The sequence below is a fragment of the Giraffa tippelskirchi genome, chromosome 3 (assembly GCF_054371585.1).
Source record: "Giraffa tippelskirchi isolate mGirTip1 chromosome 3, T2T-mGirTip1v1.2.pri, whole genome shotgun sequence".
Taxonomy (NCBI): Eukaryota; Metazoa; Chordata; class Mammalia; order Artiodactyla; family Giraffidae; genus Giraffa; species Giraffa tippelskirchi.
Window position 1 is genome coordinate 173,089,098 of NC_137277.1, and position 64,786 is coordinate 173,153,883.

General features: G+C 40.3%; 1 protein-coding gene across 6 annotated transcripts; it reads left to right on the forward strand.

Moving 5' to 3' along the window:
• Window positions 1-265: 265 nt before the first annotated feature.
• Window positions 266-38,647, forward strand: DAW1 (dynein assembly factor with WD repeats 1). 6 transcript variants are annotated; one of them, XM_081584801.1, is made up of 14 exons: window positions 266-632; window positions 900-1,027; window positions 6,247-6,319; window positions 8,250-8,394; window positions 9,981-10,039; window positions 12,868-12,990; window positions 18,013-18,112; window positions 22,167-22,274; window positions 24,572-24,678; window positions 26,442-26,544; window positions 29,588-29,702; window positions 33,930-34,006; window positions 35,795-35,957; window positions 38,244-38,647. In XM_081584801.1, exons 3-14 carry the CDS (start codon window positions 6,252-6,254, stop codon window positions 38,276-38,278), a joined length of 1,203 nt encoding a protein of 400 aa, XP_081440927.1. In that variant the 5' UTR covers window positions 266-632; window positions 900-1,027; window positions 6,247-6,251; the 3' UTR covers window positions 38,279-38,647. The 6 variants fall into 6 exon arrangements, with proteins under 6 accessions (XP_081440927.1, XP_081440929.1, XP_081440923.1 ...); XM_081584803.1 differs by lacking the exon at window positions 12,868-12,990; XM_081584797.1 differs by lacking the exon at window positions 900-1,027.
• The last annotated feature ends 26,139 nt before the right edge of the window (window positions 38,648-64,786 follow it).

Sequence of the window (64,786 nt, forward strand, 5' to 3'; positions counted from 1 at the left end):
TAGCGCAGTGACACAGAGACCCAAAATGTAGGCGATCACGTTGAGGTCATTTTTCTTTTGTGGGGGCAGGGACATGAGGGGCCAGGAATGGTAACCGCGAGCGGGAGTTTACTCTCACCCTCTGGATTGGAAAGCCAGTGGGTGAAAGCTCGTGTGGCCCAGGCTGCAGCTGAGGCCCGTGGTCCCCGGCCGCGCCTCTCCCCTTGTGAGGTCACCCTGACTGAAGACACCAGGGGAGCTCGTCCCACCCACCCCGTATACCTGCACCGAAAGGTGTAGATTCCGGCGAAGGCGGCGCGGGCGGGAGCGTTCTCTCTGCTCGGCGCCCTGGACCCCCTGTCCCGTCCCGGGGAACCCCCAGGCAGATGCGGGCGGCGGAGGGGGCAGGGTGCGCTCTGCGCCCGCGCATCTCCGGGACCCCCCAGCCAATCCCCGGACGCCTGAGCGGCAGGATGAGCTCCAACAGCCAGAGCTCCGAGCCCCGCGTCCCAGAAACTTGCAGTGGCTCCCGCGCATGCGCGCCGGGGCTGTCCGCTGTTTGGCCGTTTCCATGGCGACCAAGTCTGTTGGCTGGTGGTCACCTAGCGAGAAAATGAAGCTCAAGAGCCTCCTGCTCCGGTATTACCCGCCAGGTACGGGCCGGGCCCCCTCTGCTTTCACGTGGAGGCCTGCACAGGGAGGGTCTGGGGCAGAAGAAAAGTGCTGGGGCCTGAGCGGTGGTGTCCAGAGCGGGTGATCCTTTGGGAAGCCTGGTGCTTCCTAACTTGCGCTCTTCACTGCTTTAGATGCTGTACTCAGTTTCGAAAAACTTAAAAAAAAAAAAACCTTTTTTTTTTTTTTTTTAAAGGAAGTCCTTAAACTTTTAAATGACTGAGTTGTAATGCTTTCTGGTTACTTAGGAACGAAGTGGAAGAGAAGGAGAGGGAGTGATTAGTGATGTTGTGGAATATTGTTTCTGGAAGGGAAGACGCTGACAAGGGTCACATTGTTTTTTTTATTTTAAAGGCACCAGAATGATCAAGTCAAGGTTTGTTGAGTATGGGAAGAAAAACGCATACTTAAAAAGCATATTACCTTAGTGACCGAATTCCAGACTGTACATATCAACCCATCGACACATTTACTGAAGCCCTGCCTGGTGGCTCAGATGGTAAAGAATCTGCCTGCAATGTGGGAGACCTGGATTCGATCGTTGGGTCGGGAAGATTCCCTGGAGAAGGGAATAGCAACCCACTCCAGTATTCTTGCCTGGAGAATTCCATGGCAGGCTATTGTAGGTGGGGTGGCAAGGAGTTGGACAGGACTGAATCACTAAGGTTGCGCTTTACTGTGTACACTTTGTGCTCTTGCAACATAGGGCTTTAAAAAGTTCCAGTGAGCTCAGGAACTATGAAATAAACCCAGAGAATGCTAGAGTGCTCTAGTTTTAGAGCAGGGCATTGCTTCTTGGTCTTTTGGCTAAAATCACGTGTAGAGTAGGACACTCTCGCCTAGTCCTCTTGACCTTTAGAGGATAAGTGAAGTCCACTGGTCATACAGATTGGCAAGGATAGAAATAGGAGCAGAATTCTTGGCTTCTAATTCAGAACTCACATTGAAACCAAAAATATAAAGTAAAAAGTCCTCAAAACTTGCCACAAGGCAGTAGAAGAAAAAGTACATTTGCTCAATGAAAAGTCTGAACAAAAACTGTCTTTAAGATGTCAAATGGGGGGTGATATCGCTTTGGACTGGTTTGATTTAGGATAAATTTGGGAGGGGTGGGACTTGAAGAATTTAGCACTGAATATCTCACTGTTCACAGTAATGCATCCAACTCCTTACTCACAATCTCCATGAAGATGTCTAGTAGGCACAGACCTCATGGGTCATTTTCTCCAGCCCCTCCTAGTCGTGTAGCTGTTTCAGTCTGGGCCCAGTCCATGGATGGCATCACCACGCCATCCACTTTTTCTGGCAGAAACCTCAGCCATCCTTTACTTCTCTCTTGTGATTCACTGACCCTCTCTGCACTCTCGTATCCAGTTCATTAACAAATGCTGTCAGCTCTATTTTCAAAGTATTTTGTGAGTCCATCACATTCTTCTCATTTCCTTGGCACAAGTTTCTTGACCCCACACACCTTCCTGCTTTCACCTTTATCCCTATCTCCATCTCACCCACCATCACTTCTACTTCCTCCATCCCTGGGCTTGTCAACTGGATTCCTGGTTTAACTCCAGTCTCTACAGTCTGTATGTCACTAACAGCCAGCGGAATCTGGACTCAGCATCTCTAATAGTTTTTCATCATGTTCAAAATAAGATCCATACTCTGTAGGATTTAGCTTATACTCACTACATTTCTGCTGCTGCTACTGCTGCTGCTAAGTCGCTTCAGTTGTGTCCGACTCTGTCCGACCCCCTAGATGGCAGCCCACCAGGATCCCCGGTCCCTGGGATTCTCCAGGCAAGAACACTGGAGTGGGTTGCCATTTCCTTCTCCAATGCATGAAAGTGAAAAGTGAAAGTGAAGACGCTCAGTCGTGTCCGACTCTTAGCGACCCCATGGACCACAGCCTACCAGGCTCCTCCATCCATGGGATTCTTTAACTGCTCTTCCAAGACTTCATGGAGGGCATTTCACTCATCAGTCTCTCTTTCTGGACTCAGACGTCTCTAGACTTGGGCCACTTTTCTTCATTTGGTCTTGGTCAGTGTCACCTACTCAGAGACCATCCATTATCACTATTCAAAGAAGCACTTCCCCTCATTGATCTTACTCTCAACCATTTTGCTTTATTGTCTTTGATTATATTTATCAAAGTATATTTATTGCCTGTGCTTTGAATGACTCTCTCTTTCCCATAAAATGTAAGCTCCATGAGAACTGAGACCTCGTCTCTTCTTCAGCTGTAAAAGAGACTCTGGCGTATAGGAGGTCCTCAGTGTTTATTGAGTGAGTTTATTAGTAAATGAAAACTTGTGATTTTAAAATAAATGTTTTAAAACTCAGGAGATCCTCCTTCTGCCTCCCTGCATGAGTGCAACTTTGACATGAAGCTGGTAGCAAGTTTGTAGTAAGGACACTCAGTTTTTTCCCTCTTAAATTTCCAGTTAATATTAATTAAAAGAATAACTGGATATCAGCATGTGAAAATGTGAAACTTGAGGATTTGTTTGGTTTTTATTTGTTAAGGCATCAGTCAAGTGGTGGTAATAACACTTATCCTATACGTGTACTGACTCCCTTTAGCTAGTCTCTCAAGTCTATTTTGGGAGTGAACCTCCTTGACAAGAATGTTGTCCCCAATTTTTCTTCCCCCTTTTGTCTTGAACTCACTCCTATCGTGGTTTCACCCTCACTGATCCCCTGAAACTGTTCAAGATCTTCAGTAACCACCTCCAATAATGCTGAATCCACCGGCCAAGTCCCATCTCAGTCTTTGTCTTTTTTGACCGGGCAGCAGCACTTGATGCATTGGATCACTCTGCCCTCCCGTGACTTCCAGAACACACATTCCATGTTTTCTTCTACCTCATTGCCACTCCTTGGTCTATCTTGTTAACTTGTCCGCTTCTTTCTTATCTTAACGTTGGAGCATCCCTGAGTTCTATCCTTGGGCTTCTCTCCATCTGTCCGTGGTTGTGCCCAGTCGTGTTGGACTCTTTGTGACTGTCCATGGAATTTCCCAGGCAAGAATACTGGAATGGGTGGCATTTCCTCTTCCAGGAAAACCTTCTCAGCCTAGAGACTGAAGCCACATCTCCTGTGTCTCCTGCATTGCAGGTAGATTCTTTATCTGCTGAGCCATCGGGGACTTCTCTAACTCTATCCGTTTGCTGGATGATCTCTCTATTCTCAAGGCTTAAAAATCATCCTGAGTAGTCCTAAGTACCTTCCTGCCTGCCTGGTTCTTCATTCAGATACATACATCCAACATACATACGTCCAACATACATCTCACATGGGGCCTCTGATGGTCTACCTCCTGTCAGTCAGGGGAAGCTCCATTCCTCCACTTACTTCTGTCAAAATCTTAGACTTGTCTTTTTCTCCTCTCTTGCTCACTCCATGTTTGGTCCAGGGACAAACCCTGCCAGTTCACCTTCAAAATATATATAGAGTTCAACAACTTTTCTCCAGAATCACGGCCACCATTCTCTTTATTGCTAGAGGCTCTACACTTGCCCCACTTCTGTGGAGGTGACTCTGTTAAAGCATAAATCTGATTACATCACCGTTCTTCTCCAACCTTTCAGTGGCTTTCGTTTCTTTTGAAGTGAAAGGGCCATGATGCCCAAGACCATACAGGATCCACCCTCTTTGGCCTCTCTGACTTCACTCCCCCTCCAGCAGCACTTCTCTGCTTTGTGTTCCTTGGGTGGGCCAGGCATGCCCCCAGTCAGGGTCTCTGCAGGTGCTGGTCTTTTTGCTTGGAATAATCTTCCCCCGGATATTGTTACTTTTAGCTTCTTTAGCTTTTTTTTTTTTTTATAAAATGTAAGTAAAGTGAATAAAGTGAAGCCCCCTCCTTCCTAGAATTTGCAACTTCTCCTCATGGTGTTTCAGAACCCTCTTCCTTGCTTTGTCTTTTCTTAGCATTATCTCAATTCAACCAAACTAAATTTTACTTATTTATCTTACTTAGTCTCCCCGACTAGAATATCAACTTCATGAGGGCAAGGAGTTTGCTAATTTCACTTACAATGGTATCTGTAGCTCCTAGAGTAGAACCTCTAAATGAGCCTCTAGTAGAGCTGGGTGCATAAATGAGTGCTCACATATTTGTTAAATAAATGAATGGGTTAAATAAATGAACGGGTTAAATGAGATGATATGGGTTAAGCAGAATGTGTAGAATCCACCTTGAAATGTGAGTGGCTCAGACTTTGAATCCAGGATTCTAAAAGCAAGTAAACTCAAGTAAAGCTTTAGACTCATGGCTGTGACTATTGCCTTAATGATTATCTTATAATAAATAAGATCATCTCACTTAGCATGTTAGATACTTAAATTCAAATCTTTGGTAAGCCACATGACATTGCAAATTTCCAAGGTACAACTGAATAGCAGGTGGGTGTTAAATAGCATTATCAAATAGGAAAAGTATGGCTCACCACTGAATCATTTTCATGTATAAAGCAATTATGTTTCACCTCCTAATCTTTTAATTTCAGTCCTCCCACCCTCTTATGAATAGCTTATAGGTCAGGAGCATTCTTTTGTTGGCATCCACTGAATAATTCCTCTCCCTAACCTAGATTCCGGAAGACTAAAGGAACGTAGCAGTAATATGGGTAATCAAACTTGGGGCTTTCCCTTTTTATCTTTCATCCTTCAGAATCTCTTTGCTTTGTGAAGAATAGGTGTTGAATACATGCTTTTCAGTTGACTCAGTTATGACAATCTTTGTCGTTTATTTATTGCATGTGGGCCCCTTGTTCTTTGGCCAGAAGAAGGATCTAAATAAGCATTAATTGAACTGGTTGGTATTTTGTGCACTTTAAAGGTTTCTGTTGATTGAATATGAGCTGGGTAAGCCATACTATTTTACCTTTTGAAGCTTGGCCTTTTGGTACATTATAGAATTGGGGGAGGGGTGAGCGTCTTCTTACCCAAGTGCTTTGGAAATCACACATTACCTATGGTTCACAGCCAAGAGAAGATCAAGAATATTAAGATACTGTGAGAAACAATCTCTGACGAACAACATGTATTCCTGGAAGCATATTAATCTATTTTCTGCTTATACTTTTCATTGCGCATGTCACAGCCTCTTGCTTGTATTGGCGTTCAGTGGGCATACTGCCTTAATGTCTTGTCACAGTGAAGCAGTCAAATCAATGTACATGTTTCAAATTTTGCACTCTATCTTCTAGATTCATTTTTACAGAAAACCAAGTAATTTTTAGTAGTTGGCATACAAATGTTTAACACTTTTCATCTTATTAAAAATAAGATAGTTGTGAATAAGGAAAACAATTTTGCTAATTTGCTTGCTAGGTTTTGGAAATGCATCTATTTAGGAAATTAGATTATGCTGTGTGGGCTCTGAAGTGCTAGTTCTTTACAACCTTTCTCTGAGTTATGAGTGATGATTATATTACTTAATGTTACATTATTTATTTATTCAATTATTGATTGAATATCTGCATATGTTTTACGTTGAAAATTTTCAAAAATGGAAAAAAAAATTGTATCTAAGTAGGTTAACTTTTGGCCTAGGCTGTCATCATAAGTGTTTTGTATTTGTGTATTTTTTAGGAATTATGTTGGAATATGAAAAAAGTGGACAATTAAAGACCAAATCCATAGACTTGCTTGATCTCGATCCCAGGTAAGGTAGCTATGTAGTGCAGCATGTATTTCACATCCAAAACCATTATTGGGAAACCTTGACATAGGATGGTCTGTAGATGAGCTCATAAAACTACAGACAATACATTACTAAAAAAATTGTTCTGGGTGTATTATTTCCTGTTTGTTTCAGTGAATTTTATATTAGTGTCTTACTGAATGGGCTTCTGGGGTGGCTCAGCGGTAAAGAATCTGCCTGCAAGGTAGGAGACACAGGAGATGTGGGTTCGACCCCTGGGTTGGGAAGATCCCCTGGAGGAGGGAATAGCAATCCACCCCAGTATTCTTGTCTGGGAAATCCCATGGGCAGAGGAGCCTGGCGGACTACAGTCCATGGGGTCCCAAAAAGTTGAACATGACTGAAGTGACTGAACACGGCTCTTGCTGAATGAGGAGGGCGTGGGAAAAGGATTATCAGTCTGTCCTTTTCTTCTTCCCAAACCAACGGAGAATATTAAAATATAAAATCTCTTAAAAAAAAAATAAATAAAAAATAAAAAATAAAAAAATAAACCTTTTGGTTTGAAAATCTGTTTTGATTCATAACATTTGTTGAAAATCTTTCCAAGAGGTATTATTATCTTTTGAATTCTTATGCAGGTCTAACTCTGTTGACCCCTGAGTTTTTTCAAAGTCATTGTTAGGGATCATCTCTGATTCATTTCCATTCCAAATATTCACTCTTATTCTGAACGACTGTATTGCTTGAGAGCTGGCACCATATCTTGGACACTCCCTGGGCCTAACTTATGGCAAGTAATCAACGTTAGTTGAATGAAGGGTCTCCTAGTTCAGCACCTCGCACAAACCTGGAGCTCAGGACATGTTTATTTATGAAAAGTAGGATGCTTATTAGACTATGCATTTCTGTGAAGCAGATGCTGAGACAGAAGTAGGCAAGTACAAGTTTGTTGGGAGGTGACCCCTGGGACAGATCAGAGAACGAGGCAGGGTTGGACAGAAGGGGAAATGGCCAGGCTCACAGAGCAGAAGTGGCCAGGCTCTTGCATGGCCCCCTTGCTTAGCCAGGGGCTGAGGGCTGCAAAGAAGAGCAAGCCCTGGGCTCAAATTCTGATGTGAATTCTGAGGGAACTGCAGCTGGATGCCGTCGGCCAACCTCTCCCACAGCAGCCCGATCTGTGAATCCTTTCTCGATTTGGGGACGTGTTTTGCAAAATGACCCTATTCTGGATGTTTTGTGGTAGACAGACATTAATATTTGTCTTGAATTAATATTCTGAACTAGCAAAATTTACTAGAATTGCTGCAGATTATTTGAATGCTGGGGGAAACTTGAATCTGTATTTCTCACACTGGCTCTCTTTCAGGGAGATAATGTTATGGTCTTAAGAAATTAATAATCATGATAGCTCTTTGAATGTCTGTTTTGGTGAGGTACTTTATCTTTCCCCCAAAATACAGCAAATCAAAACTTTCTGAACCTCAATTTCTTCATCCCCAAAATAGTTATGAAAAGCATTAAATTTTAGAGGGTTGTTATAGGATTAAATGGGAGGTCATAGGTAACGTGGAAAGTAAAGTAGGATTGGGCAACTTTAATATATATTTATTTAAAGGAAAAAGAGAAACAGAAAATTAAAAGAGCTCTTGTTCAGAAGCAGCACTTGGCCTTCCTAGATGAGCAAATCAGAACTTTGCGCACCTTCCTCGAGAGAAGTCTCAGGTAATGGAAAGGCACTGAAGAGAACCCAGGCAGCTTTCATCCCTGCCAGGATGCTCTTTATTGATTTCTATGATTTTTTTTCCCTGGAAATCTCTTGGTGAACATGATGATGCTGTTGACATTTTATATATCTTTAACTTCATAAAGCAACGCAATCCTTCATGTAGTGAATGTATATGCAATTTCTGACGTAGAAAAAAAGTAACTTTCTTTTGGTTAATTTCAGTACAGATGTCAGTGCATTAGTAGAAGAGATACAGAAAGCAGAACCTCTCATCACAGCTTCACGATCAGACCAGGTCAAACTTTTAATACAGAGATTACAAAATAAACTCGGACAGCACAGCAACCACAAATTCTATCTTTTTAAGGTAATGCATGTTTAAAGATACCAAGTAGAAGAACTTCAATGAATTACTTAATTCTACTAATCTAAAATAAAATATAAGTCATGTTTTCTTTCAGGTCCTCCACATTTTTGCTAAGACTAAATCTTAAATGTTTGTTGAATGAATGAATAAAATTAAAAAATTGGTTTCTTGACAGGTTCAATAAAGATCTGCACTTAGTAACTTTAACTTTTCTTTATAATGATAAATCTAAAGAATAATCATTAAAGTAGCTCTAAGTTATTGAATAATTAAAATTTTTTTTCCAGTTGGAGTAATATTAAGATGTATTTCATGGTGTATCAACATTTCAAATTTTCTGCTTCCATGTGAACTAAACTATATTTCAGTAAATTATTTATTGATATGGATTGTATGATAATTTTAATTCCATAAAGATATGCTTATTTTCATCTATAATCTTGGTAACTAAATTAAAATAAATGTCATTTATTACTTCAATAACAGCTTTCATTTTTCTTTATTATTTAACAACATTTAATGCTTTATTCTAGAAATGATTTATATTACACTGATTTTATTTTTTTATGAATTATATATACTTGTTATTTATATACTCAGCATATTTTGTCTGATGCGAAGTATTCAACAATCTTCTGTATTCATTCTTTCAACTTACTGAAAGATGGTCATTCTTGTAATAATTCTTTTTCCAGCAGGTGGCACTATTTTACTTCAAATATGAACTCTATAACTTAGATGACCTTGTAATTTCTCTTCCAAAGGGAATATTTTGATAGTGAAGGAGGACACTATTAACAGTTACACTCTGGCAGTATACATAATTAGGGCTGTCCCAGTCTAGCCAGTCATTCTACCTAGAAGCAGATGGTCCAATTTACATATATTCATTCAGTAAATATAAAGCATCCACTATGTGCTGGACAACGTAGGGATGAAAATATAAATTCCATGACATATCCCGACTCTAAAGAAGCTGTAAGATTCAAAAAGTAATGATTCGTTGTTAATCTGTATTTGAAACATCTTTGGTTTATTTCCTATATATACTGTTTATGCATATATACAAACCATGTACAATATGTGAAAGAGAATATAAATTAGTGAAAAGACCCTGGTGCTGGGAAGGATTGAGGGCAGGAGGGGAAGAGGGCAACAGAGGATGAGATGGTTGGATGGCAACATCGACTCAATGGACATTAGTTCAAGCAGACTCTGGGAGCTAGTGAAGTGCAGGGAAGCCTGGTGTGCTATGGTTCATGGGGTTGCAAAGAGTCAGACATGACTGAGCAACTGAACGACAACAGCTATTTGGTATCTCATAGCCATAATCTATCTAAAGGCAAATTGATAGAAAACCTATATTTGATCATGCTTCTGTAATTATTTGCAACCTCCAGATGTGTTATTGGTTTTAATAACAGAAAGTCTTATGTGTTTTCCTCCTTTGTTCAAATACTGGATACTATCCATTTATTATATATAATTAAGATGCATTTGAATGTCTTCATTGGTTGGAAGTTAAAATGAATGGGCTGAATAATTTTGTTCGAGTTTGAAATAAATGATGTTTTCTTTTATTGAAGGTTCTCAGAGCACATATACTGCCGCTGACTAATGTTGCACTTAATAAATCAGGCTCATGGTAAGGTCCTCTCTTTATTAAAAAAAAATTTATTGGACTTTATTTTCTTAGAGCAGCTTTAGGTTCACAGCAAAATTGAGCCGAAGGTGCAGAGATTTCCTATATATGAATAACTTCTGCCTTCTATCCCCATCCCCAACAGCTTCTGTCACTATCACTATTCCCCACAAAGACCTACATCTGTTGCAACTGTTGAACTATACTGACACATCATTATCACTGGAAGTTCATAGTGCACATTAGGGTTCATTCTTGGGTTTGTAAATTCTGTGGGTTGGCAAATGTATAACGACATCTATACAGTGCTATGTTATCACACAGAGCAGTCTCACTGTCCCAAAACCTTCTGTGCACTGCTTATTTATTTGCGTGTATGTTTATTTCTGTTTTTTTATTTCTAATTTTTAACAACCAAGGGATACAAATCTTTTTTAAAATAAGATTTGCCTACCCATAATGTGAGGAGGGCATGGGAACCCACTCCAGTATTCTTGTCTGGAGAATCCCCATGGACAGAGGAGCCTGGAGGGCTAGAGTCCATGGGGTTGCCAAGAGTTGGACACAACTGAGCAACTGAGCGCTAGCACCCATGATGTATGCAACATGATGATTTGATACCTATGCACAGTGGAATGTTTACAACAGTCAAGGTTATTAACATCTTATCTCCACAGGGTTACCATTTTTGGTGGACCTGAAATCTATTCTGTCAGAGTATTTCCAGTGTTCATTACAGAATTATTAACTGTAATCATCATGGGTGTACATTAGATCTCTAGACTTACTCCTCCTACATAACTGCAACTTTGTACCCTTTGACCGGTGTTTCCTCATTTCTCCCACCTCCCTAGCACCTGGTAACTACTATTCTGCTTCTGTGAGTTCAACTTTTTTGTTGCTATTGTTTAGATTCCACATGTAAGTGAGATTATGTGATATTTGTCCTTCTGTGTCTGGCTTATTTCACTTAGCATCATGTCCCTCAAGTTTGTCCATGTAGTAGCAAATGATGCGATCACCTCCTTTCTCAAGGCTGAATAATATTTCATTGGTATCTATCTATCTGTAGATATATACCACATTTTCTTCACCTATTCATCCTCTGACTGATATTCAGGATATTTCCGTATCTCAGTCATAGTGAACAATGCTACAGTGAACATGGGAGTAGAGGCATTTCTACAAGATCCTGATCCCATTTCCTTCAAATATATGCCCAGAAATGGGATTCCTGGGTCATATGGTAGTTCCAGTTTTAATTATTTTGGTAACCACCATACTGTGTTCCATAATGACCATACCAATTTACACTCTCCAAGAAGCTAGGAGGAAAATACCAAGAAGAGAACGAAAAATATACTGCCTTGTTAACTTTCCTGTTTAGTTGGGTTTAGATAGCAGAATTTGTTTCACCTTTTATCATCACAACTTGACATGAAGACTGGCTTTTCAATGTTGTGCATTTTTTCTGTACTTGGGAATTATTTTTTCCTAATGGAATATTTAGGAATAATGAAGATACTATGATTTTAACTCAAGCTATTAGAGAACAATATACTAACAATTCCTGTAGTAGAACAGTAATGTTAAAGGATTGTTAAACAAATATTTATCGAACACCTCTTAGTGTACCAGTCATGTCCCAGGGCTTTGGGGGTGATGGTGGTAAACAGGATGGGTAGAAAGATAAAGGTTTATGAAACAAACAATCCAGGTCTTCAGAGACTAGCTTTCTGCTGATGGGAATGTGACTGATCAGGCTATGCTTTTGGGTGAAGTTGAGGTCCCAGAGTTAGCCAGGGCTGCTGGTCTTGTGGACCATGAGCAGAGTTTGCATTTTCTTCTAGATTACTAGGAAGCCATTTGAGGAAGTTTTAAAAAGTAAATGCAGTTGCTATGAGGAAAATAGATTTGTAAGAACCATGTGTGAGCTATGCCCTAAGAGAAGATGGTTTTGTCTAGGCAAGACATGGAGGAAATGGAGCTAGTGAGAACTGGCCATCCTAGGGATGTATGCTGAGATTGGGCTAACAGGATGAATTTACTGGAAAGACTGTGTGTGGGATGTGAGGGAAAGAGAGGAATCAAAGACGAAGCCAAGATCTTATGGTCTGACTGACTGGAAGAATGATGCTGTTTATTAAGATATATTAGAGTTTCAGAAAATGTTACTGATTATTAACATTATTTAGTTATGTAACTATAGTATAAGAATGATTATTGGAATGATTACACTTTACTTTATTTAGTAACTTCTTTTTGGGTTTGGGCTATAATTGGAAAGTTTCCAAGTCAAAGGGTTTAGATATTGTTCTCAGTTCAACTCTTTGTTCTGCATACACAATTTCCACTGTAAAAAGTGAGATAAACGAGGTTATGAGGGCTTCTCTGATGGCTCAGTTGGTAAAGAATCCGCCTGCAATGCAGGAGACTCCAGTTTAATTCCTGGGTCAGGAAGATCCCCTGGAGAAGGGATAGGCTACCCACTCTAGTATTCTTGGGCTTCCCTTGTGACTCAGCTGGTAAAGAATCTGCCTCCAATGTGGGAGATCTGAGTTTGATCCCTGGGTTTGGAAGATCCCCTGGAGAATGGAAAGGCTACCTACTCCAGTATTCTGGCCTGGATAATTTCATGGACTATATAGTCCACGGGGTCACAAAATGTTGGACACGACTGAGCCACTTTCACTTAACTCTTTGTTCTGCATACACAGTTTTCATTGTAAAAAGCAAGATAAATGAGGTTACAGTTTTGCAGGCAAAATCATAGGTCTTTATTAACACACTGCTGGTCTCACCTTGTGCTGCATTTCCACTGCTTGTGTTAGCTTTATCACAGGAAGCTATGATCGGACATGCAAGCTCTGGGACACTGCCTCTGGAGAGGAGCTTCACACCCTGGAGGGTCACAGGAATGTGGTGTATGCCATAGCGTTCAACAACCCTTATGGGTAAGAAGACATCCACTCATTCAGTGATTCCTTTTTAATCCACTGGTTCTTTTATTCACCTCTCCCTCCATCTAGTGGGGAAGGAAAAGAGGAAGATGAAGAACCAAAAGTTGTTGAATGTCTGATGTATGCTATAGTGTGTGCATGCTAAGTCACTTCAGTCGTGTTCGACTCTATACGACCCCATGGACTGCAGCCAGCCAGGCTCCTCCTTCCATGGGATTCTCCAGCCAAGAATACTGGAGTGGGTTGCCATGCCCTCCTCCAGGGGATCTTCCCAATCCAGGGATCCAACCCGTGTCTCTTATGTCTCTTGCATTGGCAAGTGTGTTCTTTATCACTAGTGCCACCTGGGAAGCCCAAACTCAGCCATAAAAAGAAATGAAATTGGGTCATTTGTAGTGATGTGGATGAACCTAGGGCTTCCCAGGTGGTACTAGTGGTAAAGAACCCACCTGCCTTTGCAGGAGATGGAAAAGACAGGGGTTCGATCACTGGGTCAGGAAAAACCCTGAGGATGAGCATGGCAACCCACTCCAGTGTTCTTAATTGGATAATCCCATGGACAGAGGGGCCTGGCGGGCTATGGTCCATAGGTTCGCAAAGAGTCAGACACGACTGAAGTGAATTAGGATGTTTGCAAGTATGGATGAACCCAGAGTCTGTCCTACAGAGTGAGGTAAATCAGAAAGAGAAAAACAAATATTGTATGTTAAGGCATATATATGAAATCTAGGAAAATGGTATAAATGAACCTATTTGCAGGGCAGGAATAGAGAAAGCAGACATATATGGACACTGTGGGAAGGGGAGGATGGGATAAATTGGGAGAGCAACATTAACATATATATGTGTGTGTGTGTGTGTGTATAAAATAGATAGCTAGTGTATAAAATAGATTGCTAGAGGGCTGTATCGCACAGGGAGCTCAGCTCAGTGCCCTGTGGTGACCTAGAGGGGTGGGATGGGGCCGTGGGAGGGAGGCTCAAGAGGGAGGTGATATATGTATACATATAGCTGAGTCACTTCATTGTACAGCAGAAAACGAATTCAACTTTGTAAAGCAATTATACTCCAACAATAAAGTAAAAAATTAAAAAAACTTTAAAATATCTTCTTCAGTGTTCATAGTAGCTTTGGGATAGGTATTACTGGCCTCATATAATATAGATAACATTCAGGCACCCCTCCCAGGATCTCACAGTAGTAGAGCGGTGAGCAAGAGTTTCCATTGACGCAGGACTGACTCTCTGCCCTTGGAAGTTCTCTGATCAGAGGATGAACTCTGACCGGAAGTTCCTGCTGATGTTTCCAGTACTGGACCACAAGAGAATGGCTGTACATGCATAACACGGTTTGCTTCATGTAGAAGTTAACTTACAGTCTTATCAGGTAGAAAACTGTGTATAGTGACACACTAAATAACAGTACAAAATGCAGTAGAACCGTTTTTAAGCTAACTTCTAGTTAACCCATTCAGTAGATCTTACCATGGTCCTCTATCCTTCTAAATGACATACTACTTATACCTATAGCTGTCTGAGTGCCTGCAGCAACTAGGCTACCCACTAGTACACTTAACTTCTCTTTCCACTGGGGACGTTCTCATCTTACCAAGAGTTAGTTGTATTTGTCCACAAACCTGCTTGTGGGGGGTTGTGCTTTCAATTTGTAATAATCTCATTTAATTAGATATTGCTTAAACTAGTGAAATATGATGTGTGAAATTAAAGCTGTTGTCTCCTATGAAAACACAGATAAGGTAAATATTTGAAAAAATTGTTACTAAATGAAGTTGTAGATGAGACCATTATAAAAATTAGAGAAGACATTGTAGAAAGGACCCTGTTTTCATTTAGTATTAGAGACCACAGAAAGCCACGTGGGGGAACTGAGAACAGAGGAGAGATTCAAGGCATTAGAGTTAGTCTGGATAATTATAAAGTCTGCAGCTGTGCTGAGCACTTATAATTTTCTTTGGGATATGTATTTTGGACCATAGGACCCCTCACATTTTTGTTTTACAAAGGAAAAGTCTGATGGACTTCAGTACATACAACATAACATATGTATGTTTAAAAAATTAATACATGAAATGAAAGTCAAGTGATCACTGTGAGAAAATTTGTAACACGTGCAACAAAGAGTTATTATGGAAAACATGTAAAGGACTCCTTTACAAATCAGTAGAAACAATACATTAGAAAAATAGTCAAAAGATATGAATAGACATACTTAACTACTAGATAAATATGAACTTTAAAATTATTTTTATGTTTTGGTCATCTGAATGGCAAAAATTAAGAGGCTAACAAATTACATGCTATATCATTGAAGAGGAGCTAAAGAGCCTCTTTGAGGGTGAAGGAGAAGAGTGAAAGATCTGGCTTAAAACTAAATAATAAAAAAACTAAGATCATGCCATCTGGCCCCATTACTTCATGGCAAATAGAGGGGACAAGGTGGAAGTAGTAATAGATTTCCTCTTCTTGGACTCTAAAATCACTGAGACAGTGATTACAGCCATGAAATCAGAAGACGTTTGCTTCTTGGCAGGAAAGTAATGACAAACCTAGACAGTGTATTGAAAAGCAGAGACATTACTCTGCTGACAAAGGTCCATATAGTCAAGGCTATGGTCTTCCCAGTGGTCACGTATGGCTGTGAGAGCCGGACTGTAAAGAAGGCAGAACGCCAAAGAATTGATGCATTTAAACTGTGGTGCTGGAGAAGGCTCCTGAAAGTCCCTTGGATGGCAAGGAGATCAAACCAGTCAATCTAAAGGGAAATCAACCCAGAAAACTCATTGGAAGCATTGATACTGAAGCTGAAGCTCCAGTGTTTTAGTCATCTGATGCAAGCAGCTAACTCACTGGAAAAGACCCTGGTGCTGGAAAAGATTGAGTCCAGAAGGAGAAGAGGTCATCAGAGGATGACATGGCTGAATGGCATCACTGATGCAATGGACATGAACTTGGGTGAACTTTGGGAGATGGTGAGGACAGGGAGGCCTGGCATGCTGCAGTCCATGGAAGTCACAAAGAGTTGAACATGACTGGGCAACTGAAAGACAACAATGCTACTGAAGATGGGGAAAAATGAATACTTTCCTATACTTTTGGACAGTGAGCTTGCCTTGTAAGTGATGGCCCAACTCTGTGAACTTTTGATGACTTGCTATTAGTACAAAAGACAGACAGGGGTCAGGGTAAAGGAAAAGATGCTAGTTTCCTGGCTGAGGGTTTAGCGACCCTCAAGTATTAGCCTGGTTGAACAGGCTAATCTACTCTTACTTGGGTGTTGATCAGTAGCCCTGATCCACAGTAAATGTGTGAAGCTTCTTGCTTGAAAGAGACTGAAGTCTTTACCGTATTTCATCTCCAAATCCTCTTTCTTCTTTAAAGACCTTACAGTTAGAATAATATAGATTTTATTTTCTCAAGGAGACACTTACTGTCTAATTCTCAAAACCTTATCTAGCCATATGTTTAATTGGATTTATATCTTTCCATTTTCCTTCTTTTAAATTTGATGTTACTGTCTTCAGTATATCTAACAGAATTTTTCCATATCCCTACAACCCTTGTTCAGTTCAGTTCAGTTGCTCAGTTGTGTTCGACTCTTTGCGACCCCATGAATCGCAGCACGCCAGGCCTCCCTGTCCATCACCAACTCCCGGAGTTTACCCAAACCCATGTCCATCGAGTTGATGATGCCATCCAACCATCTCATCCTCTGTTGTCCCCTTCTCCTCCTCAATCTTTCCAAGCATCAGGGTCTTTTCAAATGAGTCAGCTCTTAGCATGATGTGGCCAAAGTATTGGAGTTTCAGCTTCAGCATCAGTCCTTCCAATGAACACCCAGGACTGATCTCCTTTAGGATGGACTGGTTGGATCTCCTTGCAGTCCAAGGGACTCTCAAGAGTCTTCTCCAACACCACAGTTCAAAAGCATCAATTCTTCGGCACTCAGCTTTCTTTACAGTCAAACTCTCACATCCATACATGACCACTGGAAAAACCATAGCCTTGACTAGATGGACCTTTGTTGGCAAAGTAATGTCTCTGTTTTTTAATATGCTGTCTAGGTTGGTCATAACTTTCCTTCCAAGGAGTAAGCATCTTTTAATTTCATGGCTGCAATCACCATCTGCAGTGATTTTAGAGCCCAGAAAAATAGTCAGCCACTGTTTCCACTGTTGCCCCATCTATCTGCCATGAAGTGATTGGACTGGATGCCAAAGGTTATGTGTAACCCTTGTTACACATTATTAACTTCCACTTGTTAGTAATTTTCTAAACTAAGTGAAAGTGAAGTCACTCAGTCGTGTCCTACTCTTTGCCACCCCATGGACTGTAATCTACGAGGTTCCTCTTTCCATGGGGTTTTCCAGGCAAGAGTACCAAAGTGGGTTGCCATTTCTTTCTCCAGGGGATCTTCTCGACCCCGGAATTGAACCCAGGTCTCCCGCATTGCATGCAGATGCTTTACTGTCTGAGCCCCAGGGAAGCCACCAGAGAAGTTTATTCTAAACTAAATCCTTTACCATATTCATTAATGAAAAAATGATTGCAATCTTAACACAATTTATACCTTTAATGTAAAATATTTATAATTGAACATATAAAGAGATACTATTCAAAAATTAGAAGATTATTTTGTTTTCCATTGCAACAGATACAGGATTGCTTTTTATTTTAGTTTATTTAAATTTTTTATTTTATATTGGAGTATAGTTGATTTACTGGATAGCTTATTATTTTAAAAGTGAAATAAATTTTTTTGTGAGGGTGGGGTGGTTAGGGGCACGTCCCATCCTCAGGATTCCTGGCAAGGATATCCTCATTTATTTTCATTTATTTATTTTTTAAAATTTAAAATTTATTTTTATTGAAGTATAAAAAGTGAAATAGATTTCTAAATAGATAGAGATCCATGTGTTAATATCTCATCTTAATTCAGTGTATCAAATACTGTGATTGACTTTGTTTTCAAATTCTATATATTTTTTTTAAATCTTAGTGACAAAATTGCCACTGGTTCCTTTGATAAGACTTGTAAACTATGGAGTGTAGAAACTGGAAAGTGTTACCATACCTTTAGGGGTCATACAGCAGAAATAGTGAGTATACTTATTTTATTATATTTTTATGTTGTCATTCCTTTTGCTTTTGCTTTGTTTTACTTTTTAATTTTTTTCAGTAGATTTTGTGTTTTAGAGAAGTTTGAGGTCGACAGAAAAATTGAGTGAAAAGTACAAAAATTTCCCATATATTCCTCCTCCTCTCCTCCAAAGCATGCCCCATTGTAAGCACTCCCGCCAGGGTGGCATGTAAATTGCAAGTGATGAATTTACATTGGTGCTTCACATCATTGTTATTTCTTTTTAGGATTCCATTGCAAAAGTAGTTGTTACACCTTTATAATTAATTTAAAAATCTATCTGTTATTTTAAATTTCCCTATACTTAAATTTAAATTTATGCTTATATTTATTTAAGTACTTATATATTTATACTTATATATTTATTTTTACTTATATTTATATTTAAATTTCTCTATATATGATGGCATTTATATCATTCACAAACTACTCTAGTTTTAATATCTTGCAGATACTATCAAAGACTCATATCCTGCATTGACTAAAAATTATGGGAGAAGTATATCAGTACAATATCCAATCTGATGTCTTTTTCATTGACTTGTTTTTAGAGAATTGACTTGCTGAGAATTGGCGAACTTCTTAAAATAGCTTTTAAAATAACTTTTTTATACCATGTAAAATGTCTAAGCTGATTGTTTCCTGGATAAAATTAGAACTCAGATTTGCATACATAGTTTGATACTCTAAATTGCTCTCACTATTGGGAAGCCCTCATCCTTAACTAATTCTGTGTTAAATGTCTTACAACAATTAGTGAGATCATTTGCACCCTGTGGAACAATTGATAGCTTTTAAAGAGTTTGCTTATTTTAGGAGTAAAATTTATTTATATTCATTCTTCAAATTTATTGTATCTTCATCCAACAAGAGCTATGTTCAAGGTACTTTGCTGGGGATGCTGCAGTGAAAAATTATGCAATCTTTTTACGTATATTAGCTTAGTTGTTCCTCATAACAACCCTAAGGGGTAGCTATTTCTCTATTTTTCAGTTGAGGATCTTGAGGTATACAGAGCTTAAGTAACTCGCACAAGGTCATAAGAAAGACACAATCTTCATTTTCATAGAGTGGCCGTGTTTCCATACACCCTTGGAGTTTTGAAGGTTTTCTTTTTTTATAGTTCCTAGGAAGACATTCATATTTTAGAATCAATGACATCAACCCAATGAATATTTGCCAAGTATTGACTGTGTGAAGCCCTGGTCTATGTGCAGGTGGCCAAATTGTATTTCTTGGCCCCTGGGGATTTTGCAGTTTTCTAGAGGGAGTAAAGGTGTCCATGGATAAGTTCAAAGATGTACTGTAGGTGGGCTAGAAGTTGGTGTGGAGTTCAGTGAGAGCACAGAGGGAACGGCCAAGCCTCCTTGGCCAGGAGAGGTATTCAAGGAAGAGTCTACAGAGAAGTGGCAGGTGCGTTCTGGGCAGAGTGAGCTGCACCAACAAATGCCCAGAGGAGGTGTGTAGCCATGGTACGTGCTTAAGAACTCCAGTGGCTGAGTGTCCAGAGGAGCACTCCCCCAGCTTCACTGCACAGAAAGTGCTTATATGGAGATAACACACACTTGTAAGCATTGCTTGCCCACAGTCAGAGGTGACGGGCAGGGATCCCAGATGTTGCCCAGTTGTCTGGGCTAAAGGTGTCAGTGACTTGGCATATGTGTTGACCCGCAAAGCTAGATCCCAGTCTTTGTGTGATGGAAGTAGGGGAGGCAGGAGAGGCTATACTGCAGACTTATAGAGGGTCTTAAATGCCATGCTAAGGAATTGGGACTTTATCCTGGAAATATTACCATACTGTTGAGAGTTTTCACCTGAGAGGGGGCATGGTTAGTTTCTGCATTTGGGGAAGATGGTTCTTTTGCTATTGTGAAGGAGACATTGCGGGGAGGATAATATGGGAAGTATGAGCCTGTGGGGATCTGGTAACTATGCAAAGAAAGATATCAAAGCCCTGTCGTGAGGAGAATGCCAGAGAAGTTAAGGGGTGGGAGGGGTAGGACTGGATTACCAGGGAGATATGAGGCCTGAAGGAAGAAAGTATTTCAGATGATTTCCTGATTTCAGACTTGAGCAACTGACAACGCCATTGACCAAGTCTGTGCATAAGAGAGAAACAGGTTTCTTCACGTGTCTTGCATGTCTTAGACATGGTGGTAAAATCTCCCTGTGTGATGTTCAAAAAGAGGCATCCATTTGGCAGTTGGCTCTTTGGGGTTGAGCTGAGCAGTGAGGTCTGGGTAAAAGACACAGATGTGTAAGTCACTGGCATCTGGGTGGCAGTAGAAACCACCAAACAATTGAAAGTTCCCAAAGGGAAAGGTAGGCTATGAGGAGAAAGCTGGTGGGATCCTGGGAAGATGGAGAAGAGAAACTCTGAAAAGATACAACAAAAGAGATAAGTAAGAGAAAAAAAGCAGAGCATTATCAAAACGGTCAAGAAGGAAGAAAATATCAAGAACCTCAGGGAGGTTAAGTGAGATGACCAAGACCAACCAAGCGTCTCAACTGGACATTTATCCAGAGTGGTCCAGTAGAACGGAAGAGTGGAAAATGAGTATTGGAAAGTGGGAAGCGAGTATTGGTAGACTATTTTTCCAAGGAATTTGGTTGTAAAGGGAAATAAAGTTAGTTTAAAAAGGGACAGACAGAATCAAGGGAGAATTTGTTTTCATGTGGGAAGAACTCAAGCATGTTTATAGGCTATTGGGAAGTATCTAGTATAGAGTGAAAGGAAAGTTGGTGAGATCATCTCCCCGTGGAGCAAAGGGAATGCAGTGTCTTAAAATGGCAGGGATCTCTCTGAATCTGAGACTGGGGGGAAGGAAAGTGAGGGTCAGGGCAGGAAGTTCCCACCAGACCGGTAAGTTTTTTTCAGGGAAGTGTTAGGAGGCAAAGTTATCTGATGAACAGGAATAAAGATGGGAGTGGAGTCGAGAGTAGGGAATGGTAGAATGTACTGAGTCAGAGGCATGCTGGGCAAAGTAGGGAATGGTACAGAGGGTGCATCTGAGGATGGAAGGCACGAATGAGCAACACTAGTTGTCTGACTTGCTCTTTTCTTAAACTACCTTGGTTGAGTGATGGGGTAGGGCTGGCAAATGAGTGGATAAAATCCCAGGCTGACACAAGTTGTTAGGAGAAGGGTGCAAGTGGAAGATGGGGACTAGGAGTTTCGGGCATGCCGGCAAGAGTGATTCTCTGGGTGTGAGTTGACTGGGGCATGATAGACCAGGAGAAAAGAGAAGGGTTTACATGAGATGGAAGTCATCCTGCAGCGGGCAAGCGGTCTGGGCTTGATAAAGAAGACAAAAAGCAGAAGTATTGGGAAATTGTAACTAGAGGTTGGTGTATCAGGAGTGAATTGCCTAGAGGACGTGACACCAAGGTCATGGTGTAGCCATGGGGGTGATTATAAAAAGGAGTCCGGGATCATGGGTCCAGGGGTGTTGGATGAATGGCCCACAGAAAGGGTACCGGGGATTTGGAACTGAGACTGTGAGCCGATAACCAAAGCGCTAAGTAAGTGAGGGGATGTGATTGACAGGAAGATGGGAGCCAGAGGGACTTCTCTGATGGTCCACTGCTTTTCCACTGAAGGTGGTGTGTGTTTGATCCCTGGTTGGGGAACTAAGATCCCACATGCCCCGAGGCATGGCCAAAAAGTGAAAACAAATAAACAAAAATGGAAGGGAGCCAGACAGCATGAATCTCAAAGGAATGGGCTTTGCTTTTGTTCTTGATTTTCTGTGGTCTGGAAGTGACTAAGGGGAACTGGTGCCCCTCCAAGCCTGAGCTGGGTGACATGGAGAACAGCAGCCTGTGCTCAAGCAGAGAATGCTTCCGGGTCAACCTGCAAATGGATGGCTTCTCATATCTGGTATTCTGCCTACTTATCTGTGCAAAGATTTAGGCTGAATCTGCTAAGGGAGTTTCAGCTTCAAGCTTCTCTATAATAGGATTAACGATCTGAAACTATCTTTCTAAAATCTCTCCCATTTCATGTAATTCAGGTATGTTTATCATTTAATCCTCAAAGCACATTGGTGGCTACTGGAAGCATGGACACGACAGCCAAGCTCTGGGACATTCAGAGTGGAGAGGAAGTGTTCACCTTAACAGTATGTCGCTAATGTTAATAACTTTAAGAGCTTTGCATTTTCATTAGCTACTCCTTTGGATAAGCGTTTTGCCTGAGTTTTTTTTTTTTATTTATACTTTTATTACAAAATAAACTCTAAGTTAGAAGATGTTTTTGAGCAATTGGTTTTCAGACTGCAGTAAAACAGTGTTTCAGTTGGTTTGCTGGCAATTCCCAAAGACTTAAATGGACACATTGGGCTTTTGGGCTTTTTAAAAGCCCATAAAAAAGCCGGATGGGCTTTTTATTTCAAGTAGCTTCAGTCTAAAAAAGGTAGTGTCTATTGCTTAAAACCTATGGTCATCTACCTGGCTAGAAGCAAAGGACGTGGAGGCTGGCACCTTTTGGAAGAGGCAGAACTGGAGGAACCTGCCAGAAGATTTCTTAAAAGGATGACTGTTAACTCCCTTCTTCTCTAATCTCCAGTCCCAGAAGCTTCCTGTATCACGAAGTCTGAAGTATAATGGGCAAGTGGCAGGAGGTGACAAGGTCAAAGGGCACTGCTATCCAAAGAGTGGATGCTGATGTTGTATCTTGGTGGGGGTCCTGTGTGTCTCCACCACACGTCCATTCAGCACCATCCTTGACTGCTACCCTCCACTTCTTTCCTCCCTACCCAGACAAAAAAGGGTGATTCCCAGTGGCAATAGGTGGGAAGAGTTGAATGGGAAATCACGTTATCCTATTCTTTTGAATTATAAATGGATTTAAAAAATAGAACCCATTTTATAGGTGAGCTTTTTCTAAGAAAGTTTAGACTAGAAAAAGGACTAGAAAAAGAGAGGAAAAGCAGTGCTTTTAACTAACAGCAAGAGCTTTTCTTTATTAAATGAGTGTCTTGTTCTATTTACATAAGCATACTTTTTCACATCTTCACCTTCATCAGTTTTGTGCATTGGGCTTCTTCACCACCTCTTCTTTCAGACAAATGCCTAAGAGCATTGGAAGGCATATGTCCTACTCTGCACACTGTCTGACACCAGGGAATACATTTATGTGCTCAGAATTTTAGTGTTCAGCCTCATTTAATATTTGTCATTTGGAATCAACTAGAAATTTAATTTGTAAATGAACTTTTTTATTATGAAAAAAGTAATTAAGTGAATTTACTGAAATTGTTAGGCAAAATGAGGGCTACATCCAAGTAGGATCTACAGCAGAGGGGGGCCCATTCTTCCCACTGTCTCATACAGTTTGCTTTATCCACCCTAGAGGACATCCAGATGAAAGTCAGGCCAAAGGCTAGATATTTGTTAATCTATTTCATGTTAATTCACTATAAGAATTTTAGTTTTTAAAACATTAGCTTTATTTCACAAGCTTTTTGTCTTTTGCCCATCACCTATTATTAGCTCATAAAGCATACAGGGCGCTTTCCTGGTGGCTCAGATGGTAAAGAGTCTCCCTGCAATGCAAGAGATCTGGGTTCAATCTCTTCGTGGGGAAGATCCCCTGGAAAAGGGAAGTGCAACCCACTCCAGTATTCTTGCCTGGAAAATTTCATGCGCAGAGGAGCCTGGAGGAATACAGTCCATGGGGTTGCAAACAGTTGGAGATGACTGAGTAAGACTTGAAAAAAAAATTAGCCCATAAAGCATAGAGAACTTTTTAGCATTTCCACAACAGTATGAATGAAGTCCTTTGAAACACATATCCATTTCTTTTTCTTTTTTTTTATAAAACAACTTCAGTTCAGTTCAGTTCATTCGCTCAGTCATGTCCAGCTCTTTGTGACCCGATGGACTGCAGCACACCAGGCTTCCCTGTCCATCATCAACTCCTGGAATTTACTCAAACTCAAGTCCATTGAGTCGGTGATGCCATCCAACCATCTCATCCTCTGTCATCCCCTTCTCCTCCCGCCTTCAATCTTTCCTAGCATCAGGGTCTTTTCAAGTGAGTCAGCTGTTCGCATCAGGTGGCCAAAGTATTGGAGTTTCAGCTTCAGCTTCAGTCCTTCCAGTGAATATTCAGGACTAATTTCCTTTCAGATGGACTGGTTGGATCTCCTCAATTTTTAGTAAATTTACAGAATTGCACAACCATCACCCAAGATACTAGTTTTCGACCATTTCCATTACTCCCACCCTCCACCCCCCAAAAAACCCTTGTGCCCTTGGTTTAGTCTTTTTCTATTCCCACCCGGCAACTGCTAATCTCTCTTCTCCCTATAGAGCTTTGCCTTTATGTAGCACTTTCTTTTGGACTGTTATGTGATACATGGGTAGAAATTGTTTCATTTACAGGTATGCATGTGGATATCTGCTCTTCTCCTAGGGACACTCAGCTGAAATCATCTCCTTGTCATTTAACACGTCAGGAAACAGGATCATCACGGGCTCTTTTGATCACACAGTTACAGTGTGGGATGCTGATACTGGAAGGTATCCTTGATTTTTAAGAATTTTTTTAAACCTGAATCAGAAGATTAAGAAAGTACTTGCTATTGATCAGCTCAATATTAAACTTATTAACCGTGCCTTGGATTTCATAGGAATAGGACACATTGGAAGCAAATCAGTTCATTCTCTAATGATATTTCTTTTTTATTTTAATTTATTTTTAATTGGAGGATAATTGTTTTACAATATTGTGTTGGCTTCTGCCTTACAACAACATGAATCAGCCATTAAGGCTTCCCTGGTGTCTCAGATGGTAAAGAATTTGCTGGCGGTGCAGGAGACCTGGGTTCTCTCCCCGGGTCGGCAAGATCCCCTGGAGAAGGGAATGGCAACCCACTCCAGTATTCTTGCCTGGAGAATTCCATGGACAGAGGAGCCTGGCGGGCTAAAATCCATGGGGTCGCAAAGAGTTGGACCTGATAGAGCAACTAACACTTTCACTTTCATACATGTATCTCCTCCCCCTTGAGACTCCCTCCCAACCCCCAGCCCATCCCACTCCTCTAGGTCATCGCAGAGGACTTAATTGAGCCCCCTGTGTTAATAAAGCAACTTCCCACTGGCTATCTATTTTGCATATGGTAATGTATAAGTTTCAATGCTACTCTCTCGATTTGTCCCACTCTCTCCTTCCTCCTGCTGTGTCCAAAATCTTTTCATCGTGTCTGCGTCTCTATTCCTGCCCTTCAAATAGGCTCATCAGTACCATTTGCTAGATTCCACATATATGTGTTAATATATAAAATTTGTTTTTCTTTTTCTGACTTACTTGGTATATATGCTTCCCCAGAATTCTCAGCAAATAATGGCAAACAGCAACATAAAGGAGAATGTTAGCAATAGCCTGGTTATGTAACTATTATTTATTCCATGTACAGTGTAATCAAATTTCAATGGTTTGTCTTTAGGGTCGGCGTGGATATCATGAATAAATAAAATCACGGCTAATGATCCAAATTTAATTTAGTACAAGAGCTTCAATTTTCTTCCTAATTATTTTTGGTTCTAGTTGCTAAGAAGTTAACTAAATTAGCTTATTTGTGTTGTAAAACTCCACTCTTGGATTCATCTGCATTTTGATAGTGGTGGGGGGGGTCAGTTTTCAGGGATCCCAATTAAGATGGATGCATTGAGAAGGAAGGGTTCTTAGACGACTGATGGATAGTTTCTGAACTACAGAGGGGTCCACCCATCTGGTGTAAAACTAGTTCCAGGATTTCAGATTACCTTTATTATTCTTTACCCATGCTTTTCTGAAGCATTATCTTAAGTAATGTTGTTATCTTGGGTTGTTTAAATTTTAATTATGTGTGTATGTGAGTCGCTCAGTCGTGTACGACTCCTTGCGACCCCATGGACTGTAGCCCACCAGGCTCTTCTGTCCATGGGGATTCTCCAGGCAAGAACATTGGAGTGGATTGCCATGCCCTTCTCCAGAGGATCGTCCCAAACCAGGGACTGAACCCAGGTCTCCTACATTGTGGGCAGATTCTTTACTGTTTGAGTTACCCAGGAAGCCTACTTGAGTTACCTGGGAAGCCTACTTAAGCCTAAAATTTTAAGTATATTTTTGTTGAGATGAAATTGAGAGCCTAGTTCACTCTTTTTGAGCCACAGTTAAGCCATCACAGATATTTTGTAAAAACTGAAATTCACCTTGTACACTGATGGTTTGACATCATTCTTTGTGGACACATCCTGAATGAATGCATCTTTCACCAGTCTGAACTGTTTCCGTTTTGTAGGAAGGTGTATACCTTAATCGGACATTGTGCTGAGATCAGCAGCGCCTTGTTCAGCTGGGATTGCTCTCTGATATTAACTGGCTCTATGGACAAAACCTGCAAGGTAAGCTCGAGAAATACCTTTGCTTTATAACTCTTGTGTCTGTGCTTTGTACTGTGTCAAGTACTCATTGCAGCATTAACACATTTGAAAGGTGCTAGAAAATTAAGATATTAATTTATCCAAAAATTGGTAATTTTTAAGTTTCAAGTTGCTGATCCTCCAAGTTTGAAGGATTTATGATGTAAAATAGCTTTGATGGTTCAAATGTATTAAAAGACCTTTTTTACTGGAGTATATTTGCTTTATAGTGTTGTGTTAGTTTCTGCTATACAGCCAAGTAAATCACCGACACATAGAAGTATATCCCCTCTTTTTTTTGGATTTCCTTCCCATTTAGGTCACCACAGAGCACTGAGTAGAGTTCCCTGTGCTAAAAGATCCTATGTTTTGAAGGCACATTATCTTTGTTTAATGTCTCTCTATTCATTCATTAAACTTCCATTAGTGTAAACGTCAAAACGTCTCAACATGATGTCTCCCTGCCTTTATGTTTCTGTTGCTACGAGCTTATGTTTTAGAATTACTATTAGATACACAGATTGTCTATTAAATGTACTATAATCTGAGTGTGCTTTTCATTTCCTAGCATATTGTAGTTTTAGATCAAGCTCTTTATCACTTGATGACCTTTGTATGAAAAGAGGTTGCTTCTACTCCGTCAGTGAAGCATGCACTTTGAGATTTTTTTTTTCGTAAAATAGTGACACATTTGTATTCTAAAGTCTGTCTTTGATCTTCTCTGTGTCAAAAGCATGCCTTGTTAGATGGCTGGCTGCAGTCTCTGGTTGTGAATCAAAGATAATGAACGAAGAGCGAAAATTATACACATGATTTTGGTACAGTTTATTTAATCAGCTGTTCAGTTCAGTTCAGTCGCTCAGTTGTGTCCGACTCTTTGCGACCCCATGAATCGCAGCACGTCAGGCCTCCCTGTCTATCACCAACTCTCGGTGTTTACCCAAACCCATGTCCATCGAATTAGTGATGCCATCCAACCATCTCATCCTCTGTCATCCCCTTCTCCTCCTGCCCCCAGTCCTTCCCAGCATTAGGGTCTTTTCCAATGAGTCAATTCTTTGCGTGAAGTGGCCAAAGTATTGGAGTTTCAGCTTCAACATCAGTCCTTCCAATGAACACCCAGGACTGATCTCCTTTAGGATGGACTGGTTGGATCTCCTTGCAGTCCAAGGGACTCTCAAGAGTCTTCTCCAAAACCACAGTTCAAAAGCATCAATTCTGCAGCGCTCAGCTTCTTCATTGTCCAACTCTCACATCCATACATGACCACTGGAAAAACCATAGCCTTGACTAGATGGACCTTTGTTGGCAGAGTAATGTCTCTGCTTTTAAATATGCTATCTAGGTTGATCACAACCTTCCTTCCAAGGAGTAAGTGTCTTTTAATTTCATGGCTGCAATCACTATCAGCAGTGATTTTGGAGCCCAAAAAAATAAAGTCTGACATTGTTTCCACTGTTTCCCCATCTATTTTTTGCCATGAAGTGATGGGACCAGATGCCATCATCTTAGTTTTCTGAACGCTGAGCTTTAAGCCAACTTTTTGACTCTCCTCTTTCACTTTCATCAAGAGGCTCTTTAGTTCTTCTTTGCTTTCTGCCATAAGGGTGGTGTTATCTGCATATCTGAGGTTATTGATATTTCTCCCGGAAATCTTGATTCCAGCTTGTGCTTCTTCCAGCCCAGCGTTTCTCATGATGTACTCTGCATATAAGTTAAATAAGCAGGGTGACAATATACAGCCTTGACATACTCCTTCTCCTATTTGGAACCAGTCTGTTGTTCCATGTCCAGTTCTAACTGTTGCTTCCTGACCTGCCTACAGGTTTCTCAAGAGACAGATCAGATGGTCTGGTATGCCCATCTCTTTCAGAATTTTCCACAGTTTATTGTGATCCACACAGTCAAAGGCTTTGGCATAGTCAATAAAGCAGAAATAGATGTTTTTGTGGAACTCTCTTGCTTTTTCAATGATCCAGCGAATGTTGGCAATTTGATCTCTGGTTCCTCTGCCTTTTCTAAAACCAGCTTGAACATCTGGAAGTTCACGGTTCATGTATTGCCGAAGCCTGACTTGGAGAATTTTGAGCATTACTTTACTAGCGTGTGAGATGAGTGCAATTGTGCGGTAGTTTGAGCATTCTTTGGCATTGCCTTTCTTTGGGATTGGAATGAAAACTGATCTTTTCCAGTCCTGTGGCCACTTCTGAGTTTTCCAGATTTACTGGCATATCGAGTGCAGCACTTTCACAGCATCATCTTTCAGGATTTGAAATAGCTCCACTGGAATTCCATCACTTCCACTAGCTTTGTTTGTAGTGATGCTTTCTAAGGCCCACTTGACTTCACATTCCAAGATGTCTGGCTCTAGGTGAGTGTGAATGATCACACCATCATGATTATCTAGGTCATGAAGATCTTTTTTGTACAGTTCTTCTGTGTATTCTTGCCACCTCTTCTTAATATCTTCTGCTTCTGTTAGGTCCATACCATTTCTGTCCTTTATCCATCCCATCTTTGCATGAAATGTTCCCTTGGTATCTCTAATTTTCTTGAAGAGATCTCTAGTCTTTCCCAATCTGTTGTTTTCCTCTATTTCTTTGCATTGGTCGCTGAGGAAGGCTTGCTTATCTCTCCTTGCTATTCTTTGGAACTCTGCATTCAGATGGGAATATCTTTCCTTTTCTTCTTTGTTTTTTGCTTCTCTTCTTTTCCCAGCTATTTGTAAGGCCTCCTCAGACAGCCATTTTGCTTTTTTGCATTTCTTTTCCATGCGGATGGTCTTGATTCCTGTTTCCTGTACAATGTCACGAACCTCCGTCCATAGTTCATCATGCACTCTGTCTATCAGATCGAGTCCCTTAAATCTATTTGTCACTTCCACTGTATAATCATAAGGGATTTGATTTAGATCATACCTGAATGGTCTAGTGGTTTTCCCTACTTACATGTCATAAAGACTACTGGCCATCTTTGCCTGTTAGAGAGGAAGTCATAGTCTTCATCATTTTTTTTTTAATTGTAGTTATGGGATGCTGTAAATGGAAAATGTGTGGCAACATTAACAGGCCATGATGATGAAATACTAGAAAGCTGTTTTGATTACACCGGAAAGCTTATTGCAACTGCTTCAGCCGATGGTAGGTAATCTGCTTGTACATTTAATTTATGGAGGGATTTATGTTTTGTTTAATAAACATATGTGAGTCTGCATTATAAGTCATCTCCCTGATGACCAGCTCTGATAGAAATGACATGTGCCTCATCTCTATATGTCCATGCATGTCACTACACTGTGTCTGTATCATATTCTTGATATCGCATGCAATGCTGTAGAAGGTTTGTGTCACCTCCTTGACAACCACATATGATGTTAAACTGTATCTCTATCATCTCCTTGATAACTATATATATTTGTATATCTTGGGTCATCTCCCTGATGACCGTGCATTATGCTACATTATGTTGTTCTCATCAGCTTGACCATTATCAATGGTGACATAATAAATCTGCATTTTCTCCTTTATGATCACACGTGCTGCTCTACCAGGTCTAGCAAATCTTCATGATGAACATATATAATGCTGTGCTACCCCTCATCTTCTTGAGTACCACTTATGAGTCTATGCTATGTCTATGTCATCTTACTGATAACCACAGTCAGATGCTACACAGTCTAATCATCTTGACAACATGTATATTTTTATTCTTTGTCTGCATCATTTTCTTGACAATAATAAATAAAGTTATGCTATATATACATCATTTAAAAATAATTATGTATGTTGTTATTGTTGGGCCTTCCCTGGTGTCTCAGTGGTAAAGAACCCATCTGCCAATGCAGGAGATGTGGGTTTGATCCCTGGACCAGGAAGATCCTCTAGAGAAGGAAATGGCAACCTACTCCAGTAGGAAATCCCATGGACAGAGGAGCCAGGTGTGCTATAGTCCAGGGGGTCCCAAAAGTGTTGGACAATAACCAAGTTATGTATAGCTCTGTCCTTTAAAAATGATTATGTATGCCACTATGCTGCTGGTTATCTCACTGATGACACTAGATAGTGCCATAAGATGTTTGTGTTGTCACTTTGACAACCATATACGATGCAGTTCTATGTGTGCAAAGTCTGCTTAGCAAGCACATGTGATGCTATATTATCTCTTTGATAACTATGTGTGATCTTTAAAGTGAGACTTTTCTCTTTGATAATTCCACATGATGAATGTCTGTGTGCATGTACTCTCCTCAAAAGCTCAGTGTGATGCTTTACCTTGTTTTATCATTTCCTTCACAATCATGTGGAGTGCTGCCCTATTTTGCATCATCTCCTGGACAGTTGTGTGTGATGACCCAGTTTGCTTCATATCCATGAAGGCCATGTATGGTGCTGCAACATATCTATGTCATCTATTGATAACCACTTATGTTGCTACGCTGTATATGTGTTATCTCCCTACAGTCCACAGATGACTATACACCATGTCTCCATTATCTGCTTGATGGCTTGTGTGATGCTACCCTATGTCTTTTCATCATCTTGAGAAACACAAATCATGCTGTACTAAAGCTGTGTCATCTCTTCGGTAACTACACACGCAATCCACACCGTGTCTGCATCAACATTCTGACTGCAATGCATGACCCTACATTACACTTGAATCATCTTATTGATGGTCATGGATCATGCTATGCTATGTCTATCTCATCTCCTTGATTCTAAACTGTATCCATGTGACCTTCTTATCAGTAATCCGTGACACTATGCTGTGTCTAGGTCATTTCCCTGATGAACAGGTGTGATGCTACACTCTATCTGCATCATCCTTCTGATCACATTGGATCCTAAACTATGTCTGCGCCATCTCCCTCATGGTACCATCATGCTTGATGCCATCCTATGTCTACATCCTCTCTGTGATAACCACAGGTGATCTGAATCTGTCACCCGCTGTGAGTGCGTGTCCTGCTACTCTATGACTATGTCATTGCCCTGACAATGTGAGCAAGCTTTCACTCTAAGTCACCTCTCTGATAATCATGTATGATGCTACACATATGTTTAATTCCCTTACTGACCACATGTGACTACACTATGCTTGTATAAGTTCCTTAATAGCTTTTTAAGAAATTCTGGCAAAAAATCGAATGCTGTTTCTAGGCTGTTTCTGTTCGCTTCTTTGCCTATATTTGCTCCTTGTGACTAGCATACTTTTAAGTAGCTACTTTGCGTTATAATCAGTTGTAGAATTTTGCCTGTGATTCATTTTAATTATAGTCTTTATTACTGTCTCACTTTTCAAAATTATATTTGCAAGCTGTTCTCTTACTCATTAGGACTTTTCAAAGGTGATCCTTTGATCATACACCCATGTCTTTTTTGTATCCTGGAATATTAACACCCTGAATCTGGGGAATTTTATTTTTTAAACTAACTACTTATTTTCTCATCTTCTTGCAGATCTTGGCTTTTAAAAATCATCCCTTAAAAATAATGAATCTGCCCTTTTCATTTTAAATCTCATTCTCATTTTTACAAAAGAATCTGTTTATTAAATGTATATGGAGTGCCTACTTTGTGCCAGGAATTCTTTAGTAACACAGGATATATCGATGGAAAAAAAAGACGGGCATCTCTTCCCTCCTTGAGCTATGTTTCGAACGGGGAGACCACAAACAATACCATGCATGCGTCTTATATAGAATATTAGATTATATAGAATGTCAGGAGTTGTCAGGAGTTGTCAGTGGTGCAGGGGAAGAAACAAGCAAGGACAGTGATCAGGATGCTGAGCGATGGAGGTGAATAAAATATAAGTTCAGTTCTTTTAGTTTTGTCCTTTCTATCATCTGCTGTTTCCCGTAGCAGTGATTCTATTCTTGCCTTTCTTCAATAGCATCTCACTTTCAAAAAACATCTTTCTCTTTTGGTTTGTGTTGTAAACCTCTTTTCATTCTGTCCCTCCTAAGAAGTCTTGATTTTTAGAGCCATTTTTTATTTATCTTTGGTCTTTGTTCCTCATTCCCATCTTAAAATTTGATCTCATTCAACAGAGTTAGTTGCCTGTGCAGCTACAATCAGTTTCTTTATATTTATTGCCTCTTTCACCTTCACTGGCGTTACTCTCAAGGCTGAATTTTTTTGATGTCTTATTCATATTTCTATCTTATAAAAATTGCAATCTCAGGCTATATTATTTTTGTGTTTTCTGAAGCTTAAAAATACTTTTGAAAAATTTGATGTATTAGTCTATACTGCATATTTTTGTCTTATTCACAAACTCTTAAAACAAGTGGATCACTTTCCTTTAAAGCTTTTGAAATATCCAATGAAGTAGCAATATTATATTTTAATCATATTAATTCTACTATAGCAATTTTTGTCTACTTCCTCCTGAAGTTGTCAGAGAGGAAAGTTAAAAATTAAGATATTTTGCTTCTCTATAAATGGAAATTAAGTAACCAAAATTCCCTATCTTTGTGAATTTTACCTTGATGCTATACTTTGTGTTGAGGCAGCATCCTTCACCTGGCCAGATAAATTTTAATTTTTTTATGACAACAATTTCATTACTTCTGTTTTTCTCCTTCTATGCTTATGTAACAACTCTATTCCTTAATTCTAAGGAAATGTTATATAACTTCCTCTATCCATCCATCCATCCATCCATTCATCCATTTGTCTATCCATCCTTCATCCATCGACCCATCCATCCATCCATCTATCCATCCATCCTTCCTTCCATCCATCTACACATCCATCCATCCATCTACCCACCCACCCATCCATCCATCCATCCTACATCTATTTATTGAGTGTTTAATACGAGTTTGGCATTTCTAGGCACGTATATACAGCAGAGAACAAATCATTCTATTTGCCTTTTCTGTTGAAAAGGTTTTCCTAGCACCTATTCTTCATTCTTTGTAAGTAGTGGCTGCTGATCCCTCTCAGAAGGCCTTTTGTGTCTTCTGTAACCTTAGACTCATATTTGGTGTATGATATTAGTCTTGCTATTTATTTCTGTAGGTAATCAGAATCATCAAAACTTGTTGTGTGTCCCCATTTTTTCTCTTTAAAATTTGATTCTTTTTGAATTTCTGTCACTGCACCTCCATCTGTCTTGGAACCTAGTGTCTCTTCTAATAAGCTGGGCCCTGAGAGATGCTTCTTTCCCCCGTTCTTCTCCTGTAGTGGGATCAGCTTCAATTTATAGTATTAAGTGTCTGGCTCTCACCACAGGCAAGAAGACAAACTTAGCACAGAGCTTACATGTCAGAGGGATAGATATTTAGATAACTCAAGGCATGTGGTTCAAAGTCCTGCATTTCTGATGAATTTATGTATATCTCCACTCCTCTCAAAAAGGAACAGCAAGAATTTTCAGTGCGGCCACAAGAAAATGTATTACCAAATTGGAAGGCCATGAAGGAGAAATTTCAAAGGTGAGTTGCTTTTCTCATTTGGAGCAATTTGTTTATTTTCAAAAATAAGCATTAGGCTTAGTACAAATCAGTCTATTGTCACCGATAGTACCAAGGTTTTGTCCAGTTATCTCATATTTTGTAGAAATCAGTTACCTGAAGAGTTTATTTTCAAATGTGTCCTCAAACTCAGTGTAATAAAATGATTTCTAAAACTTTTTACAAAGTATAAAAGAGAATTCTCCTCAGCCATGAAAAAAGTTTCAATTAGCAAAGCATACTTATTAAAGCTATTAAGAAGCTAGTAAAGTGCTTTTCCTGGTTCTAGTAAACACACCCCTTTAAATTATGCAAAAGAACAGGCTGCACAGCAAATGTCAAGTGTCCTGTAGATCACATGCCATTGAGGAAGTATTTCTTAGAAATATTTACCACTTAAAAAAGTTAAAAATGACCTATCTTGAAATAGAATTTCATATGAACTCCTCTCAAAAGCTTATCCATGCAGTACAGCCATCCTGTCAGTGATCTGAGGTTTAGAGATGTCCTCAGAAAATTGGAGAGAAGGCTGGGACTGGTGACTCTCACCCCCAGCTCAACCCAATTCCTTGGTCTCATGCCTAAGATGAGATTTTTCATTCTTTTTAATGTATTAGCTCGATGGATTCAGGTCTCTGCAGGCTCCCCTGCTATTGGTGGCCCTTGCCCTCCTGCCCATCAGGGTTGGTCTCTTAGACACTGCAGAGCACATCCTCTGCATTAGGCTGGGAGGCCCGGGTGATTGGTAGTAAGAGAGATGAGGGATGTGGCCGTGGGAAACAGGCCATGGAGACAGACTGAGCTATGTTGCTGAGTGTCTGGCGTGGAGCACTCAATAAACGCACATGTTTTTGTGTGTGTATGAGTAGAAAGAGTTCTCAGACTCTACATTATTGCATTTTATGCTTGTTAACTGATATATTATCTATTGAATTGCCATCCAGTAATGGCGTTTCTCTGGGGTGCCAAGCTAAGGCATTCTTTCATTCATTTTGAGAGCTCCCACTATGCTAGGCATCATGCTGGGCCCTGGTGACCCTGTGATGAAAAAACCCATAACCTTGGGGCTTGCCCTCATCAAACCTACAGTCACAGAGGAAGTGACCCACATCACCATCTTCTGATGATTTAGAAAAGGTTATAAACACGACATCCAGAGGAACTGAGGACTGACAGTTTTCTTTGCTGCTCACATACCATGTGACAATGCCTGGCCCACTGGGGCTCTCAAGCGCCCATGGATGGAAAGTGCTGCACTTTAAGTAGCAACACAGAAAGTCCTCTCCTGTGGGCCCTGACATTCTGTGCCACAGACTGAAGGACCATCTCTATGTTCGTGATGACAGAAAGTTGGTCTGTAGAGGTGACACCGAGATTTGGGTATGAAGATGCCTGACTTGCATTCTCATCCACACCAGGGCTCTGCCTCTCGGTTTGAGTGGAGAGACTGGTGTCAACAGCCTTTCCTCCTGAAACGAAAAGAAGCTGGGTGGGGAACCCTCAAAGTATAAGGGAGCTGTGGTCTTTATCCTTAGACTTGTATGTGAGAGGTAGGCAATCAGACATCATTGTCTAGATTTTAATTTTCACGTATCAGTCTCTGCAGTCTTTTTCCCCCACTGAAGGAACTATTCTAGGTAAGAATAAGTACCAGGCTGGGAAGGTGAACAGGTAACTTAGTGATGTCCGCTTTTTACTGATGAAAAATATACTGGGAATCAAATTACACCAACCTGTGATCGCTTCCCCCCCACCCTTGCTTGCCTGTAGATTTCTTTCAACCCCCAAGGCAACCGTCTTCTCACTGGCAGCTCTGACAAAACAGCTAGAATCTGGGATGCTCAGACTGGTCAGTGCCTCCAGGTTCTTGAGGGACACACGGATGAGATCTTCTCCTGTGCTTTCAACTATAAAGGCGACATAATCATTACAGGTAGGGGAGACATAGACCTCATCAACTCAGCTTTCCTTTCAAATTGGTTATTAGAGTTTCTGAGCTGAATACCAAAAGGAGCCCACTCCTATCCCCACCCTTCTTCCAGGGTCCCTAGCTCACCTGGGTGTCTTTTATGCCCATTATTTAGTTTTAGCTGCTTTGCAGGACCACAGGAGTGGGCTCTGCCGCTGACTGTAAGGCCTTGTGAATCCTGAATTTCAATTGCCCCAGACAGGGTAAGAATTTAGCAGTCTGCCTTACTGTTGACCTCATAGCCCCAGGCATCATCCATCAAGTGGTTAATATTCAGATGATGGCAGTAAGTGTTAGTAACTAAAACAAGTCAGGACCTGAGTTCTCCAGAGTGGGATTTACAGCCCATTAGAGATTTATTCTTTGAGCAAAACTGTTTTCTCCTTGGATGTCCCCTTGTAACACATTAATATATGGGGAAAAGAGCACATACTGAACATTTTTTCAACCATTAACAATTTATTGTGAGTGAATTATATCAGCAATATTTCATAAGAGTTGGATTGAGAACAGGTTAATTGAGATTTTAGAAAAGGGAGAAAATGCCAAGAATATGGCATAACGTGAGTAGGTGCCTCTGGAGGAAACCCTGGCAAGGAGCAGGGTGCTAAATGATAGTGTGGGGTGGGGATACCCACAGGGGAATGAATCTGCTTAACTCTCAATGATTCCCATTGTGTTGAGAAAATTTTTAAATTGCTTAACTGGTCTAAGGAGTTAAATGGCACATATGCAAACTTGGCTTCATATGTTGGCTGATTTTATTTATTTTAATCAGACAACTTCTAAGGTGCTGAGAATAATCTCTGCCTTTGCCCTAAAATTCCAGTCCTTTCTACCTAATTATGGATGCTTTCTAAAATTACAGATTACTTTCTTTGGGCCTATGGTTTGCAAGTGTTACTATAACGTAGGTATTCCTAAGACAACACCATAGTAAATAGCAGTAAATCCTTTCTCTTGATGATGAAGGATGTGAGTGGTTGTGACAGAGAACACTGAAGTTGGGGCTGGTTTGTCAGAGCACCAACGTTTCCTAGTCCACCCTGTTTGTGTTCAGCTGGGCCAGCCCTGCAGTACCTCTTTGCTCATTCACAGAAAGCCCTGGAGAATTTAGGGAAGGAATATTAGTTGTTTGTGCCTTGTTTTACTGCTGGCCTTCAAATGCCTGAGCTCTTTTAAGATATTATTAGTTTATTTAGTATTTCCCAAAGCAAACTCCCAGAGATAGTGAAGGACAAGGAAGCCTGGCATGCTGTAGTCAATGGGGTTGCAAAGAGTCAGACATGACTTAGTGACTGAAAAATACCAAAAATAAGTAAATAAATAAAAGCACCAATATGCTAAATCAGTCCACTCGATGACAGCGCTTATGAGAATGGGAAGTGACATGTCTTCCTTGCCATCAGCAGAGCACTTTGTTTGAATATGAATCTGCCCTGTTTTCCTGGTGGACCCTGGTGTGGTTAACTGCCTGCATTTTCAGCGGAGTGCCTGAGGGTTTAGAATCACAAAACGGAAGCAGCCTGTCCAGAGCGGTCAGGACACTTTCAAAAAGATGAGATACCTTTGGATACAATGTCCAGTTTTCACAGGCTTTTGCGGCCCCCCACGCTGCTTGTACGGATGATACATACCTGGCACCTGGGGTGGAAAAAACCAGCAGAGCCCAACAGTGCTTCATACTGGGGCTGCCATTCCCAGGGCCCGATGTGGATGGGGTCCCTGGGGAAGGAGTGTATCAAGGCTGCTTTGGAAGAGTGTCTATCGCTGTCGCGGGGAGGGCAGGAGTTTCACATTTTGACTGGTGAGGAGAAAAACTCACTGTAATTTTGAAACATTCCAAAGTGGAATGTGCTGCTTCCTCATAAACTAATCACTCAAACCTGGAGATGTTCAAAGTCATCATATTTTCCACTTGGTGGCGATGCGTGAAGCGGGACGGGGATAAGCAGAGGGGTGGGTGATGTTGACTCTCAGGTCCTCTCTAATCCTAAAATGCGGTGAATCTTGCAGAGGGGAGTAGAATGTGAGCTTGCCCAATTTATAACCAATGGGCAAGACAAACAAAAAGATCCCCTCTCCCCAAACACCTGAACTGCTAATGGCCTCTGCAGCTGGACCCCCAGGAGCCAGCACACTGAACACACTGATCATCCACAACGACCCAGAAAATGTCAACCTGTAAACACAGAGAGAGTTAAATGAGTAAAACAAGGAAGAATAACCTTGTGAAATTTGCTTTATTAGGCAGCAAGGATAATACCTGTAGGATATGGCGGTGATTGAAGAGAGTCAGTCAACGAAGAAACTTGCCAGCCATGGTGATCAAAAGCTGGAGCGTCACAGACAGCCAGCAAGCTATTTTGATATTTCAAATGTTTTCTCTTTGTCCACAAGTCAACCATTTGTATACTGTCCTTAGTTTCACGGGTGTGACCATTAAAGTTGATGAAGTTATATCATTCCTTGATGTCTGATGGAGATGACAGGAGTGAGCATACTACTTGGCAAATTGGTTATTTCAATTTTCTTTTATTTCTTGATAGCGTCACCATACTGACAAATGAAACCAGAATGATTTAACAATGTGTCTCCTACATTCTACTTTCCAGGCTATTATAATTTCTGTTGAATAAAGTTTCTGGAGAAAATTTCTGTGAATTTGCATGTCTGTATGACATATGCTTTCTTTCTTATGATGAAAACTTTAATGATGTACTCTTTCAGCAGCTTTCAAATATGCAATACAGATTTATTAACTATAGGAACCATGATGTACATGACACCCCCACAACTTACTTATTTTATAACTGGAATTTTTGTACCTTTTGATCCCCTTCACCCACTTTTGCCTCAGTTCTCTGTATAAGTTCAGTGTTTTTTGTTTTAAATTCCACATATAAGTAGGATCACATGACATTTATCTTTCTCTGTCAGACTTATTTCATTTTAGTCTTATGCCTTCAAGGTTCATCTGTGTTGTGGCAAATGACATGATTTTTCTTTTTTATGGCTATATAGTATTCCTGTGTGTGTGTGTGTGTGTGTGCATTTTCTTTATCCATTTTTCCATCTTGGCTATTGTAAATAATGTCGCAGTGAACATGGGGTGGATATATCTTTTTCAGTTAGGGTTTTCTTTTTCTTCAAATATATAATCAGAAGTGGAATTGCTGGACTATATTATACTTCTAATTTTTTTGAGAACCCTCCATGCTACTTTCCATATTGGCTATACCAACATTTGTACGGATGATACATGCCTGGCACCTGGGGTAGAAAAAACCAGCAGAGCCCAACAGTGCTTCATACTGGGGCTGCCATTCCCAGGGCCCGATGTGGATGGGGTCCCTGGGGAAGGAGTGTATCAAGGCTGCTTTGGAAGAGTGTCTATCACTGTCGCGGGGAGAGCAGGAGTTTCACATTTTGACTGGTGAGGAGAAAAACTCACTGTAATTTTGAAACATTCCAAAGTGGAATGTGCTGCTTCCTCATAAACTGATCACTCAAACCTGGAGATGTTCAAAGTCATCATATTTTCCACTTGGTGGCGATGCGTGAAGCGGGACGGAGATTTACATTCCAACATTTTTTAGGAGGATATGTAAGTTTGGAATTTGATTAGAAGTTTTATTACTTATTTAGCTATTTTACTTTTTTCAGCTCAGAAAGAAAGAGGCAAATAGGAATAGAAGTTTTATCTTCCTTCCCTCATATTCAAGAATACACCTACTCCTCCTTCCTCCAGAGAAAAAGTTGAGAAAGGACACTGAATGAAATATAGGGAAATATAGAAAAACATATAGGGAAAATAAAATGGGTCTCATTTAGTAGCAAGTGTATTCTGATTTCATAGTAGACTGGACTGTAAAAAATGCAGACATGTTTTTCTCTGAGGAAAAGTTAAACTGAATATAAATTCAGACTATTGAACTTAAAAATCTGGTTGTTAAACAAATGAGGTACCAGAGAAATCATCAAACACCAACCTGATTGATGCTGAAATACTAGACAATGTTTTTAAAAAGGCTTTTCTATGTAAAAGTGCCACAATGCATTTTAAAAATTAATGTTCAAAGATAAAGCACAAGATTTATCTTTACAACTGTTATCTGTTACAATGCAGATAGCAGTCCTGATTTTGCACTGAGAAAGGTATATCACAGTGAAGTTAAATAATCTACTAAAGACATCAAATATTAGGTAGTGAAGTGGGATTTAGAGCCCAGGGATTACACCCCATTATATTATGTTCTTTGATGCTCCCGGGTGGTCAGGAAAGCCTTTCCTGGGCTTCCCTGATGGTTCAGATGGTAAAGAATTTGCCTGCAGTGCAAGAGATGCAGGTTTGATCCCTGGGTCAGGAAGATCCCATGAAGGGAATGGCAGTGCACTCCAGTATTCTTGCCTGGAGAATTCCATGGACAGAGGAGCCTGGCAGGTTACAGACCACGGGGTCACAAAGAATCAGACAGGACTGAGTGACTAACACTTTCACTTTCATATATTACATTCTTAAGTGAAAAAGTCTTAATTATGGGCGAACAGTATCAGATGTACCAGTAGGAAAGTTTGGGGTAAGAATTACCTCTCAGATCATCTGTGGATGTCTCAAGCAGAAAAAATAAAACAAAATAAACAAAACTTTAGTGCTGGAAAGGAGTAAGTTTAGAGATGGAACAGTCAATGAGAGCTTGAATTAGAGAAAACCAGGCCAAAATTTGGGCTTCCCTTGTGGCCCAGCTGGTAAAGAATCCACCTGCAATGAGGGAGACATGGGTTTGATCCCTAGGTTGGGAAGATCCCCTGGAGTGGGAAAGGCTACCCACTCCAGTATTCTGGCCTGGAGAATTCCATGGACTATATAGGCTATGGGGTCACAAAGAGTTGGATGTGACTCAGTGACTTTTGCTCTCAGGCCAAAATTTAGCTGCTGCTTTGAAAATTCTAAAGAATCAGTGGACCTTGATTTTTTCCTTCTAACACTTTGACAGCTTTGGGAAGGGTCGTGATAGACAGAATATTTTCTGCCATATCAGTAAACTAAGAATGTCACAGTCCTCAGCAATTGCAGCCATAGCCAATTGTAAGCTGGGGGGCCTAAGGGCACTCAGCAGGGAGAAGAATAGCTGCTATTTAGTAGTCATCAGACTGCAGCCACTCTCGGAGCTGAGCCCTGAAGAAACTCTGGATGTGAGAACACAGGATACTGACCCCAGATACTTGAGGTGCATATCAAAAGAATAATTTCAGTGAGTCCAGACTCTCGCATCTCCACATGAGTAGAAAAGTGATAAATTCCTTGAGGATTTTAGTTTTCTTTAATTAACAATAGTCCTTTGTTTCTACTACCTGTTTTTTTGTGGAGAACTCTTATATATCCTAGCTTTCTGCTTTCCTTCTTGCAGCAGTTCTCAGAGTTAATTGAGATGCTGCCTCCTGGGCTTGAAGTCCCAAAAGTACCCACCAAATAAGACATACTGCTCAACTTGTAGACTGTGAATACATACTTTCAGTCCACAGGGAGAACACTATTTTGTGAAATCGTTTGAAAGCCTCAGACAACACATTAACCTAAGCTCATGTGCCTGACACACAGTGAGGCCAAACAAACTGAAATGTCAAGAGTTTGGAGCAGAGAAAGGTTTATTGCAGGGACATGCAAGGAGGTGGGTGACTCATGCCCTAAAAAGCCCAGAGCTGCTTGAAGGGTTTTGGCAAAACATTTAAAAAAGCCAGTTGAAGGAGAGGAAGCACAGGGTATGTGATCATCTCATGCACAATTCTCTGCTGATGACATAGAAAGGGTGGTGTCACAGACGTTAACTTTATCAGTCTTTAGGCTCCAGGAGGCTATGTGTTCACAGTCACCAAGTAGCTATATCTTCCATTTGGGAGGTGTTTTCACATCTGCAAAACAATTCAGGAAATGTACCTCAGATCCTCTTACCTATTCAATAGGTACTTTAGAGAGGAGCTAGAACAGAGGATGAAATTAAAAGACATTTGCCCCTTGGAAGAAAAGCTCTGACAAACCTAGCCAACATATTAAAAAGCAGAGCTATCACTTTGCCAACAAAGATTAATATAGTCAAAGCTATGGTTTTTCCAATAGTCATGTGTGAATGTGAGAGTTGGACCATAAAGAAGGTTGAGCATCCAAGAAATGATGCTTTCAAATTGTGGTGCTGGGGAAGACTCTTGAGAGTTCCTTGGACAGCAAGGAGGTTGAACCACTCAATCCTAAAGGAAACCAACCCTGAAAATTCACTGGAAGGACTGATGCTGAAGCTGAATCCCCAGTACTTTGGCCGCCTTGATGTAAAGAGCCTATTCATTGGAAAAAACCTGATGCTGGGAAAGATTGAGGGCAGGAGGAGAAGGGGGCAACAGAGGGTCATATGGTTGGATGACATTACCAACTCAATGGACATGAGTTTGAGCAGACTCTGGGAGATGGTGAAGGACAGGGAAGCCTGGTGTGCTGCAGTCCATGGGGTTGCAAAGAGGTGGACACAACTGAGCAACTGAATAACAACCAAGTAGAGGACATGGGAGAAGACCTGTCCCAGGAAGGTTCCATAAGGTCCTGCTGCTGTACAAATGTATGGTCATGGAGATTATCCTATGTCTTACAGACCAAAGTGAAACTCTGGGCCATAAAATGACTTAACGTCCCAAGTTTTATGTTTTGAGGAATTGTTTCTTTATAGAATGCTTGTGATTGCTTTCAGATATCCCAATCTACTTTAAAAAGTGCTTAAGATCATAGGGGAAGCAATAATATACTGCTGGGTGTTGGTCTCATCCCACTGATCATGATGCTATGGGCTAGCAATGCCTGAAATGCTCACTTGAGCTCCTATTTCTTGTGATGAGTCCTCATAGACATTTACCCACTTGAAGATAGTGTGGCTGGATTGGCCTTCTTGGTTGTTTATATGGTTCTAATAGGGAAGAACAAATCTAACTCCATATTAGATGTTTCTTTTAGTTTAACCTGTGCTCTCTGTTGCTTTTTTAAATAAGTTAATCACTAAAAGGACAATGCCTACAGTTAGAAGCAAATAAAATGGCCCATCTCAAGGAACCTGCCCCTTCTGCCTGAATGCTAAACTGATATGCCTTTGTTCAGCTCACAGAGAAACATCCTGACCCTGTTCACCTGTGAATGGCTGCAGGAAAGAAGAAGGGGAACACATCCCCTTCCAGAGTCTGGTCAAATCAGGAAATATTTGCAAAACTTATGGGCCTTTTTACTTTACCTCCTGCCCTCCCTCCTCTCTCTTTCCTATAAAAGAAACTAGCATCCAGACCCTGGTAAGACAGTTCTCTAGGACTCTAGTTTTCTGAGGATCCTGACCTTCCAAATAAAGTCTTTCTTCCCTGCCCCAAAACCTCATCTTCCAATTTATTGGCCTGTCATGTGGCGAGCAGAATGAGCTTGGACTTGGTAATATGACTGTAAGAGGCACTTCAGCAACAACCATTAGGGAACTTTGAAAAAAACAAGGTTTTATTACACACAAGTCCTGGAGGGTACAAGTCACAGCCAAGGTCACGCAGGAGGCCAGGTGGAAGAAGGGGTTTTACAGGTTCACACTTCAGTGGTGAATTTAAAACGTAAGAGTGGGAATTAGGACTTGGGAAGGAAAGAATCAGGGTCACTCAAGTGAAGTCATCTAGGTCACCCAGGGCTTTCTAAAAGATGAACGTCATAGGTGAGGTGGCCTGGCTCCTTATCTGATTGTTTAGCTAGTGTATGTGTCATCATAGAGCTGTCAATATGCTCATTTGAGATGGATATCTTTGAAATGGATGCCTCAGTAGTCAAGCTTATTGTCAGGCACTTTCACTACACATACCCACTTTATTTTCATCTGGAGTATTGTCAGGTACGGTGAAGTGTGTGTGGGGCCTGGAGTCAGATTCTCTACATACATATTCTGATTCAGACTCTTATTCTTGGACAAATTATAATATCTTACTACTCTGTCTGAGGTTTCATATCTGGAAACTGGTGGCAGTAATAGTTCTTGTTTTGAGGATTAGGAATACATGGCACATAACAAGCATGAGGGTAATGTTTTCTGTTATTATGATCAATAACTTAGGAGACATCTTCAAAACAAATTGCACTTCATATATGAACACATTTTTCAGGAAAGAACACAGTGTTGTTTTCTCTGAAATAATAGTTGTAATGTACTTCATTTAATTTGTTAACAGCATTTTAGGGAGGATTGCAAATCAAATTTTTGTCAATTAATTTAAAATTTAAGAGTCTTTTATAACTTTCATTTTAAAGGTTTTCTTTCAGAGGAGCTGAGGTGTGAGGAGATCGTTAATATAGACGATTATGGTCTAATCTATCCTCATGCATTTAGATTTCATATAGAATTTTATGAGCGTGAACTGTCCTCATAAAAATGAAGTACCTTTTCTAACAACTCATCTCTAAAACTGCAGTAGCTCATGATTTAGCATAATGTCTGATTTAAAGGCAAAATAAATGCTCTTTGAACTACACAGTGCTTTTTATACACATAAGTCTTCTATTGCCATTTAAAAATGCATCAGTAATCTTTTAAATTACAAAGGAATTTATTATGTTTTCCCATTGCTCTGGTTCTCTTAAAACAATTCAGCATTTTGGGTCTCTAAAGGGATGAAATTTGAAGTTAAAAAATTGTGACTATAGTAAAAGGCATACTCCTTTTCAAAAAAAGATTTACAAGCTAACTCAAAATACCTACAGTCATTTTAGTTATCTTACCAAGATTATCTTAGGTTTTGTTTAATTTAGCGTCTCTGTTATCTCGGTTTGGGCTGTAAGTAACAAAACACTTAATTGCCTTAAACAAGGTTAGTTAGTCCCATAGTGAGCTATTCCGTGGCATGGTGACAGAGGGACACTGCATTTGGGGGCTCTCCCCTCTACCATCCTTGTTGGCTTCTGTCCTGTGTTTCTTTCCTAGCTGCCAGATGGGTTGACACTATTTTCTTAGTTTATGCATCTTGCCATCTCTTTTAATTTCATCAAATCCAGAAGAGAATTTCTTACATCTCTCGTTATTTCCACTTGCTGTGCTTAGCAGTTCTATTCACGCTGACAATGAAATCCTCTCTCACTTCTCTCCCTTTATTTCATCTACCCACCGAATCACAAGCACTTTCCTCAAAAAGCAAACCTTAGGTCTCCAGTCTTGTTACCATTTTAATCTGTAATCTATCTTCTCATTACCCCTGCACCAGAAACCGAAACCAGCCTCTACTTCATTACTTTGGCTTCCTTTAGCTCCATCAGATTATTCCTTTCTAAAATAAACAGAAAAAAAATCTCCAAATGTTGATAGATTTTACAGTTTACCAGACTTTTGCATACATCAATTCATTTAATGAAGAGGAACAAAGCAGGAATGATCAGAAACTGAATTTGGAGCTGATAACACACACTTAGGAGAGGGAAGAGGTGGTTTACCCCAAAATTAGTTGGCCAATAGTTGGTTAGACATGGACTCAAACCTTGAAAGGCTGTGTCTTACAAATAGCCAAAAGAAGTTATGAAATAGTGATGTTAGGCTTATGTTTTTTGACATAGTGCATTTCATGTGCTGGTGATACACATATTTTTTTTCTTTTTTCGTTTGGATTTCTTTCAAATTCTCTAAATAACTTTTACAAAATAAACTTTATGAAACATGGTGCTGTTTTTCCTAGTAATAAGAGTTTCAATTTGGACCTTTATTATACATACAATTATTTAGTAACAGAGTCTCAATTCCTTGTGATCTGGTAGTTTTAAATTCACACTTCTCCTGGCAATTATATTGTAACAGATTAGAAATGTTTTTTCCCAGACATTACAGATACTAAATGAAAGATATTCATAATAGCTTTTGGAAATGTAAAGAGCAAAGGCTGAGATTCTGATTGTTCACACTTAGAGGCTGAAAAGGTATATATGGCAGTGATATAAGAGGTCTATTTAGCAATAGACAGCTTGTGTGAAGTGGTGAAATCAAGTAATTCATTCTCAATTAGAAGTTTCTGTACTCTGTAAACAGTAACTACCATAGAGGTAGTCCCCATTTAGTATTCTTATGGAAAGTGAAAGTGAAAGTGCTATTTGCTCAGTCGTGTTTGACGTTTTAGTACCCCATGGATTGACTATAGCCTGCCAGAAATCCTCTGCCCATGGGGATTCTCCAGGCAAGAATGCTGGAGTGGGTAGCCATTCCCTCCTCCAGGGGATCTTCCCAACCCAGGGATCTAACCTGGATGTCCTGCACTGCAGGTGGATTCTGAGCCACCCAGGGAAGCCTCTATTACTGTGGAGTTCATTTTAAAAATGCAGGGTGTCAAAAAATCACTCTTTCTAAGACAATGGAAAAAAAGACAAAACCATGAGTGTGTAAAGTTCAGTTCAGTTCAGTCGTTCAGTCATGTCCGACTTCTTGTGACCCTATGGACTGCAGCATGCCAGGCTTCCCTGTCTATCACCAACTCCCGGAGTTTACTCAAACTCATGTCCATTGAGTTGGTGATGCCATCCAGCCATCTCATCCTCTGTCATCTCCTCCTCTTGAGCTAAATCTTTCCCAGCATCAGGGTCTTTTCAAATGAGTCAGCTCTTCGAATCAGGTGGCCAAAGTATTGGAGTTTCAGCTTCAGCATCAGTCCTTCCAAAGAATATTCAGGACTGATTTCCTTTAGGATGGACTGGTTGGATCTCCTTGCAGTCCAAGGGACTCTCAAGAGTCTTCTCCAACACCACAGTTCCAAAGCATCAATTCTTCAACTGTCCGCTTTCTTTATAGTCCAGCTCTCACATCCATACATGACTACTGGAAAAACCATAGCCTTGACTAGACAGAACTTTGTTGGCAAAGTAATGTCTCTGCTTTTTAATATGCTGTCTAGGTTGGTCATAACTTTTCCTTTTGTGTTGACTGGTTTGATCTCTTTTCTGTCCAAGGGACTCTCAAAAGTCTTCTCCAACACCACAGTTCTAATTGTTGTTACCTATTACAATAAATGTAATTTGTTATATCCAAGGTAGTAATTTTTGACTTATGAATACAATAAGCTTAGTGGCAGATTATGATCACTTTTTTCCCTTCCCTCATATTAGAGCACATTTCTCACTCTTGTTATGGATCAAGTCTATTCATAAGGTAAAAAAGAATATAGATTCTGAAAAGTTTCCCCTCATCCTGAGAACAGCTGTACTCACCCTGGAGACTCCTGCGTCCAGTGAGATTACAGTATGGTTTGTCTTCACTTGATTCATGGTATCATGACCTACTCTCTACTACTTGGCAAGCTTCAACTTTTGTATCATTATTATTCTCAACTTAAAAATCAATATTGAGATTTCTGAAAAAAATTACAAGTTACCATATGGCCCATATACCATTTTCACTTCTAAATAAATACCCCCAAAATTGAAAACTGGTACTAAAGACATGTATGTGCATTTTCATTAAGGCACTATTCATTATTCACAATAGCTTAAACATCCATCAGTGGTGCAGAGATAAACAAATTGTGATATGTCTATATAGTGGAATATTACTTAGCCACAAAAATGAATGAAATATTGATAAGGTGAATCTTGAAAATATTGTGCTTAGTGGAAGTAAGACCAAAAGCTCACCTCTTGTGTGATTTGTTTTATATGAAATACCCCAAATAGGTAGATCCATGGAGATATAATGTAGATTGTTGCTTGCCAAAGACTGGGGTGGGGTGGGGCACAACTGTTTCATGGGTATGGTGTTTTCTTTAGGGGTAATGAATATGTTTCAGAATTAGAGATGCTTATTGCACAACACTCTGAATATACCAAGTACTAATGAATTGCTCAATTTTAAATGGTTCATGTTACATTTGTTTATTTTGGAGATTAAGCCCTGTCTATCACATCATTTGCAAATATTTTCTTCTATTCTGTAGATTGTCTTTTTTTTTTTTTTAATGGTTCTTTTGCTGTGCAAAAGCTTCTAAGTTTGATTAGATCCTTTTTGTTTATTTTTGTTTTTATTTCTTTTGCCTTGGGCTACTGACCTAAGAAAACATAGGTACAATTTATGTCAGAGAATGTTTTGCCTATGCTCTCTTCTAGGAATTTTATGCTGTTTCTCTTTATTCCTAAATTTCTTCTTGAGTTTCGAGCTTCAGGTTCAGTTACCTGGAACTGAAAATGAGTTTATGACTCTCTGTTGTCATGCAAGAGATGGGAATCCCAGAAAAGTTATCTAGAAGCTGTAAATATAGTGAGGACAAAGGCTTATTTATTCTATCTTTTGGGAAATGCTAGACAAATCTCTTTGATCAAAAGTTGCCTTTGCTACTACTTTCTTGGAACTGTGAGGTCTAATCAAGTGATCACCACCACAAGTCAGATGTCCTTGTACTTTACTGAGAAATGACAAGCGTGCTTTTCACTGATCTCACTAAGGTGAAAAGTAGAAAATATTGTTTTAAAAGTGCATAAGCTTACTCACTTTTATTCTCTTATCTCAGCAGGTGGCAGTGTTTATCTTTTGGCAAATAAATTCTTTACTTACAGATGCAAATGAAGAGTCTAAAGAGTAAACTTGTATTCTGGGTTCTTTAAAGCTCAAGGTATATGGAGCTATGTAACAATGCTCAGATTATGGTATGGCTTAAAGGATAGGACCATTTTGGCATATCTGGGACAAATGACGTATCTCATTAAATCTGATGCAGTGTAGAGGTGTTTTTCCATGTATTTATGAGAACAGCACCCATTATGGTGGATAAGAGATAGTTTTATTTGTTCTCTATAGATCCCTCTATTGGAAACCATGTTCTAATTATTTATTTTACAATGACATAGTCTATCAAGTAAACCAACATTCCATTAGGATCAAGTAATACTTGATCAATTTTTATGTTTTTTTAAAATTTTTTTTAATTTTTATGTTTTAATAAAATTGATTGTAATTTCAGTGGGTCAAGAACCCAAGAATTGTGGATACTTTGAATGTAATTATGTTAACATAATTGTAAATCAAAAGGGTCAATCTGGTTTGTGTTTGATTTTCAAAGACAACAAAATTCTGAGACTAAATGAACAGAAGCTATTTATTAATAAAGGAAGACCATCTGCTGTCACTTTCATTTCAGCAGGAGTTCCAAGTTTCAAAGGAGAGTCAGTTTCATAGAGTAGAATGATGAAATACAGAGATAATCTCTGATTGACAGGTGCTTTATTAAGGTGGCAGCTTCAGGGTGACTTTCTAACTGGTTTTCAGGTATATCTGGCAGCCTTTCACTGGCTAAAATGGACAAGAAAGCACTATGAGGATATTTTTAAAGAAGGAAGGATTACTCAATGTCATGGGTGGAGGATTTTCTGTAGAGGCCTTGGGTGCTCTGTGGCCCTTAAACTGTCATCAAGGTTCTTATTTGATGGTGGTAGTGGGGCAGCTGCCATGACAGCCAGTTTCTCAAGAGTGACAATATTTTGGTGATTAAAAATGTAGACTCTGCAATCAAATAATATTAGAAGGGGTAGGATACCCACTCCAGTATTCTTGGGTTTCCCTTGTGGCTCAGCTGGTAAAGAATCTGCCTGCAATGCAGGAGACCTGGGTTCGATCCCTGGGTTGGGAAGACCCCCTGGAGAAGGGAAAGGCTACCTACTCCAGTATTCTGGCCTGGGGAATGCCATGGACTGTATAGTCCATGGGGTCACAAAGACTTGGACACAACTGTGTGGCTTTCACTTTCACTGCAGTCAAAATGTCTGTGTTAATATCCTGCTCAAATACTTCTTGGATGTGGGGCCTTGAGATTTCAAATACTCCTTGATTCAGTTTTCTCATCTATAAAATGAGACTGATAATAGTGTGTGGGGAGTTTGTGAGGATTAAATAAGTTAATAGATACATAAAGAACTTGGAAGGAAAGCTATGACAAGTCTAGACAGCATATTAAAAAGCAGAGACATCTCTTTGCCGACAAAGGTCCATACAGTCAAGACTATGGTTTTTCCAGTTGTCATGAATGAATGTGAAACTTGGACTGTAAGAAGGCTGAATGTTGAAGAATTGATGCTTTCGAATTGTGGTGCTGGAGAAGACTTGAGAGTCCCTTGGACAAGGAGATCAAACCAGTCAACCTTAAAGGAAATCAACCCTGAATATTCACTGGAAGGACTGATGCTGGAGGTTAAAACTCCAATACTTTGGCCACCTGATACGAAGAGCCACTCATTGGAAAAGACTGATGCTGGAAAAGATTGAAGGCAAAAGGAGAAGTGGGTGGCAGAGTATAAGATGGTTGGACAGCATCATTGACTCAATGGACATGAATCTGAGCAAACTCCGAAAGATAGTGAAGGACAGCAAAGCCTGGCGTGCTGTAGTCCATGAGGCTGCCAAGAGTCAGACACGACTTAGCAACTGAACAACAACAGCAACAGAACTTGATACATCATAAATATTCAATTAATGAATAGCTAATATTATTTGCAGACAAAGCTTCAGTGGCTTGGATTTAAGGGACTGGAGATGGAGAAAGAATTCACTTATTCAAGGCAGATTTTCTCATGAATTTATTATGATTTGGGATATCTCTGCAATAGATATTCAAAACCTCCCAATCCATGTTCTCCTAGGAAACTGATAGGGAGTAAGATAAATGCAGTGAGTATTAGTGTACACATCTCATAAATTCTCATGGACTGAGGCATGACAATAAAGTTTTGGTTCAGATTAATCCACATGTAGTGATCGTGGCTCTTAGGTAGCCCAGTTTTTCAATATTTTCCTCCTTTTGCAAAGCTGTGACCTTCTAAGTAAAGCCTCATCCAGCCCTCACAGCCATGGGAATCATTACTGAAGAGGAGGACAATGCCATTAAGTGAAATTTCAAAATTCTTCTTGAAATTATCCTCTTGGTTTTTGAAAAAAGATGTTTTTATTTGAAAATTTAGAGGGAATTTATCAAATACTTCTTAAAAATATCTCAAAGGTGGCAGTATTCCCTGGGTGTTCTGATGTGCCTATTAAAATTTCCGTGATTCCTGCATATTGGAGAAACTGACAAATGCCCCTAAATTTGAGTTTTAATTACTCACAGTGTCAATCAAAGACTGATGGTAAAACTCCAATACTTTGGCCACCTGATGCGAAGAGGGGACTCATTGGAAAAGATCCTGATGCTGGGAAAGATTGAGGGCAGGAGGAGAAGGGGGCAACAGAGGATGAGATGGTTGGATGGCATCATTAAGCTCTGGGAGATGGTGAAGGACAGGGAAGCCTGGCTTGCTGCAGTTCATAGGGTCACAAAGAGTCAGACATGCCCCAGCAACTGAACAACAACAGTGTCAATCAATCAAAGAAGCCAGCACCTCTTCAGTAAGGGAGATCACAGACACACTTTCCTTTGACACCTCCAGTGTGTTGACCTGTAATATTTTGGGTGTGGGCTTATGCCACATGTGTAATGATCCCTCTGGAATCTCTTGTGGTGTGGTTCCTGCTTTAGTACTTTTCTTCATCTTATATACCTTATTATTTGCAAGTATTTCTAGGACACACTCTCATCCTTAATTATGGAAAGAGCAATCCAAGGGGGAATGCCTGAATTTCTGCTCTGTGTACATGTGGTTTTTCCCTGTTTTCCCAGGGGAGTGTATATTCCTGGAGTGGAGGATGACACTGGGTTTTTTCCCCCAGGCAATAGGAGACTTGTTTTCTAGGTGTGCCTGAGGCTAAAGAACATGAACAATTCTCTTCTAGGGTAGAAAATCTCCATTGTTGAATAGCAGCTATAGCTATTACCTCTTGGGTTATTACCAGGAATAAACAATTAGGTTGTATCATATAAAATTTTGATAGATTTTGACTTACAAAAATTTTCATGTGGCTCAACCTAATATATTGCTGTATACGTGCAGGTTGAGAGATTTTTTTGCTTCAGGTTTGTCCTCCAACAGATCCTTGATAGTGACCCACAACCATGATTGCATCCTGGTGTCCTCCCCCGGCAGAGAGCTGATGATGGGATTCAAACAAAGGCTGATGATACTTTGACCTACATAATCGTGGTAGAGAAAACCCACTTAACATGGTATATGGCAAACATAGTGGACTTTGGAATAAGAAAAGCATTCAACTCATTATTCTATTCTTATGAGCAAGTCATTTTACCTTTCTGAGTCTGTTTCCTCATCTATAAAATGGAAAGACAATAATAGAATGAAATGAGAAAATACACACGGAGAAAAACTAGCCCAAGGCTTGTGGTGAATTTGGTATTTAATGTATGTCCTTGACCTTCAATTTCTCCTTTGAGAATGGAGTCAGTGCTGACTTCTGTGATTGAAAAAGGGATCTTGCACGAACTGTCCTTGGAGAGAGCACGGAAAGCCTCTCTGCCTTTCTGAAGGTCTTTGCCCACATTGCTTCATAGAGATGTCTGTTGTAAATGTGCTTCTCTCAGCCACTCAGGTTTTGCTGACTCCCTTGGGAAAAACAGGTGGCCTATATTTAGAATAGCTTCAGCTATTAAGCATTTGAGTGAATGCCTACAAGTGTTAATCAAAGTGTTTTAAGCATTGGTTCTATGTAAAGATATTGTTTCAGACGATGTTCTAAATATCTGGAGGATCTTTTTAGATTGGTTTGAAGGAGGAAGATATAAGTAGAAGTATATGAATATATATCTGAAAGCAAGTCTTTTTAGAGGGAATTCAGTTGTTGTAAAATATACATTATAATATATAGAAATAATCTCAGTAAAGAGGTCATATTAGATTTCACCTTCAATATTTAACAGTCCAATGAGATAAGGAACGTCATGTCAGACATTCAGAGTTCACTGAATAAAGAAGAAGTTCTGATTTCTTGTTCTTATATTCCAAGGCATCTATGAATTGGCCCTAATCTACATTTCTGGCCTAATCTTCCCTGCTCACCTATATCCCAGGCTGAATTGTGTTCTCTCAAAATTTGTATTTTGAAGTCCTAATCCACTTCAGAATGTGATTAGAATGTAATTGTAGTTGAAGATAAAGTCTTTTTGGAGGTGATGAAGTTAAGGTCTTTAGGATTGTCCCTCATCCAATCTGACTGGTGTCCAAAGAGCAAATTTGGATATACAAAGAGACACCAGGGTTATGGTGCAAAAAGTAAAGACCGCACGAGGACATAGCAGGAAGATTTTTTGTCTGTAGAGCTGATGTTGGGTTTCCAGCCTCCAGAACTGTGAGAAACAATTTTCTGTTGTTGAAAGTATCCTGTCAGCGGTGTTTTGTTTTGGCAGCCTGAGCAGATGATACACCAGATTAACTAGACTGCTCACCAGATCTCATATACCAGACTTTCCTTTCTCTGTGATTTCATTTTTACCTACTCTCTTAGCCCATTTGGTCTGTTATAAAAGAATACTATAGAGTCAGTGGAATTTTTTGAGTCAACAGAATTTTTCCTCTTTTTTTATAGAGTCAACAGAATTTTTTGGTTCACAGATGGTTGTTTTTCTTACTGCGTCCTCACAGGGCAAAAGGGCCAAGGGAGCCCTTTGGGGTTGCTTTTGTAAGGGCACTAATGTCTTGATGAGGGTTCTACCCTCATGATCTAATTACCTCTTAAAGGACTTACCACCTAATATCACATCAGGGGTTAATTTTCAAAACATGAATTTTGGGGGAACACAAACATTCAGTCTACAGCATTTACCATAAAATGCTGTGAGTAAATGGGTAAGTAATTTACCATAAATAGGTAGTAAGTTACCCATTTACTTACCCTAAGAGTCCTCTTCTTATATCTCTAGATAGGAATCCCCCTCTCCAATGCTTTGTATATACCTCAGATACAATTTTTCTCTTGAATCCTGCTCTCCTACCCACTCTCACTCCTCCAAGGTGGAAAAGATCTTCCTCTAAATTTCATTCATGCATGTCTGTCTTATAATTTTAAATCATATTATTCTGGAAGATAAAGACCAGAATTTCCAGAACTTGCTGGAGTCGAAAAAGACCATGGGACCATTGAGGTAATTTTGGCTTTTTATTAGGATGAAAGAGGCTTATGCCTGATTTTAGACTGAGGAAATGATTCTAGTAAAGAAATAAAGATTGGAAAATTAAAAGAAAAAGATTTATATTTGTTGGGACCGTTATTATTTTTTTAATTTAATTTTTGGTTGCGCTATGTCTTCGTTGCTGCATGCTGGCTTTCTCTAATTATGGCAAATGGAGGCTACTCTTCATTGAGGTGTGTGCATTCTCACAGCAATGGCTTCTTTTGTTGTGGAGCACAGGCTCTAGGCACATGGGCTCAGTGGTTGTGGCCCTTGGGCTCTAGAGCACAGGCTCAGTAGTTGGGGCACACGGGCTTAGTCGTTCTGTGGCATGTGGGATCTTTCTGGACCAGGGATTGAACCTATGTCCCCTCCACTGGCAGGCAGATTCTTATCCACTGTGCCACTAGGGAAGTCTTGGAACCAGTTATAAAAGATAACAGAGGAGATGGTCAAAGAACAGAGTGAAGAGCTGACATTGAAAGGAGGGCCAGCTCATGTTCTGAGACTGGAAGACGGATATGAGAAAGGGAATTGTCTTGCTACTTTCGTAGTTTATTTCAAAAATCCTTCAGTTTAGAAGCTCTTGAGCCATAATTCCTTCACCCATTATGCTGGATCTGTGACATCAATGGCTTTTACATTTCATTCAGTCCTAGTGTCTTTATGTCTACAATGGGTAAAATCATCACTGTCATCAAACAATTAAATGGGTCACACACATAAAGTAGTTAGCACAGAACCTAACCAAAGTGATCATCAATAACAATAAATCTTATTATCGTTGTCAATGCCTAACCACCGGGTATATGCCTGTAGTTGAACAAACTGGATTGATTATTCCTTGGAGGGAGAAGACGCTCTCATGGGGAACCATGGATCAGATCAGAAAAAGACTGCTAGAAAGGATTGATCATAAAATATGGGCTTGTATTAGATTCTTTTGGAAAGTATTAAAGGACTTTTCTCTGGATTGGATGCTGTCAGGAAGTGAGTGTGATTCATCAGTGAAGTTGCTCAGTCATGTCCAACTGTTTGTGACCCCATGGACTGTAACCTGCCAGGATCCTCTGTCCATGGGATTTTCCAGGCAAGGATAGTATATTGGGTTGCCATTTCCTTCTCCAGGGGATCTTCCCAACCCAGGGATCAAACCCTGGTCTTCCGCACTGCAGGCAGACTCTTTACCATATGAGCCACGAGGGAAGCCCCATGAGTGTGATTGGGTATCTTCAAAACTTTTATGCAAGACTAAAGTTGTCATTGGTAAAGGAGTAGCTACTGCTTATATTAACTAAAAGAGGGGAACATTTGATTTACTACATTTTTGTGGCTTGAACAATGCTTATATTTTGTCTGTGTTCAGACAAAATAGAGCAGTGTTTTTTGTCTTGATCCACCCTGTTAGGGAAGTTCAAGTAGTCCTGTTCAGGCTTCAGGAACAAGAAAGCAGAAGAGGCCTCTGATCTTGCTTCTGACTGGCCTGGACACTACCCTGACTATGAGCCTGCTCCAAGTGCATCTATGGATACCAGTAGTCCAGGGGAACTGTAGACAAGATAGGGAGCGGGTCTTGGAGTTGTTGAGCCCTTGGAGGAGGTCTGGCCAACCAAGCTCAGTGTTTAGCAGCATCCTAGGACTGGCAAGATAAAGAGTACTGTTAAAAAGATTAATCTGAAACCAGAGCTGCAGTTTTCTCACAAACTTCTGATGGTATCACTTTGCAGCCTGGGATGGTAAGTGGGAACTCCCCAAAAAGCAATTATGAAGTCTCACCCGCAGAGTGGACGTGCTGCCTGGGACTGTTTCCCGATTGAGACATCAGATTGCTGTTACACGGGACTTCCCAGCATTATTTGTAGTCTGGATGCTAGCCAGCCCCAATTAGGTGATGTATCTGCTGTTCTATTTCTCTTTCCTGTTAATGATTATTTATTGAAAGTTAAGAGAGATAATTCTCTATTAGATATTGGTTCTCTTTTCTTCTAATGATTGTATATTGAAAGTAAGTTATATAATTCTCTATTAGATATTGGAATGGTTTATTTGTGTATGAGTGGTTTGTTTTGTTAATGAATCCTTGGAACCAGAAACAAAACTTTCAGCAAAGAGAGAGTGCGGAGAAAAGGGAACCCTCTTACACTGTTGGTGGGAATGCAAACTAGTACAGCCACTATGGAGAACAGTGTGGGGATTCCTTAAAAAACTGGAAATAGAACTGCCATACAATGCAGCAATCCCACTGCTGGGCATACACACTGAGGAAACCAGAATTGAAAGAGACACGTGTACCCCAATGTTCATCGCAGCACTGTTTACAATAGCTAGGACATGGAAGCAACCTAGATGTCCACTGGCAGATGAATGGATAAGAAAGCTGTGGTACATATACACAATGGAGTATTACTCAGCTATTAAAAAGAATGCATTTGAATCAGTTCTAATGAGGTGGATGAAACTGGAGCCTATTATATAGAGTGAAGTAAGTCAGGAAGAAAAACACCAATACAGTATATTAACACATATATATGGAATTTAGAAAGATGGTAACGATGACCCTATATGTGAGACAGCAAAAGAGACACAGATGTAAAGAACAGACTGTTGAACTCTGTGGGAGAAGGCGAGTGTGGGATAATTTGAGAGAATAGCATTGAAACATGTATATTATCATATGTGAAACAGATCGCCAGCCCAGGTTCTATGGATGAGACAGGGCACTCAGGGCCAGTGCACTGGGATGACCCTGAGGGATGAGATGGGGAGGGAGGTGGGAGGGAGGTTCAGGATTGGGAACACATGTACACCCATGGCTGATTCATGTCAACGTATGGCAAAAACCACTACAATATTGTAAAGTAATTAGCCTTCAATTAAAGTAAAAAAAAAAAAAAGAATCCGCTTGCCAATGCAGGAGATGCACATTCAATACCTGGGTTGGAAGATCACCTGGATAAGGAAATGACAACCCACTCCAGTATTCTCGGATAATCTTATGGACAGAGGAGTCTGGTGGGCTATAATCCGTGAGATCACAAAAGAGTCAGACATGACTTAGTGACTAAACAACAATTAAGGCTCCAGCATTTGAACTTCTTGTAACATCATCAAGTAAGCAAATTACAGTTGCTTATTATGCTTCTTTCTCTCTCTTTCTTCTATCTTGTATTCATCAAAATATAGTCACATGTGTAAGTAAAAAATAATATATATATATGTATATATATATATAATTCCTGTTACAAAAAAAAAAAAAAAAAAAACCTTTTGGCAAAACACATCCTGAGCACAGAGTGGCTTTTTCCAATGTTGATGTTCTGTGAAGTTGTTTATAAGAACACCAAGGCCTGGCTGTGAGTATCAGCTAGTAGCAACACCAAGACCTTGCTGATTAATGCCTAACAACCTTGGTTCCTGTAGGGCATCTGCAGAGAGAATGAGGTGCCATCCTGAGCACAGAGTGGCCTTTTCCAATGTTGATGTTCTGTGAAGTTGTTTATGAGAACACCAAGGCCTGGCTGTGAGTATCAGTTAGTAGCAACACCAAGACCTTGCTGATTAATGCCTGATGACCTTGGTTCCGGTAGGGCATCTGCAGAGAGAATGAGGTGCTTAGAGACTGAGATGGATGTTGATAATCTTTTTTTGATAATCACTGAAGAGAATCACAAAGAGATGATGGGTTGGGCAACACTGAAAGTCAATGTCAAAGACCACAGATTTGCTGTAGTCATTTGCATTGTGCTTGTGTGATTCTCAACCTTGGTGCTTGGCCACACAGCACAGGTATGAAAAAGGGACAATCTGACACTGGTCCTGGCCTGGGGTTTTCAGAGAGACCAGGATAAAAGAACAGGAGTTCAAACTTGAGAGTGAAGGTGAGAAGGATTCTATTGGTTTGCTGTGAGATATGGACAATGCAATGAATAAAGACAGACAATGAAGGAATTAACCACCAAGAGAAAGGGGAAACTGAAAATCTTTTAGAGGACTTTCTGAGTAGCAACTCTTCTGGGTCATGAGATGGTCTTTGGCTGAAAGAATCCAGGACGTTGGAAATGAGGGGGTTGGGAAACACAAAAGCTGAAAGACTGCAATGCAAGAGAAACTAAGCAACTAGACTTTAAAGTCTCTCTGGGCCATTTTGGATTTGTCAGAACTTCTGCCTCTTTCAAGACAGGATGCAGGCACAGTGACAAGTATCCTGCCACCATGACCCTCACTTTCCCTCATCTGATAGATGATATTCTCTCATATCCCATCTTAGAATCTGTTCCACTTCACGTGAAGATGATGCCTTTTGGTACGGCCTCCGTGTTGCGGTTTGCAGCATGGTTTCTGAAGCAGCTTTGTCATTGCCCTGTGTTTCAGATATTTTTATGTTGGACAACTTTATTTTTGCCTCTTCTCCCTAGGGCTCTAGTACAAGTTCAAGGATGGGGAAAATCTAGTAAACATATACTCACAGTTTTTACAAAACCCTGTCTCCTCTATCAGAGACAAATTGTCCTTGGAATAAACCTCAAAGCCCTTGGAAAGCTGACTCTTAGGACCTTAGTCATGCCTGGAATGATTTGCAACCTCAGGAGAGCATCCCATGGCCTCTCAAGCTGGTTCCACTTTCAGAAGGTTTCTCTTCAACTCTGAGCTTCCAGAATGTGGTATGGTGAATGTGTTAGTCACTTAGTTGTGTCTGAGTCTTTGCAACCCCATGGGCTTTGTATCCCGCCAGGCTCCTCTGTCCATGGGCTTCTCCAGGCAAGAATACTGGAGTGGGTTGCCATTCCCTTCTCCAGGGGATCTTCCCAACCCAGGGAATGAACCTGGGTCTCCTGCATTGCAGGCAGATTCTTTATGGTCTGAGCCACCAGGGAAGCCCTGGTATGGTAGACTGCTCTAAATAGGTAATGATTGATTGATTATTGATTGATTAATAGAGTGAATGAAGACTGATGTGGCTAATTACTTTAATGCTGATTTTCAAATGATGCTTTGTGGGACATTAGCTATTCTTTAGAGGTTCTTCAAAGCCTTCCATGCCAGTGAGCAAGGGGCTGAGCACACAGAACTGTGTCCTCTGCACATTTCTTTAACCAGAGAAGCTTTGTTAAAAAACAGGATCACACAAAGAACAGACTTATGGTTGCAAAAGGGGAGGCTGGCGGACATAGGGAAGGTTTAGGAGTTTGGGATTAGTATTGTATATAGGATAGGTAAACAACAAGGTCTTACTATATAGCACAAGGAACTATATTTAATATCTTGTAATAAACCATAATGGAGAAGGAAATGGCAACCCACTCCAGTATTCTTGTCTGCAGAATTCCATGGACAGAGGAGCCCGGTGGGCTACAGTCCATGGAGTTGCAAGAGTTGGACACAACTTAGCTACTAAATCACCTTCATCATCATCAATAAACCACAAAGGAAAATAATTTTATAAAACACTTTCTTCCTGATTTTCGCCTACAAGTACAGTGTATTTGGAGAAGTGAAGTGAAGTGAAAGTTGCTCGGTTGTGTCCAACTCTTTGTGACCTCATGGGCTATACAGTCCATGGAATTCTCCAGGCCAGAATACTGGAGTGGGTAGTCGTTCCCTTTTCCAGGGGATCTTCCCAATCCAGGAATCGATCCAGGGTCTCCTGCATTGCAGGCGATTCTTTACCAACTGAGCTATCAGGGAAGCATTTGGAGAAAGGTTTTATAATCCCTAAGGGAGAGAGAGAGATCATCAGGTGAAGAATATAGTTCTGCAGGTCATGATCTATTGTTTTAAACTCACGTTGATCTGTTTGCTTACATGATTTCTTTGTCTAGTCCAACTGATCTAATATGCCATACAGCTGATCTCAGTATGCCACTTCCAATCTTTATATTTTTGCTTCCCCAACCTCAAACCTTCAAAATCAGCTCATTTCACATCTTCCTTAATCTCCATAGAGGGGATGTGCTTGTTCCTTGTGTGGAATTTCACAGCATTTACTTAGTTTCACGGTCCACTCTTTGTGTTGCATGTTTATTTCCTCACCATATTGTTCATTCATTCAAGTGTTCATTTATGCCTGTTATGCACCAAGCATGTTGTCAGGTTCGGTTCAGTTCAGCCCAGTCACTCAGTTGTGTCCGACTCTTTGCAGCCCCATGGACTGCAGCAGGCCAGGCTTCCCTGTCCATTACCAACTCCTGGAGGTTACTCAAAGTCATATCCATCGAGTCGGGCATGCCATCCAACCATCTCATCCTCTGTTGTCCCCTTCTCCTCCTGCCTTCAATCTTTTCCAGCACCAGGGTCTTTTCCAATGAGTCAGTTCTTCGCATCAGGTGGCCAAAGTATTGGAGCTTTATATGTCAGGTACTGAGATGCATAATGAATAACATGGATACCTCTGCCTTCAGAACATACAATTTAATTGGACTTGGGGAGTGTATTTGACTTCCCAGGAGGCTCAGTGGTAAAGAATCCACTTGTCAATGCAGGAGACACAAGAGATGTAGATTTGATCCCTCAGTTGGGAAGATCCCCTGGAGGAGTAAATGGCAACCCACTCTAGTATTCTTGCAAAGAGTTGGACATGACTGAGCAACCGAGCACTCACAAACCTGGGGACCATATCAGTCAAAGTTCAACCAGAGAAACAGAATCAGTAGGAGATACATTGTGAGATTTACTACAAAGAATTGGCTTATATGATTGTGGTGAATCTGAAATCCTCAGGACAGGCTATCAGGATGATCAAGGCGAAACTCTCAGGCACAAGCTGAAGCTGCTGTCCACAGGTAAAAATTCTCCTTCTTCTGGCAACATCAGTTCTGATCTTAGGGACATTAACTGATTGAATCAGGCACATTCAGATTATTTAGTAAACTATTCCATACTTAATGTCAGCTGATTAGACCTGTAATCATCACTACAAAATACCTTCACAGCAACCGCTATGTAGTATATGATTCAATAACTGGGGACTGTAACCCAGTCAAGCTGACACATAAAACTGACCATCACAGGAAAGAACACTAAATAAACCACACAGAAATATCACAATAAGATTCAGGAAGGAGAAGAAAATATTTCTATGTTCTTTTGTCAAGCCAGAAGCTTAGAGATAAATTTAATGTTTAGTTTTAAGACTGAACTTTAAGAATTTAATGCAACTATCAAATTAATTGAGTGTCAAACTAGGTACCTTTGAAAAATAGCAATGACTTGACCCTTCTCTGGACCAATTAAATCAAAAATTCTGGCAATTAGTGCCGTGGAACTTGTGCATTCAAAATGTTCTGCCAGGCAGGTCTAATATGCAGCTAGAATTAAGAATAACTGTTCTAAAGAGATTGGATTTTTTTAGCTGTCTTGGTTTATATGTGTTCTGATATTGAAATGATCTTTTCATCATCTTCAGTTCAGTCCAGCTGCTCAGTCGTGTCTGACTCTTTGTGACCCCATGGACTGCAGCACGCCAGGCTTCCCTGTCCAACACCAACTCCTGGAGCTTGCTCAAAGTCGTCCATCGAGTCGGTGATGCCATCCAACCATCTCATCCTCTGTCATCTCCTTCTCCTCCTGCCTTCAATCTTTCCCAGCATCAGGGTCCTTTCCAATGAGTCAGTTCTTTGTTTCAGGTGGCCAAAGTATTAGAGTTTCAGCTTCAGCATCAGTCCTTCCAATGAATATTCAGGACTGATTTCCTTTAGGATGGACTGGTTTGATTTTCTTGCAGTCCAAGGGACTCTCAAGAGTCTTCTCCAACACTGCAGTTAAAAAGCATCAATCCTTTGGTGCTCAGCTTTCTTTGTAGTCCAACTCTCCCATCCATACATGACTACTGGAAAAACCATAGCCATGACTAGACAGACATTTGTTGACAAAATAATGTCTCTGCTTTTTAATATGCTGTTTGGGTTTGTCATAGTTTTTCTTCCAAGGAGCTAGCATCTTTTAATTTCATGACTGCAGTCACAGTCTGCAGTGATTTTGGAGCCCCCCCCCACCCCAAAATAAAGTCTCTCACTGTTTCCACGGTTTCCCCATCTATTTGCTATGAAGTGATGGGACCAGATGCCATGATCTTTGTTTTCTGGATGTTGAGTTTTAAGCCAACTTTTTCACTCTCTTTCATTTTCATCAAAAGGCTACTTAGTTCTTCTTCGTTTTCTGCCATAAGGGTGGTGTCATCTGCATATCTGAGGTTATTGATATTTCTCCCAGCAATCTTGATTCCAGCTTGTGCTTCATCGAGCCTGGCATTTCACATGATGTACTCTGCATATAAGTTAAATAAGCAGAGTGACAATATACAGCCTTGACGTACTCCTTTCCCAACTTGGAACCAGTCTGTTCCCTGTCCAGTTCTAACTGTTGCTTCTTGATCTGTATACAGATTTCTCAGGAGGCAAGTCAGGTGGTCTGGTTTTCCCATCTCTTGAAGAATTTTCCACAGTTTGTTGTGATACACACAGTCAAAGGCTTTGGCATAGTCAATAAAGCAGAAGTAGATGTTTTTCTGGCACTCTCTTGCTTTTTCGATGATCCAACGGATGTTGACAATTTGATCTCCAGTTCCTCTGCCTTTTCTAAAACCACCTTGAACATTTGAATGTTCACGGTTCACATACTTTTGAAGCCTGGCTTGGAGAATTTTGAGCATTACTTTACTAGCGTGTGAGATGAGTGCGATTGTGTGGTAGTTTGAACATTCTTTGGCATTGCCTTCCTTTGGGATTGGAATGAAAACTGACCTTTCCCACTCCTGTGGCCACTGCTGAGTTTTCCATATTTGCTGGCATATTGAATACAGCACTTTCACAGAATCATCTTTTAGGATTTGAAATAGCTCACTCCTGTGGCCACTGCTGAGTTTTCCATATTTGCTGGCATATTGAATACAGCACTTTCACAGAATCATCTTTTAGGATTTGAAATAGCTCAACTGGAATTCCACCAACTCCACCAGCTTTGTTTGTAGTGAAGCTTCCTAAGACCCACTTGACTTTGCATTCCAGGATGTCTGGCTCTAGGTGAGTGATCACACCATCTTGGTTATCTGGGTCTTGAAGATCTTTTTTGTATAGTTCTTCTGTGTATTCTTGCCACCTCTTCTTAATATCTTCCACTTCCGTTAGGTCCATACCATTTCTGTCCTTTATTTTGCCCATCTTTGCATGAAATCTTCCCTTGGTATCTCTAATTTTCTTGAAGAGATCTCTAGTCTTTCCCATTCTGTTGTTTTCCTCTATTTCTTTGCATTGGTCACTGAGGAAGGCGTCTTATCTCTCCTTGCTATTCTTTGGAACTCTGCATTCAAATAGGTATATCTTTCCTTTTCTCCTTTACCTTTCATGTCTTTTCTTTTCTCAGCTATTTGTAAGGCTTCCTCAGACAACCATTTTGCTTTTTTGCATTTCTTTTTCTTGGGGATGGTCTTGATCATTGCCTCCCACACAGTGTCACAAACCTCCGTCCATAGTTCTTCAGGCACTCTGTCTATCAGATCTAATCCCTTGAATCTATTTGTCACTTCCAGTGTATAATCGTAAGGGATTTGATTTAGGTCATACCTGAATGGTCTAGTGGTTTTCCCTACTTTCTTCAATTTCAGTCTGAATTTGGCAATAAGGAGTTCATGTACTGAGCCACAGTTAGCTCCTGGTCTTGTTTTTGCTGACTGTATAGAGCTTCTCCATCTTTGGCTGCAAAGAATATAATCAATCTGATTTTGGTTTTGACCATCTGGTAATGTCCATGTACACATGGACAAGGGTCTTCTCTTGTGTTGTTGGAAGAGGGTGTTTGCTACGACCAGTGCATTCTCTTGGCAAAACTCTGTTAGCCTTTGACCTGCTTCGTTTTGTACTCCAAGGCCAAATTTGCCTGTTACTCCAGGAATCTCATGACTTCCTACTTTTGCATTCCAGTTCCCTATAATGAAAAGGACATCTTTTTGGGGTGTTAATTCTAGAAGGTCTTGTATGTCTTCTTAAAACCATTCAACTTCAGCTTCTTCAGCATTACTGGTTGGGGCATAGACTTAGATTACTTTGATATTGAATGGTTTGGCTTGGAAACAGATAAAGATCATTCTGTTGTTTTTGAGATTGCATCCAAGTACTGCATTTCTTTTTTAATAAATTTATTTATTTTAGTTGGGGGCTAATTACTTTACAATATTGTAGTGGTTTTTGCCATATCTTGACATGAATCAGCCATGGGTTTACATGTGTTCCCCCTCCTGAACCCCCCTCCCACCTCACTCCCTATCCCATCCCTCTGGGTCATCCCATTGCCCCAGCCCTGAGCATTTGTCTCATGCATCGAACCTGGAATGGTGTTCTGTTTCACCTATGATAATATACATGTTTCAATGCTATTCTCTCAGAACGTCCCACCCTCACCTTCTCCCTCAGAGTCCATAAGACTGTTCTATACATCTGTGTCTCTTATTCTGTCTGGCATATAGGGTTATCGTTAACCATCTTTCAAATTCCATATATATGCATTGGTATACTGTATTGGTGTTTTTCTTTCTGGCTTACTTCACTCTGTATAATGGGCTCCAGTTTCATCCATCTCAATAAAACTGATTCAAATGTATTCTTTTTAATGGCTGAGTAATATTCCATTGTGTATATGTACCACAGCTTCCTTATCCATTCGTTTGCTGATGGGCATCTAGGTTGCTTCCATGTCCTGGCTATTATAAACAGTGCTGCGATGAACATTGGGGTACA

Coding starts and splice junctions, on each gene's coding strand:
- DAW1 (XM_081584797.1), top strand. CDS start 515: ATGCGCGCCGGGGCTGTCCGCTGTTTGGCCGTTTCCATGGCGACCAAG. Junction 633..6,246: donor GCTCCGGTATTACCCGCCAG/GTACGGGCCGGG, acceptor TGTATTTTTTAG/GAATTATGTTGGAATATGAA. Junction 34,007..35,794: donor ATGAAGGAGAAATTTCAAAG/GTGAGTTGCTTT, acceptor GCTTGCCTGTAG/ATTTCTTTCAACCCCCAAGG.